This window comes from Oncorhynchus keta, chromosome 13 (genome assembly GCF_023373465.1).
Source record: "Oncorhynchus keta strain PuntledgeMale-10-30-2019 chromosome 13, Oket_V2, whole genome shotgun sequence".
Lineage (NCBI taxonomy): Eukaryota > Metazoa > Chordata > Actinopteri > Salmoniformes > Salmonidae > Oncorhynchus > Oncorhynchus keta.
The window spans coordinates 34,194,732-34,266,820 of record NC_068433.1 but is presented as its reverse complement, the minus strand read 5'-3'; the positions used below and the strand labels follow the sequence as shown (position 1 = coordinate 34,266,820).

Genomic DNA, 72,089 nt, shown 5'->3' with positions numbered 1-72,089 from the left:
GTCAGATTTTGAAAATATGCTTTACAGCGAAAGCAATCCAAGCGTTTGTGTGAGTTTATCGATCACTAGAGAAAACATTATGAACACCTAGCATCAAAGTAGCTTGGTCACGAAAATCAGAAAAGCAATAAAATTAATCGCTCACCTTTGATGATCTTCGGATGTTTTCACTCACGAGACTCCCAGTTACACAATAAATGTTCCTTTTGTTCCATAAAGATGATTTTTATATCCAAAATACCTCAGTTTGTTTGGCGCGTTATGTTCAGAAATCCACAGGCTCGAGCGGTCATGACAACGCAGACAAAAATTCCAAATAGTATCCGTAATGTCCACAGAAACATGTCAAATGTTTTTTATAATCAATCCTCAGGTTGTTTTGAAAATATATAATCGATAATATATCAACCGGCACCGTCTTTTTCAGTAGAAGAGGGAGAGACGATGGCTTCCCAAGCTCTGTTGCGCAAGCAAAACTCATGCGAACACCTGACGCGATGTTATCTTTCTCGCTCATGTTTCAAAATAAAAGCCTGAAACTATGTCTAAAGACTGTTGACACCTTGAGGAAGCCGTAGGAAAAGGAATCTGGTTGATTTGATTTTCCTCAGGTTTTCGCCTGCAATATCAGTTCTGTTATACTCACAGACAATATTTTGACAGTTTTGGAAACTTTAGAGTGTGTTCCAGCCTAATCTGTCAATTATATGCATATTCTAGCATCTGTGCCCGAGAAATAGGCCATTTACTTTGGGGAAATTATTTTTCCAAAAATAAAAATAGTGCCCCCTAGCTGAAAGAGGTTAAAGGAAGAACCACTGTACACAACCTTCATTATGTAGCACTATATTGGATCACTTCAATATGGTATCACAATATCAGATTAAATGGTGAACTATATAAGAACCAGACAGAGAGCAAAGTCCTGTAGGACTGAGCTCAGGGCAGTCATAGTTACAACATCCCTCCATCCCCTCTCAGGGAAGCGGAGGCAACACCCAGCACAGCAGTTCTGACCTCATTTGCGGGGACAACAATGGCTCGATAGTACCTAGTAAAAAGTTCTAGTTGATGCCCACCTGGCCGAGGCACAAATGTCATTGAGGGGAACTCCTCGGGGCAGTGCCCACAATGTAGCTACTCCTCTAGTAGAATGTACCACTACAGCAGATGGCAGATACCGGCTGACCAGCCGATACGATATAGTACTGTAGAGTCCATAATCCAATGTGAGAGTCTTTGTATCGATAGGCTCTGGCCCAGAACTAATGTAACAAAACTATAGTAAACCCAGCTATATACTGAAACCCTCAGTGTAATAGATCTGAGATTTGAGTTTCCAGGCGAAACTAGGATAGTTACTGTCTTAACTTAACTGTGGTTCTGTAGCTCAGTTGGTAGAGCATGGCGCTTGTAACGCCAGGGTAGTGGGTTCGATTCCCGGGACCACCCATACGTAGAATGTATGCACACATGACTGTAAGTCGCTTTGGATAAAAGCGTCTGCGAAATGGCATATATTATTATTATATATTAACTGTAAGTACAACAGAAAACTAGTAACCCCAGCTACACAATGTGCAAGACCACAGCGTAATAGCTGAAAAGTGAGTTTTCAAGGGAAACTAGAATGGTCACTGGATACGAGCATAGTTACTGTATGTAGCCTACTGTAAGTACTGCAACAGAAAAACTATAGTAAACCCAGCGACACACTATGTGAAAAAAACTACATTGTAATCAGTGTCCAATTAAGGGATAGTTACTGTCTGTACTGTAAAGTAGTGCAACAGAACTATAGTAAATGCTGCTATACACTGAAACCATCAGTGAAATAGAGCTGAGATGTGAGTTTCCAAGGGAAACTATGATAGTTACTGTCTGTACTCTAAAATAGTGTAACAAAAACTATCTCAACCCAGCACCTGTGAAAAAACACCAGTGTAATCTCACTATTGTTGGGCTAATATAAACTCAGCCTAATACTGAAAAATGAAGCCAACTGTCACGCAGTAGAGATCTTTTTATTCTCTATGGTTGGTAGATCAGGGTGTGACTCGGGTGGGAAACTCTATGTTCTGTGTTTCTATGTTTTGGCTGGGTATGGTTCTCAATCAGGGACAGCTGTCTATCGTTGTCTCTGATTGGGAATCATACTTAGGCAGCCTTTTTTCCTTTTGTATTTTGTGGGTAGTTGTCTTTGTTTAGTGGCCTGTATAGACCTAGTAAGCTTCACGTTCGTTTTTGTTGTTTCTTGTTTTGTTGGCAACATTGATAATAAAGAGAAATGTACGCTCCCTACGCTGCACCTTGGTCTGGACATTTCCACGACGATGGCGATCGTGACACATACAGTGTTATATTACTGTGGCTATAGTATACACTGCACAATACTGTACGATAGTACGGAATAGGACCTACAGTATCAGCCTTAGTCTCATATACTTTCTGAAGGAGAAGAGAGATGAATGGCTGTATCTTTTCGGTATGAAAGAAATGAAAGAACATCCAAGAGTGTAATATACTGTTTATAGTAAACACTGTGCAATAGTAAAGATTACTACAGGCCCAGTATCAGCCTTTCTTTGTCTCATACACTATCTGAAATGATGAAGAGGCAACATGAATGGCTGTAACTTTTCCTTGTGGTAAAATAATGAAGCCAACATTGTAAACTGCCTGACCGTGAATTGGCAGGGCATTCTACCTCACACACGTTTCTAGGTTATGTCTTGCTTTATACATTTGTTATTTCAACAAAAACATTACCAATCTTTCTTAAACTTAAATACCAAACTTGTTTTTGCATGGAGTCCACGACGCCGTTAGCTTTTAACAGTAGGACTGCTATTTCTTGTCCTGGAATCCCGCTTGACTGACAGGTTAAAGTCTGCTTGAAAGAGCCGCTAACCTAGCTAAACTGCTAATGTTAGCCATCAAGCTAATGCAGTTATCCCCAGATGAGTTTTCCAATGGAGCCCTCTTTGTCTGGAGAAGTAAATGAATGGTTCCAGCGCTGTAGGAGCTCTATCTACAATGCTTTGTTTCGGAACAAACTGTATCACTGAGAATTCCAATGCGGCAATCGTATGCTTTCCGAGGCTTGAGGTGACTTCCTTGATCACTCGGGTTGCCAGCCTACGTAAGAAACTGGAGAAAACACAGAGTGGATTGTTTACCCTTTCTACGGCGGTGTTGGATGCATCTCCGTCTTGTCGTTTGTCGTTATCTGACTGGCCTGCGTTGCCCGGAGTTCGTTCGCTGATAGCAGAGTCGAAGGAGCAGATACAAACAACGAATAGTTTCGCCGCCCTAGAGCCTGATCTTCCTGCACCTTCGTCGCTGGGGGTACCGGTATCTGCGGCCGCTGTGCCTACTCCTACGATTTTGAAGTCGATGTCGGCACCCTTCCATCCCTGCTCAGGATCAAGTGGGGCTTCTCCATCTGTCGGAGGCCTGCACCATCCTGTGAAGCGTGGGAGTGGGCGGATTTCCTTGTCCTTCTCGATAGCCGTGATTTTGGGCAGCTCCATTGTATGAAATGTGACAGTTCAAAAACAATGTCCTATCCCGGAGCTCGAGTAAATTACATTACTAAGCTGCTCCCAAATGTACTATGCCAGGACATGGACATTGATTCTATCATAATCCATGCGGGTTTTAATAACATTATGAAGGGCAGCTCTGAACAGTTGAAACTGGATTTCAAATAGATGATTCACTCTCTGCTAGACACTAATAAAAGACACATCATATCAAATCAAATTTTATTAGTCACATGCGCCAAATACAACAGCTGTAGACCTTACAGTGAGTGAAATGCCTACTTACTTAACTGACAGTGCAGTTTCAAAAAATCCGGATAAGAATAAGAGATAAAAGTAACAAGTAATTAAAGAGGAGCAGTAAAAAATAACAATATATACAGGGGGTGCCGGTACAGAGTCAATGTGCGGGGGAACCGGTTAGTTGAGGTAGTATGTACATGTAGGTGGAGTTAATTAAAGTGACTATGCATAGATGACAACAGAGAGTGGCAGTGGTGTGGAGAGGGGAGGGGGGGGTGGCAATGTGAATAGTCTGGGTAGCTATTTGACTAGATGTTCAGGAGTCTTATGGCTTGGGGGTAGAAGCTGTTTAGAAGCCTTTTGGACCAAGGTGTGGCTCTCCGGTACTGCTTGCCATGTGGTAGCAGAGAGAACAGTCTATGACAAGGGTGGCTGGAGTCTTTGACATGTTTTAGGGCCTTCCTCTGACACCGCCTGGTATAGAGATCCTGGATGGCAGGAAGCTTGGCCCCAGTGATGTACTGGGCCATTCGCACTACCCTCTGTAGTGCCTTGCGGTTGGAGGCCAAGCAGTTGCCTTACCAGGCAGTGATGCTCTCAATGGTGCAGCTGTAAAACCTTTTGAGGATCTAAGGACCCATGTCAAATATGTTTAGACTCCTGAGGGCGAATAGGTTTTTATCGTGCCCGCTTCATGACTGTCATGGTGTGCTTGGACCATGTTAGTTTGTTGGTGATATGGACACCAAGGAACTTGAAGCTCTCAACCTGCTCCACTGCAGCACCATCAATGAGAATGGGGGCGTGCTCGGTCCTCTTTTTCCTGAAGTCCACAATCATCTCCTTTGTCTTGATTACGTTGAGGGAGAGGTTGTTGTCCTGGCACCACACGGCCAGGTCTCTGACCTCCTCCCTATAGACTGTCTCGTTGTTGTCGGTGATCAAGCCTACCAAATGTAATGATGGTGTTGGAGTCGTGCCTGGCCGTGCAGTCATGGGTAAACAGGGAGTACAGGAAGGTGCTGAGCATGCACCCCTGAGGGGCCCCTGTATTGAGGATCAGCGTGGCGGATCTATTGTTACCTACCCTTACCACCTGGGGGCGGGCCGCCATGAAGTCCAGGATCCAGTTGCAGAGGGAGGGGTATTTAATCCCAGTTGAAGTAATATGGCTACAGGTTCATCTGCCTCACCTAAAACCCATTATGGTGCTATAGACCACCAAGTGCTAACAGTCAGTATCTAGATAATGTGTGAAATGCTTGATAATGTATGTGAAATCAACAGAGGTATATTTTCTGGGTGATTTTTAAATAGTGACTGGCTATAATCAGACTGCCCACTCGAGAAAGCTTTAAACTGTAACTAGTGCCTGCAACCTGGTTCAGGTTATCAGTCAACCTACCAGGGTAGTTACCATCACCACAGGAATGAGATCATCAACATGTATTGATCACATTACTAATGCTGCAGAAATGTGCTTTAAAGCAGTATCCAAATCCATTGGATGTAGTGATCACAATATTGTAGCCATATCTAGACAACCAATGTTATAAAGGCTGGCCTAATATAGTGTAGGCCTAATATAGTGTATAAGAGGTCATTTTGTAGTGATTCCTATGTTGATGTAAAGAATATTTGTTAGTGTGTAACAAGGAGCAACCAGACGCTGCACTTGACACATTTATGAAATTGCTTATTCCAGTTACTAATAAGCATGCACCCATTAAGAAAATGACTGTAAAATCTGTTAAATCCCTGTTCAACCAATTGAATGGTTGAGAGGGATGATGCAAAAGGAATGTCAAAGTCTTGCTGCACAACCGATTAGCAAACATACTGCAAATTGAGAAATCATGTGACTAAACTGAATAAAAAGAAGAAACTATACTATAAAACAAAGATGAATGATAGTAAAAAACCTTTTGGAGCACCTTAAATAAAAATGTGGGACAAAAAGGTAATATCGGCTCAATCATTCATTGAATCAGATGGCTCATTCATCACAACACCCACTGATATTGCCAATTACTTTAATTATTTTTTAATTGGCAAGGTTAACAAACCTTAGGCGTGACATGCCAACAACAAATGCTGACACAACACATCCAAGTATAACGGATCAAATTATGAAAGACAAGCGTTGTAATCCTGAATTCTGTTAAGTGAGTGTGGAAGAAGTGAAAAAAAGTATTGTTGTCTACTACAAAGCGTGTGCCCTCACGCCTGGAGGGAAGTCATAACCCAAGAATAGTAAAGCCCCCTTTACTGGCTCATATAGCCGACCAATCAGCCTGTTACCAACCCGTAGTAATCTTTTTTGGGGAAAAATGGTTTAACCAGATACAATGGTATTTTACGATTAACAAACTGACAACAGACTTTCAACACACTTATAGGTAAGGGAAGACCCCCATGAAATGGACAAAAATTAATGGCAACTTGTTGCCATTGGGCAAAACATATACACAATCGCAAATACCACTCAAATGGACGGCAGTTCATCCAAACCTTATGGCAAGTGGCATAAGGCGAAGACTTTCAGCACGCTTCTAGGGAAGGACATTCAACAAGCACAGCACTTACACAAATACATGACTAATGATTGGCTGAGAGAAATTTATAAAAATATTGTGGGAGCTGTTCTGTTAGACTTCAGTGCGGCTTTTGGCATTATGGAAAATGGAAAAACTTGTGTTATGGCTTTACACCCCCTGCTATATTGTGGATAAAGAGTTACCTGTCTTACAGAACACAGAAGGTGTTCTTTAATGGAAGCCTCTCCAACATAATCCAGGTAGAATCAGGAATTCCCCAGGACAGCTGTCTAGGCTCCTTACTTTATTCAACCTTTACTAACAACATGCCACTGGCTTTGAGTAAAGCCAGTGTGTCGATGTATGCAGATGACTCAACACTATACATGTCAGCTACTATAGTGACTGAAATGACTGCAACTCTTAAAGAGCTGCAGTTTGTTTCAGAATGGGTGGCAAGGAATAAGTTAGTCCAAAATGATTTCTAAAACTAAAAGCATTGTATTTGAGACATCATTCACTAAACCGCAAACCTCAACTAAATCTTGTAATGAATAATGTGGAAGTTGAGGACACTAAACTGCTTGGAATAACCCTGGATTGTAAACTGTCAAAACATATTGATAAAACAGTAGCTAACATGGGGAGAAGTCTGTCCATAATAAAGTGCTGCTCTGCCTTCTTAACAACACTATCAACAAGGCAGGTCTTACAGGTTCTAGTTTTGACGCACCTGGACTACTGTTCAGTCGTGTAGTCAGGTGCCACAAAGATGGACCTCGGAAAATTCCAATTGGTTCAGAACAAGGCAGCACAGCTTGCCCTTAAATGTGCATGAGCTAACATTAATCATATGCATGTAAATCTCTCATGGCTGAAAGTGGAGGAGAGATTGACTTCATCACTACTTGTTATTGTAAAAAGTGTTGACATGGTGAATGCACCGAGGTGTCTGTTTTTAAACTACTTGCACACAGCTCAGAAACCTATGCATACCCCACAAGACATGCCACCAGAGGTCTCTTCATAATCCCCAAGTCAAGAACAGACTATGGGAGGTGCACAGTACTACATAGAGCTATGGCTACATGGAACTCTATTCCACATCAGGTAACTGATGCAAGCAGATTAAAACAACAGATAAAAATACACCTTATGGAACATCGGGGACTGTGAAGAGACACACAAGATGCGCAATTTACACACACGTGCACATGGATGTTGTGCTGTAAATATGTGGTAGTGGAATAGTGGCCTGAGGGATCACACTAAATGTATTGGGTAAAGTGTTATGAAATTTAATGTCATGGAATTTTTAAAATGTTTATATAACTGCCTTAATGTGGCTGGAAGAGTGCCAAGGCAGCAGCTAACGGGAAACTTTAATATATACAAATGACAGATGCCACTATCTAACTGCTAGCTGGCTAGTGGATACATTTTTAGTAACAAAAGCGTGACACCCAATGCTGTCACATGTGGACCGTGCATCCTGTGCACTAACTTCAAGTTTCTCTGGATTAGAGCATCTGTTAAAAATATAATGTAAATATCTCTCCAGACAAAATGTATATATGGTTACCTGAATGAATAAAATGGCATAAAAATAACCCTGAAGATCTTTATTTATTTTTTAATGCTGACCCTGCATTAATGAATCTGTCTCTCTACCCTCCCTCACCCTATCTCTTCCTCCAGCCCACACCAGTTATTCTGCTAAAGGAGGGGACTGATAAATCTCAGGGCGTCCCCCAGCTGATCAGCAACATCAATGCCTGTCAGGTCATCGCCGAGGTCGTCCGTACGACCCTGGGGCCTCGTGGCATGGACAAACTCATAGTGGATGGCAGAGGTGAGGACGAGGGAGATGATAGGGGAGAGATGGGTAGGAGAGCAGAGGGTAAAGACACAAAGGCCATCCATACCCCCTGGGGCCTCACAGCGTGGATGGCAGAGGTTAATACTATCCTCCTATGATGATGTTTTTTAGTGAGCGGTTGTATTCATTAGTGCACATTAACTTTTTATGGCTGCAGGGGCACTATTGAGTAGCTTGGATGAAAAGGTGCCCATTGTAAACGGCCAGCTCCTCAGTCTCAGTTGCTAATATATGTATATTATTATTAGTATTGGATAGAAAACACTCTAAAGTTTCCAAAACTGTCAAAATATTGTCTGTGAGTATAACAGAACTGATATTGCAGGCGAAACCCCGAGGAAAATCAAAACAGGAAGTGGCTTCTATTTTGAAAACTCCATGTTCCATAGCCTCGCTTTGCTGGATTTAAAGGGATATGAACCAGGTTCCTTTTTCTATCGCTTCCTCAAGGTGTCAACAGTATTCAGACATAGTTTCAGGCTTTTATTTTGAAAAATGAACAAGAACGATAACATTGCGTCAAGTGGTCACATGAGTTTTGCTCGCGCAACAGAGTTTAGATAGGTATTGCTTTTCCCTCTCCTACTGTGAAAGACATTTGCGGTTGATATATTATTGATTATATATTTTAAAAACAACCTGAGGATTGATTATAAAAAACGTTTGACATGTTTCTGTGGACATTATGGAAACTATTTGGAATTTGTCTGCATTGTCGTGACCTCTCTTTCCTGTGGATTTCTGAACACAACGCGACAAACAAACGGAGGTATTTTGGATCTAAAAATAATCTTTATGGAACAAAAGGAACATTTGTTGTGTAACTGGGAGTCTCGTGAGTGAAAACATACAAAGATCATCAAAGGTAAACGATTAATTTGATTGCTTTTCTGATTTTAGTGACTGAGCTACCTGATGCTAAGTGTACTTAATGTTTTATCGTGCGATCGATACATTTACACAAACACTTGGATTGCTTTTGCTGTAAAGCATAATTTCAAAATCTGACAGGACAGGTGGATTAACAAAAGGCTAAACTGTGTTTTCCTATATTGCACTTGTGATTTCATGAATATAAATATTTATAGTAATATTTATTGTATGTAGCTCTATGCTATTCAGCAGTTGTTGATGACACTTATCCCGATATCGGAATTGCAGTCATAACAAGTTTTTAAGGCAGACAGTGGTCAACAGAATAGATCAAGGGGTGCTTGCTCCCCCTCCACCCAGAAAAGACATGGCAGTAAAACAGATGGCCTTTTCTTTGTAATGTCTTATAGGCAAAGATCAGAGATTTATTAATAATTTAAGTTTCTGTACAACAAAAATTTAAACAATTCTTATGTAATGTGTCTCTTAGGCATAGCCACCATCTCCAATGATGGAGCGACCATCCTGAAGCTGCTGGATGTGGTTCACCCTGCAGCCAAGACCCTGGTGGACATCGCACATTCTCAAGATGCTGAAGTACTGTTTGTGTGTGTCTTGTTTAACCTCTTGAAGCTAGGGGGCACTATTTTTATTTTTGGAAAAATAACGTTCCCAAAGTAAACTGCCTATTTCTCAGGACCAAATGCTAGAATATGCATATAATTGACAGCTTGGGATAGAAAACACTCTAAAGTTTCCAAAACTGTAAAAATATAAACAGAACTGATATTGCAGGTGAAATCCAGATTTGTTCTCTTATTTTGAAACCCCTGTCTTTCTATGCATCCCTATTGCCCATTGAAAGGGATATCAACCAGATTCCCTTTTCTGTGGCTTCCCTAAGGTGTCTATAGCATTTAGACATAGTTTCAGGCCTTTATTTTGAAGAATTAGCGTAAACGTCCACATTGCGTAAGTGGTCAGTTGTTGGCTCACAGTGTGATTCTTGCGCTAAACAGAGAGGTAGCCATTTTTCCTCCCGGTCCTAGTGAAAAGCCAACTGTCCCGGTTGATATATTATCGAATAGATATTTGAAAAACACCTTGAAGATTGATTATAAAAAACGTTTGCCATGTTTCTGTCGATATTATGGATATAATTTGGAATTTTTGTCTGCTTTGTCGTGACCGCTATTTCCGGTGGATTCCTAGGCATAATGCATCAAACTAACGGAGGTATTTGGATATAAAAAATATCTTTATGGAACAAAAGGAACATTTGCTGTCTAACTGGGAGTCTCGTGAGTGAAAACATCCGAAGCTCATCAAAGGTAAACTATTAATTTGATTGCTTTTCTGATTTTCCAAGAGGTTAAGTCTGTCTTCTGTCTGTGAAAGCGTGTGTGATTTCTTCTTTATCCGTCTCTCTCTGTGTGCTCTCTCTCCCTCTTTCCCTGTGCTCTCTATGAGCTCTCTTTCGTTTTTGTATACCTGTTCTAGTGGTAGTCTATTCACACTCCCTCCTTCCATCTCGCTATTTGAAAAAAAAATATATATATATATATTTATTTTTTACTCTAGGTGGGTGATGGTACTACATCAGTGACCTTGCTAGCAGTTGAGTTTATAAAGCAGTTGAAGCCGTACGTGGAGGAGGGTCTCCATCCTCAGACCATTATCAGGGCCTTTCGCAATGCTACGCACCTGGACGTCAAGAAGATCAAAGACATATCTGTCACCGTCAAGAAGGACGACAAGAATTGAGTTTGAGTGTGTTGTTGCTGGTGTGTGTGTGTGTAAGAGGGAGAGATCTTCATTAACATCAATAAGGATGACAAGCATTAAGTTGGAGGGTCGGTCATCACTCTCATTTTCCTCTCTTCTAACTATCCTCTCACTCTCCCTATAAATCCTCCCTCCAACCTCTGTATGTATGTTTTTCTGAGGGGATGGAATAAAGCGGAAGACAAGTTCTGTTGGGCATCAATGCACATTGAAGAATAAAGTCTTCATCTTATTTTTCTTCTGCTAGAGAACAGAGGGAAGTCCTTGTGAAGTGTGCAGCCACAGCCATGAACTCCAAGCTGATTGCAGGGCAGAAATTTATTTTTATTTTTAACAAAAACAAGGTGATGCAATTAGCTTTACAGATTATATGTGTACAACTAAACGGGCACTTACAAAATTACACTAATTGGCCAAAAGGGGGCACTATAGTAATCAACTGAAATTCCAGACCTGGGAGAGGCTATACGTACACCTCTGGTGCACATATTTATGACGTACAGTACCAGCCAAAGGTTTGTACTATTTTATACATTGATCCTGGATTAAATAAATTCAGGAGTCAAAATGTGCTTTACAAGTTGCATGGACTCTGTGTGCAATAATAGTGTTTAACATAATTCTTTTTATGACTACCTCATCTCTGTACCCCACACATACAATGATCTGTAAGGTCCCTCAGTTGAGCAGTGAATTTCAAACACAGATTCAACTACAAAGACCAGGGAGGTTTTCCAAGGCCTCACATAGAGATTTATGGTTCCAACCTCCGTGTTTCGACTGGTCTAATGTCCATTGCTCGTGTTTCTTGGCCCAAGCAAGTCTACTCTTATTAGTAGTGTCCTTTAGTAGTGGTTTCTTCGCAGCAATTCGACCATTCACGCAGTCTCCTCTGAACAGTTGATGTTGATGTCTGTTACTTGAACTCTGAAGCATTTATTTGGGCTGCAAATTCTGAGGCTGGTAACTCTAATGTACTTATCCTCTGCACCAGAGATAACTATGGGTCTTTCTTTCCTGTGGCGGTCCTCATGAGAGCCAGTTTCATTATAGCGCTTGAAGATTTTTGCGACTGCACATGAAGAAATGTCCAAAGTTATTGAAATTGTCCGTATTGACTGACGACGGACTCTAATTTCTCTTCGCTTATTTGAGCGTTTTTTGCCGTAATATGAACTTAGCCCTATTTGGTAAAGGACCATCTTCTGTACACCACCCCTACCTTGTCACAAAACAACTGATTTGGCTCAAATGCATTAATAAGGAACAAAATTGCACACTAACTTTTTACAAGGCACTTCTGCAGAGGGGAAGAAGGACAACCTGTGCAGCAAGCAGGCACACAAGGTAGCCCACAAGTGATGGTACTCCCCTGTGGTACGCATCAGGATCTACCAACAACCAACCGTGGAACGAACAAACATGAGGAGGATCACCTGGGTGATCCTCCTCCTCATGGCTGGTAGACCCTGATGTTCCTCGTCTCCCACAGGTCTGGTGTTTGGTCCCCCCTGGGTGATCCTCCTCCTCATGGTTGTTTGTTCCACGGTTAGTTGTTGATAGACCCTGATGTTCCTTGTCTCCCACATGACCTACTTGACAGTGCCGATGATCCTCCACTGCTGGCGGAGCTGTGTGGTGCTACATCCGCCGGGAGGACTGTTGAGAATATTCTCTGCCGTCAAGCAAGGTAGGGTTAGCAACCTGTTTGGTGGAAACGAGGGAACAAACAAGGCCCAGACCCGCCTGGCCATGGTGCACTCAACAAACAGGTGATAGATATTTTCAGTGTCAGTGCATCCGTGGGGGCAGCTTTCTGTACGTGCTATGTGCCGTCTATACGTTAATTCCATAATGGGGAGGCAACCATGAACAGCCATCCATGAGACGTCTTTCTGTTTGTTTGTGATGCCGTGGTGTTTGACGTTTAACCATAGCTGTTAGTTGTACGGCTGATCTGGCTCTCAGGTGGGCAATGGTGTTCTTGGAGCAGATGTGGGCCATGATGTCCTTGTACTTTCAGGATGCCTGCCCAGCCTGCCCAGCCGTTAGGACACAGTGTGGTCGATGGTGCTGAGTCTGAGGGTTCTGAGGATGGGGGTGGCAAGGTACTGTTCGAAGTAGCTGGCTTTCCTGTCTGTCTTGTGGATGTTGGTGACCAAGTTGGATAGTCCCTTTGCCCTAATGATGTTATGGATGTCTGGGACCCCCTTCCCCCTGTTCTCACCTGCTTTTTACATGGTGCTGCGCTTGAGTCGCTCCATCTGGCTCCCCCAGACAAACGTAAACATCATGCATTCTATCTTCTTGCTGGTCGCTTTGTCTGGGGGAAACACTCTGCTTAGGTACAGGGGAATGGGGAGAATGATGGCCTTCAGGACCAGGAGAGGGGCGGCAGGGTAGCCTAGTGGTTAGAGCGTTGAACTAGTAATCAAAGGTTGCAAGTTCAAATCCCCGAGCTGACAAGGTACAAATCTGTCATTCTGCCCCTGAACAGGTAGTTAACCCACTGTTCCTAGGCCATCATTGAAAATAAGAATTTGCTCTTAACTGACTTGCCTAGTTAAATAAAAGTTTTTTTTTAAAAAGCATGTGTGGATTGTGAGTCTTCCCTTTAAATATTGATGAGATATTAGTTTGTAGCTCACACAGTTCCGGTTTTACAGACGATTACGTGATTTTGTTGTCCGGATCCTCTCATGTGTACAAAAAGGTCTCTTTCACAAGCAAGCCCCGTGTTATGGAAAAGGCACAAACTTTATATTGGCAGATTACGCTGCAGCCACAACGGTAAGTCTCTAGCATAAACACATAGGGAGATATTCAATATACAAAATGACATCACCATGTGACGGATGGGTGCGTCAATCGACTCCAGGAGGTTTTAAGTCATGGATAAAATTCACTGCAAAACACTTGTCTCAAATATATTAGCATAACTACACAGAACTGCCCCAGTGAACAAGCAACAAGCCTCTGCCCACTGGGGCATGGTTTACAAAGCGCTCTTTGCAATGTACGCTTGGTCGCTGTCTCTCCGGTTGGAGTTATCTTACCACACTGCATCAACCACTGTATTATATCGACTTTGCTAAAGTCTGGGTACAGGTTGGTTGTTTTAGATAACATTCCACTCCTTCCCACTCCATTTGCCAAAAATATTAGCCTTTAGGTAATCTCAACATTCAATATGCAGCAGTGATGTGCAGTTCGCCAACGATTCGTTATTTTTAAATCACTCTTTTTACAGACTCAAGAGTCATGATGTTTTTCTGAGTGACTCATTTAATTTTAAGATTACTGAATGCGTAAATATATATACAGTACCAGTCAAAAGTTTGGACACACCTACACGTTCCAGGGGTTTTCTTTATTTTCACTATTTTCTACATTGTAGTGAAGAAATCAAAACTATGAAATAACACATATGGAATCATGTAGTAATCAAAAAATTGTTAACAAATCTAAATATATTTCATATTTAAGATTCTTCAAAGTAGCCACCCTTTGCCTTGATGACAGCTTTGCACACTGTTGGCACTCTCTCAACCAGCTTAACCTGGAATGCTTTTCCTTCACTCTGAGGTCCAATTCATCCCAAACCATCTCAATCGGGTTAAGGTTGGGTGATTGTGGAGGCCAGGTCATCTGATGCAGCACTCCATCACTCTCCTTCTTAGTGAAATATCTCTTACATAGCCTGGAGGTGTGTAGGGGTCATTGTCCTGTTGAAAAAACAAATGACAGTCCCATGCTCTCATTCAACACCATAGAAGTCTCATTCAAATTTCTATTATTGGTTGACATATAGTAGAACCCCTAGGCAGTGCAACATCATTAATATCTCAAGGGGATTTCATTGGGGACTCTGGTGAATACATACAAAGCTCAGATTTCTCACTTCCTGTTTTGATTTCAACTCAGGATTTTGCCTGCCATATGAGTTATGTTATAATCACAGACATCATTCAAACAGTTTTAGAAACTTTAGAGTGTTTTCTATCCAGTACTAATAATAATATGCATATATTAGCAACTGAGACTGAGGTGCAGGCCATTTACTTTGGGCAACTTATTCATCCAAGCTACTCTATACTGCCCCCCCCCCAGCCATAAGAAGTAAATATGGTTTCTACTGATAATTGAGATCTACAAACTATGGAATAAGGGAATGATTAGCGGATAAGAGATAAGAGGCAATGCAGTAATTTTGATTAAGACATTAATGAACGAGCTAAGACGGACATAGTTAATATAACTATTTGTTCAGCACTTTTGAAATGTACATTAACATAGGCTGTTCTTACAGTATTCTCCCTGTACACCAAGTCCGAACACTAGGATAAATAAAGGGGGCATATAAGCAGACAATAAATGCTCATACAATATTCGATGATGACCTTCATCTAAAATCAGTTATAGGCTACATGTGCACCACCAAGTTAGAATGGTAGACTAAGTTATGAGGGGGAAAAGGACCAAATTATTAGGGTGAGGCACATGGGCTACTAAAAGCTTTTTACACACCATACACTTAGTATTACATTCTTAACTACAGTATGTGAAAGATGGCGCCGGAGAAGATGGCTGCCGTTTTATTGGCTCTTAACCAACCATGCTATTTTGTTTGTTTTTTCGCATTGTTTGTAACTTATTTTGTACATAATGTTGCTGCTACCACCTCTTATGACCGAAAAGAGCTTCTGGACATCAGAACAGCGATTACTCACATCGAATTGGATGAATATTTTTTCTTTAATGAGTTGGACAGGTAGGATATACTCCAAACACCCGAACAGGCCCCCATCCCCGTCATTCGTTGGAGAAAGAAACAGAGATTTTGTGAGGTTCAGGCGACAAGTGGCTAATCTGCCTTTGCCGTCTGTACTGTTAGCCAACGTTCATTAGCTGGAAAATAAATGGGACGAACTGAAAGCACGTATATACTACCAACGGGACATTAAAACTGTAATATCTTCTGTTTCACAGAGTCGTGGCTGAACTACAACATTAATAACATACAGCTGGTGGGTTATACACTCTATCGGCAGGATAGAACAGCAGCCTCTGGTAAGACATGGGGCGGGGGCCTATGTATATTTGTAAACAACAGCTGGTGCATGATATCTAAGGAAGTCTCAAGGTTTTGCTTGCCTGAGGTAGAGTATCTCATGATAAGCTGTAGACCACACTATCTATCTTGAGAGTTTTCATCTGTATTTTCCATAGCTGTCTACATACCACCACAGACCGATGCTGGAATTAAAACCGCACTCAATGAGCTGTATACCACCATAAGCAAACAGGAAAATGCTCATCCAGAGGCAGCACTCCAAGTGGGCTGGGACTTTAATCCAGGGAAACTTAATTCTGTTTTACCTAATTTCTATCAGCATGTTAAATGTGCAACCAGAGGGAAAAAACTCTTAATTTACTCCACACACAGAGACGTGTACAAAGCTCTCCCTCGCCCTCCATTTGGCAAATCTGACCATAATTCTATCCTCCTGATTCCTGCTTACAAGCAAAAATTAAAGCAGGAAGCACCAGTGACTCAGTCTATAAAAAAGTGGATTGTTTGTTCCGGGAATCTTCCGATGGCATTGAGGAATACACCACAATAGTCACTGGCTTCATCAAAAAGTGCATCGATGACGTTGGCCCCACAGTGACTGTACGTACATACCCCAACCAGAAGAAAATGGATGACAGGCAACATTCACACTGAGCTAAAGGGTAGAGCTGCCGCTTTCAAGGAGCGGAAGATTATAAGAAATCTCGCTATGCCATCCGACGAACCATAAAACAGGCAAAGACTACAAAGGGAAGCACAGCTGAGAGCTGCCCAGTGACACGAACCTACCAGACGAGCTAAAAAACTTCTATGCTCGCGTCGATTCAAGTAACACTGAAACATGCATTAGAGCATCAACTATTCCGGACGACTGTGTGATCACGCTCTCCGCAGCCGATGCGAGTAAGACCTTTAAACAAGTCAACATTCACAGGGCAGCAGGGCCAGACGGATTACCAGGACCTGTACTCCGAGCATGCGCTGACCAACTGTCAAGTGTCTTCACTGACATTTTCAACCTCTCCCTGTCTGAGTCTGTAATACCAACATGTTTCAAGCAGACCACCATAGTCCCTGTTCCCAATAACATCAAGGTAACCTGCCTAAATGACGACAGACCCGTAGCACTCACATCTGTAGCCATGAAATGCTTTGAAAGACTGGTCGTGGCTCAAATCAACACCATTATCCCAGAAACCCTAGACCTACTCCAATTTGCATACCGCCCCGACAGATCCACAGATGATGCCATCTCTATTGCACTCCACACTGCCCTTTCACACATGGACAAAAGGAACACCTATGTGAGAATGCTATTCATTGACTACAGCTCAGCGTTCAACACCATAGTGCCCTCAAAGCTCACCAATAAGCTAAGGACCCTGGGACTAAACACCTCCCTCTGCAACTGGATCCTGGTCTTCCTGACGGGCCGCCCCCAGGTGGTAAGGGTAGGTAACAATCCACCACGCTGCTCCTCAACACTGTGGCCCATCAGGGGTGTGTGCTCAGTCCCCTCCTATACTCCTTGTTCACTCATGACTGCACGGCCAGGCACGCATCCAACACCATCATTAAGTCTGCCAATGACACAACAGTGGTAGGCCTGATCACCAACAACAATGAGACAGCCTATACAAGACCATGGTGCTTGCCTACGGAGCTGTGAGGGGAACGGCACCTCAGTACCTCCAGGCTCTGATCAGGCCCTACACCCAAACAAGGGCACTGCGTTCATCCACCTCCGGCCTGCTCGCCTCCCTACCACTGAGGAAGTACAGTTCCCGCTCAGCCCAGTCAAAACTGTTCGCTGCTCTGGCTCCCCAATGGTGGAACACACTCCCTCACGACGCCAGGACAGCGGAGTCAATCACCACCTTCCGGAGACACCTGAAACCCCACCTCTTTAAGGAATACCTAGGATAGGATAAATTAATCCTTCTCACCCCCCTTAGAAGATTTAGATGCACTATTGTAAAGTGGCTGTTCCACTGGATGTCATAAGGTGAATGCACCAATTTGTAAGTCGCTCTGGATAAGAGTGTCTGCTAAATGACTTAAATGTAAATGTATGTAAATGCCTATAGGGAGGAGGTCAGAGACCTGACCGTGTGGTGCAAGGACAACAACCCCTCCCTCAACGTGATCAAGACAAAGGAGATGATTGTGAACTACAGTAAAAGGAGAACCGAGCACGCCCCCATTCTCATCGACAGGGCTGTAGTGAAGCTGGTTGAGATCTTCAAGTTCCTTGGCGAACACATCACCAACAAACTAACATGGTCCAAGTACACCAAGACAGACATGAAGAGGGTACAACAAAAGCTACCCCCCCCAGGAGACTGAAAAGATTTGGCATGGGTCCTCAGATCCTCAAAAGGGTTTACAGCTGCACCATTGAGAGCATCCTGACAGGTTGCATCCCTGCCTGGTATGGCAACTGCTCGGCCTCCCATCAGTCTATTCTTGTTCTAAGAAATGAAGGCTAAACCGTGCGAGAAATTGCCATGAAACTTAAGATCTCGTACAACGCTGTGTACCATTCCCTTCACAGAACAGCGCAAACGGGCTCTAACCAGAATATAAAGAGAAGTGGGAGGCCCCGATGCACAACTGAGCAAGAGGACAAGTACATTAGAGTGTCTAGTTTGAGAAACAGACGCCTCACAAGTCCTCAACTGGCAGCTTCATTAAATAGTACCTGCAAAACAGAGGTCTCAACGTCAACAGTGAAGAGGCGACTCCGGGATGCTGACCTTCTAGGCAGAGTTGCAAAGAAAAAGCCATATCTCAGACTGGCCAATAAAAAGAAAAGATTAAGATGGGCAAAAGAACACCGAGATGGGACAGAGGAAGATTAGAAAAAAGTGTTATGGACAGACAAATCTAAGTTTGAGGTGTTCGGATCACAAAGAAGAACATTCGTGAGACACAGAAAAAATGAAAAGATGCTGGAGGAGTGCTTGACACCATCTGTCAAGCATGGTAGTTGCAATGTGATGGTCTGGGGGTGCTTTGGTGGTGGTGAAGTGGGACATTTGTACAGGGTCCAAAAGGCACTCACACATCTGAGCAATCTTATTTGTAGGTGCATGGCAACAACTGAACATGATGAAGGAAAACGGAAGCCGCACACTGCTCTTGGTAGTATCACTGATCTTTAATAAGCTTACGTATCGGCCTCACGGCCTTCGTCAAAAGCTCTGATGAAGGCTGTGAGGCCGATACATAAGCTTATTAAAGATCAGTGATACGACCAAGAGTAGTGTGCGGTTTCCTTTTCCTACATTTGTACATGGTAAAAGGGATCTTGAAGAAGGAAGGCTATCACTCCATTTTGCAACACCATACCATACCCTGTGGACAGCGCTTAATTGGAGCCAATTTCCTCCTACAAACAGGAGAATGATCCAAAGCACAGCACCAAACTATGCAATAACTATTTAAGGAAGAACTAGTCAGCTGGCATTCTGTCTATAATGGAGTGGCCAGTACAGTCACTGGATCTCAAGCCTATTGAGCTGTGGCCCATCTTCGGATGGGGCCACAGTGTCTCCTGACCCCTCCTGTCTCAGCCTCCAGTATTTATGCTGCAGTCGTTTGTGTCGGGGGGCTAGGGTCAGTTTGTTACATCTGGAGTACTTCTCCTGTCTTATCCGGTGTCCTGTATGAATTGTAGTATACTCTCTCTAATTCTCACTCTCGGAGGACCTGAGCCCTTGGACCATGCCTCAGGACTACCTGGCATGATGACTCCTTGCTGTCCCCAGTCCACCTGGCCGTGCTGCTGCTCCAGTTTCAACTGTTCTGCCTGCGGCTATGGAACCCCGACCTGTTCACCGGATGTGCTACCTGTCCCAGACCTGCTGTTTTCAACTCTCTAGAGACAGCAGGAGCAGTAGAGATACTCTTAATGATCGGCTATGAAAAGCCAACTGACATTTACTCCTGAGGTGCTGACTTGCTGCACCCTCGACAACTACTGTGATTATTATTATTTGACCATGCTGGTCATTTATGAACATTTGAACATCTTGGCCATGTTCTGTTATAATCTCCACCCGGCACAGCCAGAAGAGGACTGGCCACGCCTCATAGCCTGATTCCTCTCTAGGTTTCTTCCTAGGTTTTGGCCTTTCTTGGGAGTTTTTTCTTAGCCATCGTGCTTCTACACCTGCTTTGCTTGCTGTTTGGGGTTTTAGGCTGGGTTTCTGTACAGCACTTTGAGATATCAGCTGATGTAAGAAGGGCTATATAAATACATTTGATTTATTTTATTTGTGGGAGCAGCTTGACCGTATGGTACGTAAGAAGTGTCCATCAATCAAATCCAATTTATGGGAGGTGCTTCCGGAAGCATGGGTGAAATCTCTTAAGATTACTTCAACAAATTGACAACTAGAATACCAAAGGTCTGCAAGGCTGTAATTGTTGCAAATGGAGGATTCTTTGACGAAAGCAAAGTTTGAAGGACACAATTATTATTTCAATTAAAAATCCTTATTTATAACCTTGTCAACGTCTTGACTATATTTCCTATTCAATTTGCAACTCAGTTCATGTATGTTTTCATTGAAAACAAGGACATTTCTATCTGACCGCAATCTTTTGAACGGTAGTATATATATATATATATATATATATATATATATATATATATATATATATCGATTGATTCTTGAAGAATATAACTTATAAATGCCTCATGAGCTTAGTTCAACTGTCACACTCCATGAGAACCCAAAATATAAGCTTGTTTTACTCCAATGTTCGCAAATATTGTAAATGTAAACAAACACTGTATAGCGTCATAACATGGTTAACACAACAATTTTTATATCATGGATGTAAAAAATGTTGGGTTAACCATGTTATGACGCAGTCCTTACATCCATAGCTCTGTCTATTAATCTGAGAGTGGTTACATTTCTCCAGGCACATCCCTCAGCTTTTTACCAAAACAGAGTTGGGACAACCGTTTTATTATTGTTTCATGGATTTGCCCTTTAAACAGCTGCATATTAGCAAGACATCAAAGTGTCACCAACTAAAAGGTAAACAATAGGCTTGTAGCAAATGCAGCATATGGCATTCATTTTTCACATGTAAATAGCACTTTTCAGTAGTGCTCAAAGCATGCCATTCCATGAGCGCAGCATTTATTTTTCAACTTCAATCAATGAGTCAATTTGAGTAGAGTAGGGCTGGCTAATAAGTCCTTAGTTTTGGGGTCATGCTCAGGTAAAACAATTTGGTTAATCTATACTTCCATATTTCCAAGTCCTATTCTTGAAGATCAAGGGGTATAACATGAATTGGAATGACTGGAATTCTGATCGACTTTGGTTTCTAATGTAAATATATAATTTAATCGTATTATTATATGTAGTAGAAAGCAATTGGGTCTACAAAAAGAAGCCTACAAAACCAACCCATAAAGTAAAATGTAACATCCATATATGGCCAGCTATGTAAACTTTAACGTTGATTTATCCTGCAATAGATGTTGTTCAATTTGTAACATACATCGATGTCTTCTTCTAATGCCTCTTAAGGGGGAAAGTAATTTAAAAGTAACGTAATGTAATCAGATTACGTTACCGAGTTTGGGGTAATCCAAAAGGTACGTTACTGATTACAATTTACAAACCCAACCCTGTCAGCACCCCTACTTCCCAAGGCTATGGAAATTGAGCTTCCCAGGAAAATGTTGTCTGAGGTTGCAACAGTAACAAAGGAGGCGGGGCTTATCGAAGGTTCTGAGTATACAGTTGGACAATCGGTACCACGTGACCGTTTTCCTGGCTCGCCTTTGTGGCACAAATCGTGATTTTCGAGTTTCTCTATGGACAATAATGGGAGAAAACTGACAAAGACGCATATTTTACGAGGCTTAAAACGGATGTATTATATTGTCTTGTGGTGTGGTTCTTTCGCATTTCCGGGAAGATAGGAGACGCCGCCGTTGTTTAGTTTTTAGGACGGGTTTTGTTTATCACATCTCAATTTGGTTGGTGAGTAGTTTATTGGTAAGTCGCTAAGTTAATTGCTGTGCCTGTTTATTTTTATTCAGAATGCTCGTATTGTTCGTTTTGCTTGACAGTTGAATATCAAAACAAAGCTAAGTAGGTAACTATAAAGGATATAACGTTAGTGATTTTCAGAAAACACACTTTGCATTGTCCGTTAGCTTAGCTAACATAACGTTGTTTACTCTGCTAGCCAACAAAGTGTTCTTTTTTTTAATACTAGCATTGCTTTGAACTAGAGCTATCTACTGTGTCACAAGCAACAACTGTTTAGTAACAGGCTGGTATACTTTTGTTTCTATTCCAATATTCAACAAATAAAGCCCATAGACTTACCTTTTCGTACCACTCCGCTACACGCGCGTGTGTTTTTGGTGAAAGACTGGAGGGGGCGCGTGTTTGATGTTTGTTCAAGCATACAGACCACGGTGTTTCTTAATGTCGTTTAGCTAGCCTCGCCAGGAAAGTGTGTTATTGGAAATAAGTTAATTTGTCTGCTTGAAGTAACGCGAAAGCACGATATGCCAGGTACTACTTTCGAACACCCACGGTCAGTTATTACATGGAGTTCACAGCCACGCACTTGAACGCTGAGTCTTGCGTTTTGAACGGATTCCTTTCTAAAATCCAATTCACTTAACTAGCCATGCTAGTTTTCATAACTAGTTGCGTCTCTGACGCATCAATCCATTGTGCCATGTGAATGGAATCCGACTCATTGTTACATTGCTTTGTGGAGTTATATAATTTAATATTGCTGTTCCATTTTCCAAAACATGTTCACTGTCGATGTTTTGTGAAATTTAGCTAGCTAGGTAACTCCTTTAGCTAGCGTTCCGTTATGTTTTCCTTGTAGGCCCATCCGTGGTGATGGTCGCATGGTCATGGTGTTTGTTGCCCGTTAGTATTACCTAGCTAAATCCTCTATTTTAATTAACAGTTCGCTAATGTCATGTAACTATTGTTATGTTATAACTTAATGCACAGGTCCTGTGTGTTGTAACCAACATTGATGTTAGCTAACTAGCCTTTTTGACAAGCTGTGACACTGGTCTATTATAAACTAGCATTTAATCCACCACCACGAATTTAGAAGATTTAGCGAAAGTCTTAGTCGAGAATTAAGCATTTCACAATGCAGAAGAAAGAACCCGTGGTGTATTAATTCCGCCGATTGGGCAGGGTTCTAAATACATTTGTCCAATAGAAACCTGAAGTGTTGGTTCTTAAATCGTAAACTGTTATCCTAATGAATACACCAGACTAGTAAAAAATTAAGGATAATCAGATCGAAAGCCAGTAGCAACCTACAGGTGTAATCCTGGCATTGTGGATTGTAAAATAAATACAACACGTGGTTTTATTTGTTAGCTAGCTCTAGCTCATTGTCCTACAGTTCATTAGCATGATATTACTAAGTCACGAGAACTGAAAATGTAACCGTCTATTAGGACTGATGTTGATGTATTCAACATCACCAAGCAAACTTTGGGTGGGTGTCATGACTAGCATATAATCTTGCCCGTGTTGTAGCTGAGTAGCCTAGCTACTGTAGCACGCCAGATCTCTGTATAGCTACAACTGCCTCTTTTATATACACTGCTCAAAAAAATAAAGGGAACACTAAAATAACACATCCTAGATCTGAATGAATGAAATATTCTTATTAAATACTTTTTTCTTTACATAGTTGAATATGCTGACAACAAAATCACACAAATTATCAATGGAAATCAAATGTATCAACCCATGGAGGTCTGGATTTGGAGTGACACTCAAAATTAAAGTGGAAAACCACACTACAGGCTGATCCAACATTGATGTAATGTCCTTAACAAGTCAAAATGAGGCTCAGTAGTGTGTGTGGCCTCCACGTGCCTGTATGACCTCCATACAATGCCTGGGCATGCTCCTGATGAGGTGGCAGATGGTCTCCTCCCAGACCTGGACTAAAGCATCCGCCAACTCCTGGACAGCCTGTGGTGGATGGAGCGACATGATGTCCCAGATGTGCTCAATTGGATTCAGGTCTGGGGAATGGGCGGGCCAGTCCATAGCATCAATGCCTTCCTCTTGCAGGAACTGCTGACACACTCCAGCCACATGAGGTCTAGCATTGTCTTGCATTAGGATTAACCCAGGGCCAACCGCACCAGCATATGGTCTCACAAGGGGTCTGAGGATCTCATCTCGGTACCTAATGGCAGTCAGGCTACCTCTGGCGAGCACATGGAGGGCTCACAGCCCCCCAAAGAAATGCTTCCCCACACCATGACTGACCCACCGCCAAACTAGTCATGCTGGAGGAGGATGGGGCAGGCAGCGGAATGTTCTCCACGGTGTCTCCAGACTCTGTCACGTCTGTCACATGTGTTCAGTGTGAACCTGTTTCATCTGTGAATAGCACAGGGCGCCAGTGGCGAATTTGCCAATCTTGGTGTTCTCTGGCAAGTGCCAAACGTCCTGCACGGTGTTGGGCTGTAAGCACAACCCCCACCTGTGGATGTCGGGCCCTCATACAGAAACATGCACATTTGTGGCCTGCTGGAGGTCATTTTGCAGGGCTCTGGCAGTGCTCCTCCTTGCACAAAGGCGGAGGTAGCGGTCCTGCTGCTGGGTTGTTGCCCTCCTACGGCCTCCACGTCTCCTGATGTACTGGCCTGTCTCCTGGTAGTGCCTCCATGCTCTGGACACTACGCTGACAGACACAGGAAACCTTCTTGCCACAGCTTGCATTGATGTGCCATCCTGGATGAGTTGCACTACCTGAGCCACTAGAGTGAAAGCGCCGCCAGCATTCAAAAGTGACCAAAACATCAGCCAGGAAGCTGAGAAGTGGTCTGTGGTCACCACCTGCAGAACCACTCCTTTATTGGGGGTGTATTGCTAATTGCCTATCATTTCCACCTGTTGTCTATTCCATTTGCACAACAGCATCTGAAATTTATTGTCAATCGGTGTTGCTTCCTAAGTGGACAGTTTGATTTCACAGAAGTGTGATTGACTTGGAGTTACATTGTGTTGTTTAAGTGTCCCCTTTATTTTTTTTGAACACACACACACCAGCTTCATTTACTTACATTACATTTACATTTAAGTCATTTAGCAGACGCTCTTATCCAGAGCGACTTACAAATTGGTGCATTCACCTTATGACATCCAGTGGAACAGCCACTTTACAATAGTGCATCTAAATCTTTTAAGTGGGGGGAGTGAGAAGGATTACTTTATCCTATCCTAGGTATTCCTTAAAGAGGTGGGGTTTCAGGTGTCTCCGGAAGGTGGTGATTGACTCCGCTGTCCTGGCGTCGTGGGGAGTTTGTTCCACCATTGGGGGCCAGAGCAGCGAACAGTTTTGACTGGGCTGAGCGGGAACTGTACTTCCTCAGTGGTAGGGAGGCGAGCAGGCCAGAGGTGGATGAACGCAGTGCCCTTGTTTGGGTGTAGGGCCTGATCAGAGCCTGGAGGTACTGAGGTGCCGTTCCCCTCACAGCTCCGTAGGCAAGCACCATGGTCTTGTAGCGGATGCAATCTGTGTTGCAGATGGAATCTAGACATGTTAAAATCATAAAACAGCTCTACATTGACTTTTCATGCACACTGGGAACAAACAACACAAGCTTTGCTGTGAAGTTTCGAGTTCGTCAAGGTTTTGTGTTATCTGCCTTACTCTTCAACCTGGCAATAGACTAGGTCATCCTGTGAACAGAAGATCAGGCGGGACCTTGGCTTCGCCGATGGCCTGGCTCTTTTATCACACACACCAACATCTAGGCCTACAAGAAAAAACTGACAAGACTCTACTCCAGTGGTTATCAACTGCAGCGAAGCAAAGGGCATGCCCAGGGCTGTTACGGTGAACGTGTGACCGCCTGTGTGGCGGTAATGAGTCATGGCCGCAGTCTAATTCTATGTGACCATTTAATCACTATAACTAGGCTTCTCTGAGCTCTGATGCTGCCGATGGTCATTAGTGGACTACCAAACTTGCTAACTGCCTTGTACTCAGCACTATTGTCCCTCTAATCACTCTGACATCAATGTTTTGAAAATCAAATCAAACGCTTAATGAGCTCATGTTCTGCAACATTTCTATGGGCTATGGATTTGTGTGAGAAGTGTTTTGATCGCCTATTAAAAAGCAGGTCCCATCAGCTTTCTATAGGCTTGGCCTACTTATTTGTTAACTTTCCTAATATAAAGTTCTTTGAAACAGCAATATAGCCTACCAGGCTGGCATGAAAATGAACCACGGGAAAAGCGTCATCCGTTCGCCATTTAAGTGCATAGATTACATATTGTTTTCCCCTACACCCCTGTTCCGAGACAGGTGCATGATAACGGTCCATTCTAAATCAACTAAGTTCACACATTATTTAGTATATAAAGACCATATTAAATTTGAGTAGTCTGATGGGTAACAATATTAACTTGTGAATGATGCCCACTGTTGGCAAGCAACAGCGCATGCTTTTTAAAAACTTTTTAAAATCAGTCAAACATCTCATGTAGCCTAGCCCATAGGCGTATATCATTTTTTAATGTATTTTACCTTTTTTCTTTCTCCAAATTATGATCTTGTCTCACCGCTGCAACTCTTCAATGGGGGAGGCGAAGGTTAAGTCATAAACAATCTCTCAAGCACAAGCCCACATGCTAGTGAGTAGCCAGCAAAAAAACACAACATTAATCTATCTATCCCGCCCAATCAGAGCCGTCAGAGATGAGTGGTCCTGAGGTAGCGAAGACGCCGGGGGGCAGGGCGCCGGGGAAGGAAGGCATGGAGGCTGTAGCCAATGGCCATGCAGGAGAGGGTGAACAGGGAGGAGACGATCCCTTCGCTGAGTACATGTGGATGGAGAACGAGGATGCGTACAACAGACAGGTTGGTACACACACACAGTAAAATATAATTTTTGCATAAGTATTCACCCCTTTAGGCAATCCTAAATTAAAATGTGGTGACAAATCAGGTTACATGGACTCGCTCTGTTTGAAATGAATGACTTCCCCTTCCTCTGTCCCCCATAGACATCTGTAAGCTCCCTCAGTCAAGTATTGAGTGTGAAACTTGTTAGGGAGAGGGAAGTATTTGGAATTTTGTATGACTGAGGTCCAAAGTAAACTACCTGTTACTCAGGCCCAGAAGCTAGGATTTGCATATATATGGTAGTATTGGGTAGAAAACACAAGTTTCTAAAACTGTTATAATTATGTCTGTGAGTATAACAGAAATGACCTGCCAGCCAATTCCAAGTTGAAGTTATTGAAACCAAAGACTTCCGCCTCCCAAATTGCAGTTCCTATGGCTTCCACTATATGTCCAGTCTTTATACATGGTTTCAGGCTTGTATTCTGAAAAACCAAAGGGGAATAGTTGTTTATCCTCAGAAAGTCCTATGGCAAAACTAGTCTAATTGAGCATGGGACCGAGGGCGTGCGCTGCATTCTTTTCCATTCCTATTAAAAATGGTTTGCTCCAATTTATCCAATTTACCAAACAAAACAACCATTCATTGTGTTCCTGGGATTCTTGTGATTGCGATCAGAGGAAGATCTTCAAAGGTAAGTGACTTATTTTATCGCTATTTGGGATTTTGTGACCCTTGTTTGGATAATATGCTGTTGTGGGACGCTGACCTCAGATAATCAATATTTTTTATTTCACCTTTATTTAACCAGGTAGGCTAGTTGAGAACAAGTTCTCATTTGCAACTGCGACCTGGCTAAGATAAAGCATAGCAGTGTGAACAGACAACACAGAGTTACACATGGAGTAAACAATTAACAAGTCAATAACACAGTAGGAAAAAAATGGGAGTCTATATACATTGTGTGCAAAAGGCATGAGGTAGGCGAATAATTACAATTTTGCAGATTAACACTGGAGTGATAAATGATCAGATGGTCATGTACAGGTAGAGATATTGGTGTGCAAAAGAGCAGAAAAGTAAATAAATAAAAACAGTATGGGGATGAGGTAGGTAAGAATGGGTGGACTATTTACCGATAGACTATGTACAGCTGCAGCGATCGGTTAGCTGCTCAGATAGCAGATGTTTGAAGTTGGTGAGGGAGATAGTTGGGTATGGAAATCTCAGAATTTTTGGTGGCCTTCCTGAGCCAGGATTCAGACACGGCAAGGACATCAGGGTTAGCAGAGTGTGCTAAAGCAGTGAGTAAAACAAACTTAGGGAGGAGGCTTCTGATGTTGACATGCATGAAACCAAGGCTTTTTTGATCACAGAAGTCAACAAATGAGGGTGCCTGGGGACATGCAGGGCCTGGGTTTACCTCCACATCACCCGCGGAACAGAGGCGGAGTAGTATGAGGGTGTGGCTAAAGGCTATCAAAATTGGTCGCCTAGAGCATTGGGGACAGAGAATAAAAGAAGCAGATTTCTGGGCATGGTAGAATATATTCAGGGCATAATGCGCAGACAGGGGTATGGTGGGGTGCGGGTACAGCGGAGGTAAGCCCAGGCACTGGGTGATGATGAGAGAGGTTGTATCTCTGGACATGCTGGTTGTAATGGGTGAGGTCACCGCATGTGTGGGAGGTGGGACAAAGGAGGTATCAGGGGTATGAAGAGTGGAACTAGGGGCTCCATTGTAAACTAAAACAATGATAACTAACCTGAAAAACAGTATACAAGGCATATTGACATTTGAGAGAGACATACAGCGAGGCATACAGTAATCACAGGTGTTGAATTGGGAGAGCTAGCTAAACCAGTAGGTGGGACAACAACAGCTAATCAGCTAGCAAAACAACAGCAGGTAAAATGGCGTTGACTAGGCAGGGAGGGTCGGATTAACTACACACAGAGCCTGAGTGCGGCTGGGGCCGACAGATAAAACATAAACAAGCAGAATGGAGTACCGTGATTAAATGGACAGTCCAGCATGCATCAGCTATGTAGCCAAGTGATCAGTGTCCAGGGGGCAGAGGTGGATGGGGCAGGGAAGCTGGACTGGCGAGTGTTATCCAGATAAAAAAAAAAATGTCTGGCTGTGCAAAAGGTAAAAGCCGCTAGCAGTGGCTAACAATGACTCAATAGCTTGTACGTAGTTAGCTTCTGGAGGTTCTTGAGCGTGTTCTAAAAATTAAAAATAATAGCGATTCCGTATCACATTGGGTGAGGCAGGTTACCGGAAGGTATAAACAAATTAAAAATCGAAAAGGGATAGAAAGTAAATATGGGTCCAGTGAGTGTTTGGGATGCGGTGATTCAGACGGTTAGCAGGCCTGTGCTAACAAGCTAACAGTTAGTTGGCCAGGGCTAAACAAGGTAGCAGTTGACAGACCAGGGCAAAACAAGCTAGCAGTTAGCAGGCCGAATTAGCAAGCAAGGAGATAGCAAGGGCTAGAAAGTTAGCCTTTGGGGGACGTCGCGATGGGGCGAGTCTGTTTATTCCTCTTCATGCGGTGACATCGATAGACCGGTCGTGGGTCCGGATATTGTAGCCCAGGAGTATGCTTCGGTGGTAGCACAGGAGCTCTGGCTGGGCTAGCTTCAAGCTAAGTGGGTGGAAACGCTAGCCAGGAGTAATCATCCGGGGTTGCGGTTAGCTAGATAGCTAGTTGTGAAGAATCCAGCTGAAAATGTTCCGTTTGCGGTGGGAATCCGGGGATAAAAAATAATAGGTCCGTTATGCTCTGGTTAGAGTCGCGTTGTTCGAACTAGCGAGAGCTTTCCGAGCTAAAGGTTAGCTGATGACCGGTTAGCTGAAGACCGCTAGCAATGGTTTGGTAGATGGGTAACGTAATGTCTTAACTTATGGTATAGGGGACGCTTGCGTCCCACTTGGGCAAAAAACAGGGAAAATGCAGCGCGGCAAATAAAAAAAAATGATATAAAAATCAAACTTTCATTAAATCACATGTAAGATCCTCGATTTAAAGCTACACTCGTTGTGAATCCAGCCAACATGTCAGATTTTAAAAAGGCTTTTTGACGAAAGCATAGGAAGCTATTATCTGATGACAGCACAATAGTAAACGAAGGTAGCATATTTCAACCCTGCAGGCGCTACACAAAACACAGAAATAACATATAAAACATGCATTACCTTTGACGAGCTTCTTTTGTTGGCACTCCAATATGTCCCATAAACATCACAATTGGTCCTTTTTGTTTGATTAATTCCATCCATATATATCCAAATGTCCATTTATTTGACTGGTTTGATTCAGAAAAAAACAGCTGCCAAAAAACAGCTGCAACATCACTACAAAACATTTAAAAGTTGCCTATAAACTTTGCCAAAATATTTCAAACTATTTTTGTACTACAACTTTAGGTATTTTTAAACATTAATAATCGATCAAATTGTATACGGGTCTATCTGTGTTCAGTACAGGAAGAAAACCAACCATATGCTACTTTTCACGTCTTGCGCACTCAACAGTGTTACGTTGCTCCTAGATTACCTACTTCTTCATTGCACAAATGAATAACCTCAACCAAATTACAAAGACTGGTGACATCCAGTGGAAGCGGTAGGAACTGAAAACGGCTTCCGAAGAAATATAATTTGCCAATAAACTCTGAACAGAGAGAGACCAAAAATAAATAAATTCTGAACTGCTAGTCCTCTGGGTTTTGCCTGCTACATAAGTTCTGTTATACTCAGACATGATTCAAACAGTTTTAGAAACTTCAGTGTTTTCTATCCAAATCTACTAATAATATGCATATCTTCTATTCCTGGCATGAGTAGCAGGAAGTTGAAATTGGATTTTTCTCAGGCTTTCGCCTGCAACATTTCTTTTATACTCAGACAATCTTTACAGTTTTGGAAACGTTAAAGTGTTTTCTATCCAAAGCTGTCAATTATATGCATATTCTAGCATATTTTCCTGACAAAATATCCCGTTCAAAACGGGAATGTTTTTTTTCCAAAAATGAAAATACTGCCCCCTAACACCAAGAGTTAAGCATGCTCAAGTTAATAATTATCCTGTGGATTATTGTCGTCCTCCTGAACTGAGCTGCAGGACAGGAAGGAAACTGCTCAGGGATGTCACCATGAAGCCACTGGGGATTTTTTTTAAAGGCTACGAAGTCAAATGGCTGTGGTGGGGGAGAGCTGCGGAAGGATCACTTCAATTACTTCACAATAATGAGTGAAAAGAATAATACTAATACTAACATTCCAAAACGTGCATGTATGCAACAGGGTACTGTTATACTGCAATAATTTACTTTTTGGCCTAAATGCAAAGCCTTGTTTGGGGCAAACGACGCATAACTGACTCCTTATTTTCATGCATGGCTGCATCATGGTATGGATATGCTTGACGTTGTCAAAGATGAGTTTTTCAGGATAAACAGGATGTTAAGCACAGGCAAAATCCTAGAGGAAAACCTGCTTCAGTCTGCTTTACACCAGGCACTGAGAGAGGAGTTCCCCTTTCAGCAGGACAGTAACCTACAACTCGAGGCCAAATTGAGTTGCTTGCCAAGAAGACCGTGAATGTTCCTGAGTGGCCAAGTTTTGTTTGGACATAAATTGCTTGAAAATCTATGGCTAGTCTTTAAATGACCCGCAACATCTTGCCAAGGCTTGAATATTGCACATTCCAGTTCGGCAAAGCTTTTAGAGATTTACCCAGAAAGACACAGCTGTAATCGCTGCCAAAGGTGTTTCTAACATGTCCTGACTAGGGGGTGAATACTTTTCTTATGAAGGTGTATTAGTGTTTTCATTTTTCATAACTTTTAAAGAAATTGTGGATTTCCCCCCAATACTTTGACATTAGTATTTTGTGTAGATTGTTGCCAAATGCATTTTAATCCCACTTTGTAACACTGTAAAATGTGAAGAAATCCACGGGGAGGTGAATACTTGATACATACACACTATTAATGCTAGGCCAATGCTTCTGACAGCGGTATGAGACAAACGGTTTCTCATTGTTTGGGGGAGCTTCAATATTGTGGTTTCAATCAATGTAATTGTCTGCATTTCCAATCCCCCATATATTTGTGTGTGTGTGTATTCCATACGCAGAGTGCATTCGGAAAGTAATCGGACCCCCTGACTTTTTCCACAATTTAAGTTACAGCCTTATTCTAAAATGGATTTAAATAAATATTTTTCCTCACACAATACCCCATAATGACAAATCGAAAATATCTTTATTTTTTTTCGAAATGTTTGCGAATGTATTAAATAAACTGATACCTTATTTATGTACAGTACTAGTCAAAAGTTTGGACACCTACTCATTTATATTTGACTATTTCCTAGATTGTAGTATAATAGTGAAGTCAAACTATGAAATAACACAATCATGTAATAACACAATCATGTAATAACAGTGTAAAACAAATCAAAATATATTTGAGCTTCTTCAAAGTAGCCACCCTTTGCCTTGATGACAGATTTGCACATGCGTGGCATTTTCTCAACCAGCTTCACCTGGAATCATTTTCCAACAGTCTTGGAAAGAGTTCCCACATATGCTGAGCACTTGTTGGCTGCTTTTCCTTCCCTCTGCGGTCCAACTCATCCCAAACCATCTTAGCTGGGTAGAGGTCGGGTGATTGTGGAGGCCAGGTCATCTGATGCAGCACTCCATCAAGCTCCTGCTTGGTCAAATAGCCCTTACACAGCCTGGTAGTAGTTGTTTCTTTGCAGTAATTTGACCACGAAGGCCTGACTCACACAGTCTCCTCTGAACAGTTGATATTGAGATGTCTGTTACTTGAATTCTGTGAAGCATTTATTTGGGCAGCAATTTCTGAGGCTGGTAACTCTAATAAACGTATCCTCTTGCAGCAGAGGTGACTCTGGGTCTTCCTTTTCTGCTCTTTTGCACACCAGTATTTCTAATTGCATATCTATCACTCTATCACTTCAGTCTCTTTTGTCACTCGTTTTGCCCATTCTGACGTTCAATCAAAAAGCAACTGAATGCCTGCTTTTATATAGCAATCCATGGCCACATGACTCACTGTCTGTAGGAGCAAACCATTTTCGTGAACAGGGTGGGTTACCCAATAAACAGGTCACTGACTGCATATTAACTCTCTTGGAGGAATATTCAGAGCAGGGGTTCCTGGATCGTTGCTTCTCAGTCTCCCCCCATATACAGTGGGGAGAACAAGTATTTGATACACTGCTGATTTTGCAGGTTTTCCTACTTACAAAGCATGTAGAGGTCTGTCAGTTTTATCATAGGTACACTTCAACTGCGAGAAACGGAATCTAAAACAAAAATCCAGAAACTCGCATTGTATGATTTAAAAAAAAAAAAAAGTAATTCATTTGCATTTTATTGCATGACGTAAGTATTTGATCACCTACCAACCAGTAAGAATTCCGGCTCTCACAGACCTGTTAGTTTTTCTTCAACCTCTCTGCGCACGGAACCCGCTAGCGGGCTGAAATTCCACAATATACGATGATCGCTACATAAATAGTCATATTAAACATTCATGAACATACAAGTGTCTCACATGTATCGACAGCCTAGACTCTTGCTAATCCAACTGCGTTGTCAGATTTTAAAAAAGGATTTACTGCGAAAGAATACGATGCAATTTATCTGAGCATAGAGCCCCATTAAAAAATATTTTTTTTTAACCAGCACAGGCGTAACAATCACAAACTGCATTAAAATAAATAGTTTACCTTTGACGATCTTTGTCTGTTTGCAATTCCAATGCTCATTGTTACACAATGAATGATCTTTTGTTTGATAAAATCTGTTTTATAGCCTAACACAACATTTTGTGAACCGCTTGTGTCGTGAATTCCGTCTCATTCCATTTTCAACGACACATTCCAGGTAAATAACCCACACAGAACGTGATTTTTCCAGTCATGTTTGGTTTCACTGCAATCAACTGGTTTGTTTGTAACACAATCAAACGTAATGGGCCATTTTGCGGGACGTATTGACCGAAAGAAACCGATTTGAAGACAAGTCATGACATCATTGTGCACCAATGATTTGCCCGCTGTTTGGTTGATAGACTGTCTTTTAACCCAATCACCACTGATCGTCTTGAAATCTAGCTGGGTAGATGGCCAATGAGCTGAGCTAAACGGCAATACGCCATGTTTGTGTTGCAAGACCAACCCATGTAGTAAGCTTCAGCGTAAAGTGAGTCATTCGCTATTGAAGTTTCATAACGGAAGAAGCTACGCATATTACGCAGTGCATTGTTTGGTGAACGAGCAGATTCAGCTGTTTATATATCAATCATTATGGCGACTAAGTCAGGGAAAGCTAAATCTAAGTCTAGATATACAGCTGTACACAATTTTAGAATACATTGATTGGGAAGGTGAGACAGATTGTTGTAGGACGCTTCATTTAGCGATTGTGGAGGAATATTTTTGACTTTTGCACGCCCAATTTTTCAGTTTTTGATTTGTTAAAAAAGTTTGAAATATCGAATAAATGTCGTTACACTTCATAATTGTGTCCCACTTGTTGTTGATTCTTCACAAAAAAATACAGTTTTATATCTTTGTTTGAAGCCTGAAATGTGGCAAAAGGTCGCAAAGTTCAAGGGGGCCGAATACTTTCGCAAGGCACTGTAACTGAACATTTTCTCTCTTTCTCTCTCTGAGGACCTGAGCCCTAGGACCATGCGTCAGGACTACCTGGCATGATGACTCCTTGCTGTCCACCTGGCCTTGCCGCTGTTTCAACTGTTCTGCCTTCGGCTATGGAACCCTAAACTGTTCATTTTTACTCTTGAGGTGCTGTCCTGTTGCACCCTCTACAACCACTGATCTCCACCCGGCACAGCCAGAAGAGGACTGGCCACCCCTCATAGCCTGGTTTCTTCCTAGGTTTTTTCCTTTCTAGGGAATTTTTCCTTGCCACCGTGCTTCCACACCTGCATTGCTTGTTGTTTGGGTTTTAGGCTGGGGCTATATATACTTTGATTTGATAGAGGACTGAGGGTCTTCCAAATATTGAAAGTGTGTAAATAATTACCAATTTTCTTTGGGGGGGGGTGTTAGAATACCATTTTAGTATTTTGTATATAGTTATTTGTTTCAAAATGTGTGGGACACCTGGGTGACTTCATGATAAATGTCATGTAGCACACTCATTTTGGAAGTTATCATTCTGAAATTTTGCACAAGTACTGTTGCCCTCTTATATTTTTTTACTGCAATTGTCCCAATCATCCTCATCTGAATGTTTGTTTTATCTTGTTCATTTTAAAGATGATATAAAAAAACTTTTTTTTCCATTGTATTATCTAAACCAGATCTATTGTGTTATATTCTTCTACATTCACATTTACACAAACTTCAGAGTGTGTTCTTTCAAATGGTACCAAGAATATGCATATCCTTGGTTCTGTGCCTGTGCTACAGGCTGTTAGATTTGGGTATGTCTTCAGGTGGAAATTGCACAAAGTAGGGGGGGAGCTGAAAGAGGTTAAGAAGCCCTCCTGGTCTCCACTCATTGCCTGTATTAACTGCACCTGTTTGAACTCGTTACCTGTATAAAAGACACCTGTCCACACTCAATCAAACAGACTCCAACCTCTCCATTATGGCCAAGACCAGGGAGCCATGTAAGGACATCAGGGATACAATTGTAGACCTGCACAATGTTGGGATGGCCCACAGGACAGTAGGCAAGCAGCTTGGTGAGAAGGCAACAACTGTTGGCGCAATTATTAGAAAATGGAAGAAGTTCAAGATGACGGTCAATCACCCCCTGTCTGGGGCTCCATGCAAGATCTCACCTCGTGGGGCATCAATGATCATGAGGAAGGTGAGGGATCAGCCCAGAACTACGCGGCAGGACCTGGTCAATGAGCTGGGACCACAGTCTCAAAGAAAACCATTAGTAACACACTACGCCGTCATGGGTGAAAATCCTGCGGCGCATGCAAGGTCGCCCTGCTCATAGCCAGTGCATGTCCAGGCCTTTCTGAAGTTTGCCAATGACCATCTGGATGATCCAGAGGGAGAATGGGAGAAGGTCATGTGGTCTGATGAGACACATAGCTTTTTGGTCTAAATTCCACTCGTCGTGTTTGGTGGAAGAAGGATGAGTACAACCCCAAGAACACCATCCCAACCGTGAAGCATGGAGGTGGAAACATCATTCTTTGGGGATGCTTTTCTGCAAAGGGGACAGGACATCTGCACCCTATTGAGAGGAGGATGGATGGGGCCATGTATCACGAGATCTTGGCCAACAACCTCCTTCCCTCCGTAAGAGCATTGATTGAAGATGTGTCGTGGCTGGGTTTTCCAGCATGACAACGACAAGAAACACACATCCAGGGCAACTAAGGAGTGGCCTCCGTAAGAAGCATCTCAAGGTCCTGGAGTGGCCTAGCCAGTCTCCAGACCTGAACCCAATAGAAAATCTTTGAAGAGAGTTGAAAGTCCGTATTGCCCAGCGACAGCCCCGAAACCTGAAGGATCTGGAGAAAGTCTGTATGGAGGAGTGGGCCAAAATCCCTGCTGCAGTGTGTGCAAACCTGGTCAAGAACTACAGGAAACGTATGATCTCTGTAATTGCAAACGGGTTTCTGTACCAAATATTAAGTTCTGCTTTTCTGATGTATCAAATACTTATGTCATGCAATAAAATGCAAATGAATTACTTCAAAATCATGTGATTTTCTGGATTTTTGTTTTAGATTCCGTCTCTCACAGTTGAAGTGTACCTATGATACAAAGCATGTAGAGGTCTGTAATTTCTAAGTATGAAACACTGCCGATTTTGCAGGTTATCAAATACTTGTTCTCCCCACTGTATATTTAAGAGAAATGCAACATATAAAGTGTTGGTTTCGTGAGCTGAAATAAAAGAACCCAGAAGTGCTCTTCACAGACAAATCCCATTTCAACTGTACCGGGCACATGGTAGACGTGCCTGGTGTCGTGTGAGTGAGTTTTGACATCAGCAAATCAGAGTTCCTTGTGGTGGTGGGGTTTGGTATGGGCATGCGTAAGCGATTGACAATGAACACTATTGCATATCGATGGAAATATGAATGCGCAGAGATACTGTGACGAGTTTCTTGCTGCCATCGCTTTATGCTTCAACATAATGATCTGTACACAATTCTTGGAAGCTGAAAATGTCCTAGTCCTTCCATGGCCTGCATATTCACCAGACATGTCACCCATGAATAATGTTTTGATGCTCTGGTTCGGCGTGTACAGCAGCGTGTTCCAGTTCCCACCAATATCCAGCAACTTTGCACAGACATTGAAGAGGCGTGGGACAACATTCCACAGGCCACAATCAACAGCCTGATCAACTCTATGTGACGGAGATGTGTCATTCTGCATGAGGCAAATGGTGGTCACACAAGATACTGACTGGTTTTCTTATCTACGCCCCTACCTTTTTTCATTTTTTTTTTAAAGGTACTGGATCTGTGACCAAGTGAAAAAGAAAAGGCGAGCCGAGCCGCACACTAGGAGCTCAGATGCAATAATTTAACCTAATAACCAACATTTCGACAGACGAGCTGTTTTCATCAGGGTTGTCTCCAACAGATGCATATCTGTATTCTCAGTTATTAGAAATCCAAATATTAGGGCTTAATACGTTAAAAAAATTGACAGATTTCCTTTCTATGAACTGTAACTCTGTAAAATCTTATTGTTGCATGTTTTTATTTTTGTCCAGTGTAGATACAAAACCCTCTCTCATTTGTCACTGTTAGGTTGAAGAGGAATTGTTGGAGCAGGAGTTCTTGGAGCGTTGTTTCCAGGAGATGTTAGATGAGGAGGACCAGGATTGGTTCATCCCGGCCAGAGACCTCCCCTCAGGGATGGGGCAGCTCCAGCAACAGCTCAACGGCTTGTCAGTCAATGACAGAGGAAACGCAGAGGAGATGGCGGTGAGCATGGAACACACACACACAGCGTGGAACAAATATATATCTATATATGTGTATGTCAGTCAGCCAGATCCAACAACAGCTTAAAGGCATGTCAGTTGGTAATGGGGGAAACGCAGACAATATGGCGGTAAAGAGAAGTGCTGAACACATGCACAGCGTCAAACACACACGGCATGTTATGTTTTCTGTGGAAGGTACTACGCAGCGCACAGACCCGCCTCACGCAATCAACTTCGCCAAGATGTGTTGAGTTTCCTTGTAGCGTTATAAAATGTTACCTCAGCTTTATATCCTGTCTCTATTGGAGTCTTTTATTAAAGTATGTTAAACAATGTTTCTGTTTAATGCTTTTCGTTAAATCATGCATAGCTGTTTATATTGCTTAAAATAAATGTGTTCATATGGGCAGAATATTATCTACGCTAAACATCTAAACATTCGGACCACCTAATGCACTACCCTCTGCCCCCAGCACAGCCTCAATTTCTTAGGGGCATGGACCCTACAAGGTGTCGAAAGCATTCCACAGGCATACTAGCCCATTTTGACTCCAATGCTTCCCACAGTTCTCAAGTTGGCTCAATGTACTTTGGGTGGTGTACCATTCTTGATACACACAGGTAACTGTGGAAAAACCCATCAGCGTTCCAGTTTTTGAAACACTCAAACTGGTGCGCATGGCACCTTGTACTATATACCCTGTTCAACTTAAATATTTTGTCTTGCCCATTCACCCTTTGGCACACACAATGTGGTTTTCAAAATCATTTTCCTCCCCTACAGCTACATCAAACTCAGTCCTGAGGACCACAAGGGGTGCAGGTTTTAGTTTTTGCCCTATCACTACACAGCTGACTCAAATAATCAACTAATTATCACACTGGGCTCCTGAGGACTGTTTGGGAATCACTGATCTACACAGCTTGGAAGTGGATTTAACAATAGATCAATAATGGATCAGACTGACCAGGTGAATGCTGTCATTGAAAGAGCAGGTGTTCTTAATGTGTTGTACACTCCGTGTATAGCATACTGCATTTTGATCAGTTTTGAAGAAAAAAGTAATTCTGGAAACATTTCTTGGAGCTGACCTTTGGATGTTTCATGACTAGAAATGGAAACATTGATTTTTAGAGACTAAGTAACAATAGCTTATGATTATAGGGTGTGAGGCTATACTGGGTTCTCACTGACATCGTCATTCCAATTCAATCATTCCAGTTTAATCAGTCACAATTATCAGCTTTGGTATTGACATCAGTGAGCAGTCATTCAGAGTGGGGTGAAACACATTGGAGGCCTACCAACTGAAAACATTGAAAACAAAAATTATGAAATTCAGACCACAGAAATCCAATGTTTATATAAAATGTCTGCCTTTTCCCCTACATTTTAAAGTCTGACTCAATTTAATATAGTGGACATTCTTGGGCTCGGGTAATATTTCAGTCCCTCTGACTTTTATTTTATTTGGGGTTACCAAAATGAAATGTTAAAGAGTTTTTATATATAAATTGAAATATCCAGTAAAATGAGTTGAACTAAATAGCATTAATTGAAACTTATTTAAAATCATATTTTTTAACTGACATGAAGAATTGTCAAGAATTGCGTTCACTTAATTTTTACTCTGGGAAATTAATATTAAAATGTGCACATAATTAACTTTTTTGTCATTAATGCAAACATTTATTTTGTTTCAAGTATTTTTTTAATCAAATAAATGCATGATTATTGATTTAAAATCACACAATTTTAGCACTGTCCCTCAGTCTACACTCAACCCTGTCACGCCAACCAAACTCCATCAATAATGGTCAGTCCACCCTTATGGGCCATCATTAACAGGAAGTGACCTTTTTCAACTGAATGGTACAGAAACAGGCAAGTAATCACATTATGTTATCTGTTTTTTTAATGTCTGATGGGGATCGTTGAGCTGACCAACTCAACCCTGTTAGATGAAATAAAGATGGAAAACGAGTACTTATCAATGTGTATTTTCATGGGTTGAAATATAAATCTATCAATATCAAAAAAACTCAACCGGTCACGTTTCATTGTAACAGGGTTGAGTTATTTATGAATATTGCATCTAAACAAATGAATTATTCAATATTATACATATTGTTTATATTCACTTATGAAACATGCTGGAATGTTCCATGTGAATTTTATTTTAAAGCATGTAGCCTGGTGGTAGGAGAGTTGGGCAAGACTTCGGTTCTTTTTAAGTCGCTCTAGATCCTTACTCAAGGATTATAGTGTATATATTGTAAGAATCTTTGCTTTAACATTATTCATTGAAATGTCTAGGGAATGACGGCGCCCACATCAGCAGCAGAAAGACAAAGGCAGTGTCAAGCACGTCAAAATGCTAACTCAGAAAAAAGCGAACAATACCTTGAGAGAGCGCGTCAGAGATGGAAAAGAAAGGTTGAGGCAGGGAACAAGATAAAGATCAGTGATTTAAGTGAGAGAGACCTGTCTAAACAGTGGAACAGCATACACAAGAAGCAAGGAGAGGAAATGAGCATGTGCGATGGAGATGATGCCAAGCCCCATTGACAGCATTGCCCTCCACCTTGAGAATACATCAGGTCATCATCCTTGCTCCTGGTGAGCTGATGTCTCGTGATGTCAGCTGCCTTTGTTCAACAAAGAAGGACCTAAACTGTACATGCTTTAACACACATCACTTAAATTTCAGGCAGAAGGTCCTGGCTGCTCCAGAACAGCCAGCCAATGAGGAAAATCCACAACCTCTAGATGAAATCCAGTGGGGAAATCCAAGTCTTCTTGGGTAATGGTGTGAAATATGATAACCTGTATTCAGGCAGGCATCATCCTTGGCACGGATGGAATGAGTGTATAAGTGAAATGTATGCATCGCGTAGGACCAAACAGATTTGTCTGGCCTTCTCAAGTCGTCATCCACTGGTGTCAGTTGGATGAAGGACTTGATCAAATTTGTCACATGCGCTGAATACAACAAGTGTAGACCTTACAGTGAAATGCTTACTTTCAAGCCCTTAACCAACAATTCAGTTTAAGAAAATGCCCCCCCCCTAAAAAAGAAAGAGGTGAGAAAAAGAGAGCAGCAGTAAATAACAATAGCGGGGATATATATACACCGGGGTTGCCGGTACAGAGTCAATGAGCGGCGGCACCGGTGTCGACGATTCCACCCCCACAGCGTGTGACATCCCGCCTCGTTGAGGGAGAGATGTGTGGGCCAGACTCAGGAAGAAAACCAAGAATGAATTAATATGGTGCTCCAGAGAAGTATAGTCATGCTGACACTAGTGCTTTAGTTAGCTGTTCTAGCATTCTAAACGCCCTTGGAAAATGTTCCTACAGTTTGTTGACACGTTGAACTTTTCTGATAACCTGTTGAATGTTAATTACCCTAATGCGTGATGTTTTTGTTTGTTTAGATATTTACTGCAGTTTGGTTAATAAAACCCAGATTATTATAAATATATCTAATGTCCTTATTACGTGGTTGCATACAATGAAATGCAATGTTTTGGGGTAAATCTTGGAGGGATTTTGATAGTAAACTAATTTTATATGGAAACCGATGTCTCTCTAACCCTTTCACAGTTTTCAACCCTAGTCTCAACCCTGTCAAATGACAATATTTGGTAAATAAAATGGCAAAGAAGAATATGAATTGAATGTTTTCTGAGCTCAGTCTGAAATGTTAAGCACAATGTCAAGAAGATTAGTTCTTTCTGAATTGAAAGCATTTTATTTATATGATGAGCTCGCTGATGATGTGTATTTCAGGGTTTAATATAGTACATTTGAGGTTTTACATGAATTGTATATTATAATACTTGGTTTGGGGGACACATGAGCATTAGGTAAATGTTGCTTTTACAACAAGTATATTTTTATAATCATATTCAGACAACGTCCATATCAGACACAAATTGACAATAAAAGGGCTTTAATGCCGGAGTTGGGGAATATGTTTTCTTAAAGGTTTAATATGTACTTAACGTTGTGGGGTGTTCAGAAAATGCATTTTCTCTTCAAATAAAAGTATATATCTAAAATATATTACCGCAGCTCAAGAATGACCCATAGGTCAAATGGATTTTGTAATGGCCTATGTCGTTTCATTATGATACGGAAAATCTAGGCTATTTCAAAAGAACAGAATCCCTTATTGAGTTGACCTTAATGGCTATTATACTAAAGATCTATCCAAGGTTCAACTTTGAAGGCAAGTGCATCTTTTAAAAATGTTTTGATACTTACCTCATATCTTGGTAATGAGAATGTAAGTCCATTTGTTTTGAAATCGGTATTTGTCAATCTCTCCAATTGATCCCATTTTCAATCAAAACATATGCATGAGAGATTCACAAGACTAACATTGTAATAAAATTAATTACAAGGAAATAAAGCTTTTATTTGTTGAAACAGGGTTCAAGTTCATTGTCTAATTTCACAGATAAATGCTTTATATTGATAGGCAAACACTGCCATTATACAAATAACACTTATTTTAATGCACACGATTTTGGACAACTACATTTTTGGGGGGAATGTGTTACATTCCCATGACATCCAAAATACTTTTCTCTAGGCCATACTTAAATGTTAAATAATAGGCACACAAACTAAAGTATGCTGCTAATGAACAATAATTAGGCCTAGTTGATTACCTTTGAAACTATCCTCTGAACTGCCGGATCTGAGTAGAAGGGTTGGATAGATGGCTTTGAATAGTCCAGCAATTGAATTGCAAGTTGTTCATATGTTAATAATCCAAATAGTGTGCTTACAAAGAACTTGCACTACTACCCTCAGCATTCATTATTCTTAGAAGAGGTCAGAACAAGCAATGGAATGTGAATTTGTCCTCTGTGCATGGATGGTGCATGAAGGCGAACACCGACAAACATGACCAAAAGAATGTGGACACCTGCTCGTCAAATCCCATTTCAGAATCCTGGGCATTAAATATGGTGTTAGTCCCCCTTTTGCTGCTATAACAGCCTCTACTCTTCTGGGAAGCCAGTAGAACATTGCTGTGGCACTTTCTATTCTGCTACTAGAGCTTTAAGGAGGTTGGGCACTGATTGTGGGCTGTAGGCCTGGCTCGCAGTCGGCGTTCCAAAGGTATTCGATGGGGTTGAGATCAGGGCTTTGTGCAGGCCAGTCAAGTTCTTCCACACCGATCTCGACAAACCATTTCTGTATGGACCTTGCTTTGTGCACGGGGGAATGGTCATGCTGAAAGAGCTTTTCCCAGACTGTTGCCACAAAGTTGGAAGCACAGAATCATCTAGAATGTCATTGTATGCTGTAGCGTAAAGATTTCCCTTCACTGGGAGCTAAGGGGCCTAGTCTGAACCATGAAAAACAGCCCCACACATCATTCCTCCTCCACCAAACTTTATTTTCGGCACTATACATTGGGGAAGGTAGCGTTCTCCTGTCATCCGCCAAACCCAGAATAGTCCATCGGACTGCCAGATGGTGAAGCGTGATTCATCACTCCAGAGAACGAGTTTCCACTGCTCTAGGGTCCAATTGGGGTGAGCTTTACACCACTCCAGCCGACGCTTGACATTGTGCATTTTAGTCTTTGGCTTGTGTGCAGCTAATTGGTCATGGAAACCCATTTTTCATGAATCTACAGACAAACAGTTATTGCTCTGACGTTGCTTCCAGAGGAAGTTTGGAACTCAGCAGTGAGTGTTGCGACTGAGGACAGACTATTTTTACGCACTTCAGCCCTCTGTGAGCTTGTTGTGGTCTACCACTTTGCATCTGAGCTGTTGTTGCTCCTTGACGTTTCCACTACACAATAACAGCACTAACAGTTGACCGGAGCGGCTCCAGCAGGGCAGAAATTTGACATGAACTGACTTTTTGGAAAGGTGGCATCTTATGACTGTGCCACGTTTTGAAGTCCCTGAGCACTTCAGTAAGGTCATTGTACTGCCAATTGTTTATCTATGGAGATTGCATGGCTGTGTGCTCGATTGTATACATTTGTCAGCAACCGGTATTGCTGAAATTGCAGAATCCACTTTGAAGGGGTATCCACATACTTTTGTGTATATACATACATGTCCTTTTGGAAGTGCACCGAGTGTGATGCTTTCCTATGCCAAAGTTGCCTAATCCTCACTGATGGTTATCGAGAGAATGCTCGGCTTCAGATCCGAAAGGTGAATATCCTGAAGGAGAAAAGCCTGGAAACCCAGGAAGAAACCAATCAAGTTGTGGACCGTGGTACACATGGATGGCCTGTGTCTATTTGGGGAGAAATGCTCTCTCTGGAAAAACATGAAGTTGATGCATCTACAAAATAACTAATCGGCATGGCCCCTGTACCTACATCCCTCTCTGAACTCGTCATCCCTGACAGCTATAAGGGCTACAGCGGAGAGCTGTTACTCCAGCAAGACAAAATTCAGATCTTTACAGCCAAATGCAACTTAGCGTCCCTGTGCGACTAAGTACTGGTTTACAGATGGAATATTCAATATAACCCCCTCCTGTAGTATAGATATAGTATAGTCTGTTTTTAGCCTTCAGCCTTTATATAACCATATGAATGAATTTACATACAAAAGTCTGCCCTTATGAGCAAATATTTATATAGGCCTAGGCTACAATATTCTGACTTTGGCGATATTTGAACCAATTTCTGTAAGATGTACATGCATATCGATATTTTGTATGTGTATGTACAGTTGAAGTTAGAAGTTTACATACACCTTAGCCAAATACATTTGTACAATTCCTGACATTTAATCCTACAAAAAATTCCCTGTTTTAGGGCAGTTAGGATCACCACTTTATTTTAAGTATGCGAAATATCAGAATAATAGTAGAGAATGCTTTATTTAAGCTTTTATTTCTTTCATCACATTCCCAGTGGGTCAGAAGTTTACATACACTCAATTAGTATTTGGTAGCATTGCCTTTAAATTGTTTAACTTGGGTCAAACGTTTCAGTTAGCCTTCCACAAGCTCCCCACAATAAGTCGGGTGAATTCTGGCCCATTCCTCCTGACAGAGCTGGTGTAAATGAGGACTCCTTGCTCGCACATGCTTTTTCAGGTCTGCCCACAAACTTTATATAGGATTGAGGTCAGGGCTTTGTTGGCCACTCCAATACCTCGACTTTGTTGTCCTTAAGACATTTTGCCACAACTTTGGAAGTATGCCATTTGGAAGACCCATTTGCGACCAAGTTTGAACTTCCTGACTGATGTCTTGAGATGTTGCTTCAATATATCCACATTTTCCTCCCTCGTGATACAAATGTATTTTGTGAAGTGCACCAGTCCCTCCTGCAGCAAAGCACCCCCACAACATGATGTTGCCACCCCCTTGCTTCACGGTTGGGATGGTGGTCTTCGGCTTGCAAGCCTCCCCTTTTTCCTCCAAACATAACAATGGTTATTATGGCCAAACAGTTCTGTTTTTGTTTCATCAGACTAGAGGACATTTGCAAACCGTAGTCTGGCTTTTTTGGCGGTTTTGGAACAGTGTTTTCTTCCTTGCTGATGAGCCTTTCAGGTTATGTTGACATAGGACACGTTTTACTCTGGCTATAGATACTTTTGTAACCATTTCCTCCAGCATCTTCACACGGTCCTTTGCTGTTCTGGGATTGATTTGTACTTTTCGCACCAAAGTACGTTCATCTCTTAAAGACAGAATGCGTCTCCTTCCTGAGCGGTATGACAGATGCGTGGTCCCATGGTGTTTATACTTGCGTACGTGGTACCTTCAGGCATTTGGAAATTGCCCCAAGGATGAACCAGACTTGTGGAGGTCTACCATTTTTTTCTGAGGTCTTAGCTGATTTATTTTGAATTTCCCGTGATGTCAAGCAAAGAGGCACTGAGTTTGAAGGTGGGCCTTGAAATACATCTACAGGTACACCTCTAATTCTTTCAAATGATGTCAATCAGAAGCTTCTAAAGCCATGACATCATTTATGGAATTTTCCAAGCTGTTTAAAGCCACAGTCAAATTAGTGTATGTAAACTTCTGACTCACTGGAATTGTGATACAGTGAATTATAAGTGACATAATCTGATGGTAAACAATTGTTGGAAAAATTACTTGTGTCATGAACAAAGTAGATTTCCTAAACGACCTGCCAAAACTATAGTTTGTTAACAAGAAATGTGTAAAGTTGTTGAAAAGAGTTTCAATGACTCCAACCTAAGTGTATATATGGATATACACACACACATACAGTTGAAGTCAGAAGTTTACATATACTTAAAACATTAATACATACATTAAAACAAATTTCTTGTTAAATTATAGTTTTGGCAAGTTGGTTAGGACATCTATTTTGTGCATGACATGTACTTTTCTTCAACAATTGTTTACAGACAGATTATTTCACTGTATCACAATTCCAGTGGGCCAGAAGTTTACATACACTAAATTGACTGTGCCTTTAAACAGCTTGGAAAATTCCAGAAAATGATGTCATGGCTTTAGAAGTTTCTGATTGACACAAATTATGTCAATTATCCTATTGGAGGTGTACCTGTGGATATATTTCAAGTCCTACTTCGAACTCAGTGCCTCTTTGTTTGACATCATGGGAAAAACAAAAGAAATCAGCCAAAACCTCAGAAAAAAAATTGTAGACCTCCAAGTATGGTCGCTTTATTGAATGTACTTTGGTGCGAAAAGTGCTAATCAATCTAAAAAAAACAGCAAAGGACCTTGAAGTTGCTGGAGGAAACAGGTACAAATGTATCTATATCCACATTAAAACAAGTCTTATATCGATAGAACCTGAAAGGCCGCTCAGCAAGGAAAAAGCCACTGCTACAAAACCGCCATAAAAATGTGCAACTCCACATGTTGACAAAGATTGTACTTTTTCGAGAAATGTTCTCTGGTCAGATGAAACAAAAATAGAACGGTTTGGCCATAATGACATCCTTATGTTTAAGGCTTGCAAGCCAAAAGCTTGTGGAAGGCTACCTGAAACATTTGACCCAAGTTAAACAATTTAAAGGCAATGCTACCAAATACTAATTGAGTGTATGTAGACTTCTGACCCACTGGGAATGTGATGAAAGAAATAAAAGCGGAAATAAATCATTCTCTGTACTATTATTCTGACATTTCACATTCTTAAAATAAAGTGGTGATCCTAACTGACCTAAGACAGGGAATTTTTATTAGGATTAAATGTCAGGAATTGTGAAAAACTGAGTTTATATGTATTTGGCTAAGGTGTATGTAAACTTCTGACTTCAAGTATGTATGTATACATACATCTTCCCACTCATATGAACAAATGTATACTTTTGCAAAAATATATGCAACATTTTCAAAGAGTAACGGTTTATATATGGAAATCAGTCAATTGAAATATATTCATTAGGCCCTAGTCTATGGATTTCAAATAACCGGGAATACAGATACCTTTTACAAAAAAACTAAAAAAGGGTAGGGGCGTGGATCAGAGAACTTATCTGACGTGACCACATGCAGTGCGACATCTTCACATAGTTGATCAGGCTGTTGATTGTGGAATGTTTTCTCACTCCTCGATCAGGAACACGCTGTAGTACATGTTGATTCTGAGCATCCCAAACATGTTTAATAAGTGACATGTTTGAGTATGCAGGCCATGGAAAAACTGGGACATTTTCAGCTTCCAGGAATTGTGTACAGATCCTTGCGACATGGAGCAATGCATTATCATGCTGAAACATGAGGTGATCGCGGCGGATAAATGGCACGACAATGGGCCTCAAGAACTCGTCATGGTATCTCTGCATTCAAATTGCCCTCAATAATATGCAATTGTGTTTGTTGTCCGTAGCTTATGCCTGCCCGTACCATAACCCCACCGCCACCATGGGGCACTCTGTTCACAACGTTGACATCAGCATTACCACTCTGCGGTTGTGAGGCCTGTTGGACATACTACCAAATTCTTTACTATATTATGCATTGTGGTGATGCTTCTGCATGGAACACACACACATTAGGGAAAACCCATTCACTTATACACACCATATTCTGTACAACAATGGTCTTCTCATTGTAAAATGTAAATTAGTTTGTACAATTTGAGGGTTCTCACACTTTCTCGCTCTCTCCTTAATCACTCCACTCCTCCGTCCCTCAATCTCCTCCCCCCTCCATCTATCTCTGCAGAGGAAAAGCAACTTGAACCCTGATGCGAAGGAGTTCGTTCCGGGAGTGAAATACTAGGAGTCCCCCTCAACCCCATGGAGCACGAACATTCACGCTCACATAACCTTGCAGAGACTCTGGCGGCCTTGACCGCAAAACACACACAGGTCCAGGGTGTGTAGGTAGAAACCTGTAAGGGGGTGGGGGGACTTCTTTTCTTTAAGATTTGTATTTTATTTGTTTCAACTTGTCATCTAAAGGACAGGGGCGGGGTATCAGTATCAACAGAGCCCTACAGAGGGCGCTGCTGCTGCATTTACATTCGAGGATGTATCCCAAATAGTACCCTATTCCTTATGTAGTGCACTACTTTTGACCAGGGCCCAGATTCACAAAACATTTCTAAATGCAAAAACTTACAAACTAGCTTGTTTTTATTCTTAAGTGTATTATCTTAAGATTTAATGATTTTCTTATGAACTTCTCAATCTTCTTAAGATGCTTGTTGCAAGGCAACCGATTTAGCAAACAATGGCAATCATGTTAGCATATTTATTACTGTTCTAAAACTTGGGTTTAAAATTATCAATACTGAAACTTTTAGATGACGTTTGTGTGAAATAAACATGTTCAATTGCTTTTTGACATTTTTTTTTAGCTATCTTGGAATTAAGAACATTTCCAATAAAATGTATTTTCAACTTTTTACTTAAGGAGAAAATGTGCAATAACATTTCCAATAACCTTTTTGAGGAATAGCAACTTTGCTTAACTTTCTTCTTAACTACCATTTTGTTCCTTAAGACTTTTCTTCTTAAATCTATATTTAAGGTTTTGTGAATCTGGTCCCAGGGCCCTACCATTGTTGGCCCAGGGCCCTAACGTTGTGGGCCCTGATCTAAAGTAGTGCACTCCATAAGAAAACGGGTGCTTTTTCGTACATATACAGAGAAATTGCAAACTCTTGAGATTTTCCAACTTTATTTTTTACTTGTCATGGTTGCCATGTTGGCACCTAAAAGTTCCATGTGAATACAACAAGCGAATTGCAAATGATACTCTGTTCCACTATAGATGGCACCCTTGTAAAATGGCACCCTTGTAAAAATAGGGTGCCATTTTGAGATCTGCATTTATACGTTTCATGGCGGCCTTGTTGGTGCCAGAATGTTCCACAACGTTACCATTCTAATTGGAATCCAACTACGAATGTAATTATTGTTAACGAACGACGACTGGAGCCAACGTGGACGACACGGTTGGCCGTTCTAGATTTCTGTAACTACGTACCTCTGGTCACAATATGACATTACTCTTCTGTCTCATTTCCCGTTATGACATCATCATCATACAGACTCACTCTGTGTAGAGCTGTTTTTATTTCTCATGGGCCTGGTTCCAAACCAATTATTCATATTTCCTATCCCCTACACCCTTTAAACTCAAGTCTTGACCTCGAAGCCAGTTCCGCTGCATTTTATTTTTTATCTTTCCCTCTAATCAGGGACTGATTTTAGAACTGGGACACCAGGTGAGTGCAATTAATTATCAGGTAGAACAGAAAACCAGCAGGCTCTGACCCTCGTATGGTAAGAGTTGAATACCCCTGCCCTATACCATTGTTCACTCCCTCCTTGTGGGTGAAAAAGTTTAAGTTTTATTCCCCATAGGCTGCGTTTACACAGTCACCCGAATTCTGGTATTTTTTTCCCAGTAATTGGTCTTTTGACCAATCACATCAGATCTTTTCCAATCAAATATTTTTCAGAGCTGTTCTGATTGGTCAAAAGACCAATTAGTGAAAAAAAATATCATAATTGGGCTGCCTGTACAAACACTGCAATATAGACCTACTTTTAATCAGAACCTGGAGTCCTGATCTAAAGAAGTGCATCATTTGAGGTGTCACGTGATGGGGAACCAGAGTGCATGGGTTAGGGTATTGGTGTTTGGTTTGTAACTAGGCCGTTCCCTGTGATGCGTCTCAAATGGCACCCTATTCCCTTTATAGTGCACTACTTTTGACCTGTGCTCTGGTCAAAAGTAGTGTACTCAATGGGGAATAGGGTGCCATTGCCTCTCGCAGTACTGAAGGAATGGAAGCAATCATGTTGAACTTTGTTGGATCAATAATGTTGATCAATACATTATCAGGTTTATCTGTTAATCAATCTCTTGTTTTTAGAGGAACAAGGTGTTTGTCTCTTGGGTTGCCGTAGCTTGTGGTCAAAACGGTAATGGATGTGTCCCCCAAATAGCACCCTATGCCCTTTAAAAAAAATCATTTTTAACCTTTATTTAACTAGGGCCCATAGCACTCCCTATGAGCTCTCAAAGGGTCCTGGTTAAAAGTGGTGCACTACATAGGCAGTTGGGTACCATTTATGAATCACACTAATCTTAACTGTTATGGTGGGGGGAAATGCTAGATTAGTGTCTAGGGGAGGTTTAAAATGAATGGGTGGGACTTGAGCGAGGGTTGACTAACCACAGGCCACGTGCACCCTGGGTAAACCAATAGGAATTGTCTGCCAGTTGGATTTACATGAAAATAATGGATTTTGAGTTGGAAAAAGTCCCAACGACCCAAAGTACGAATTTCAATACAACAAGATGAATAAAAATGTGAAACTGCAGGTATGTCTGGTGGTCTTAATAAAAAGTGAACTTGTTAAAATCAGTGATTTGATAAAATAAAGAAGTTAATCTCAAGGAAAGGATGTACGTAAACAAGGGAGTGGGAAAATAGGTATTGGGGAAAAAAAGGTATGCAGATCTCAACCAGGACCAAGGTCAAAAATAGTTGCTTCGACCTTCCCATTCATCTGAGACACACGCGCACGCAGTGCGAAGGTTTCCTTGAACGTCTTTCAGTGAGATTGGTTTATATGAGGCTGCTCTGTTCTACATCATCACTGCCATTATCACATCATTGGATACATGGACCTTCTACACCCTACTCAAATATAATTGAGAGAAGGTTTATAAGTTACTATTCCTAAGGTTTATAGAGAAATGTATTGTAGAACAGCCCTCATTAGCATAGTTAAATACACTGCTCAAAAAAATAAAGGGAACACTAAAATAACACATCCTAGATCTGAATGAATGAAATATTCTTATTAAATACTTTTTTCTTTACATAGTTGAAAGTGCTGACAACAAAATCACACAAAAATTATCAATGGAAATCAAATGTATCAACCCATGGTGGTCTGGATTTGGAGTCACACTCAAAATTAAAGTGGAAAACCACACTACAGGCTGATCCAACTTTTTGATGTAATGTCCTTAAAACAAGTCAAAATGAGGCTCAGTAGTGTGTGACCTCCACGTGCCTGTATGACCTCCCTACAACGCCTGGACATGCTCCTGATGAGGTGGCAGATGGTCTCCTGAGGGATCTCCTCCCAGACCTGGACTAAAGCATCCGTCAACTCCTGGACAGTCTGTGGTGCAACGTGGCCTTGGTGGATGGAGCGAGACATGATGTCCCAGAAATGCTCAATTGGATTCAGGTCTGGGGAATGGGCGGGCCACTCCATAGCATCAATGCCTTCCTCTTGCAGGAACTGCTGACACACTCCAGCCACATTTGTGGCCTGCTGGAGGTCATTTTGCAGGGCTCTGGCAGTAGTGCTCCTCCTTGCACAAAGGTGATGGTAGCGGTCCTGCTGCTGGGTTGTTGCCCTCCTACGGCCTCCTCCACGTCTCCTGATGTACTGGCCTGTCTCCTGGTAGTGCCTCCATGCTCTGGACACTACGCTGACAGACACAGCAAACCTTCTTGCCACTGCTCGCATTGATGTGCCATCCTGGATGAGCTGCTCTACCTGAGCCACTTGTGTGGGTTGTATAGACTCAGTCTCATGCTACCACTAGAGTGAAAGCACCGCCAGCATTCAAACGTGACCAAAACATCGGCCAGGAAGCATAGGAACTGAAAAGTGGTCTGTGGTCCCCACCTGCAGAACCACTCCTTTATTGGGGGTGTCTTGCTAATTTCCTATAATTTCCACCTGTTGTCTATTCCATTTGCACAACAGCATGTGACATTTATTGTCAATCAGTGTTGCTTCCTAAGTGGACAGTTTTGATTTCACAGAAGTGTGATTGACTTGGAGTTACATTGTGTTCCCTTTATTTTTTTGAGCAGTGTATTTTTGAATTCAGAAAGTGCAGAGTTTATTGAAATAATGCATGTATAGCTTCAGCAAAATTGTGGAATATGAAACGACAGATGAAGGGTGTATCATCTATATGTTTTTAATTTGCAGAAAATAAAGATAAAAAATAAATAAACAATATAGATTTAACTTGAAAGATAAAGTTAATTATGATGATGGAGGCTAGTCAGCGACTGTTGTACTGGTAGTACACCGGGCTGGAAATGAGTGGCTGTTGAGGAAGAGGATGAATAAGAAACTGATGGGCTGCATCTGAAAAGGCACCTTATTCACTAGATAGTGCACTACTTTGGACCATAGATTTTTGTGCACTATGTAGGGAATAGGGTGCCATTTCAAACGCAGCCAAGGTGTATTACTGGGAACGGTATAATACTACCTATGTAGCTATTTACTACAGCTCTGTTCAACATGGGGCCAATTCAGACTAAGGAAATGTACCCATTTCCTACGCACGCCTTTCCAATGCACTTCTCATTATTTGGTATTCAGACATTACAATGTAACTAGGCAAGTCACTTGCCTAAACAAATTCTTATTTACAATGACGGCTACACCGGCCAACCCAATTGTACAGCGCCCTTATTCAGTTGCGTAACTCGCTCTGCAGGTGTGGCTACCTTGTGCATTCTGAATTAATTTAATTCAACCCCTGAAAACACTCCCACTTGCTGGCCAACAGCGTAGCCTAAACACTCCCACTTGCTGGCGGCAGCGTAGCGTAGCCTAGTGGTTAGAGTGTTGGACTAGTAACCGGAAGGTTGCGAGTTCAAACCCCCGAGCTGACAAGGTACAAATCTGTCGTTCTGCCCCTGAACAGGCAGTTAACCCACTGTTCCCAGGCTGTCATTGAACATAAGAATATGTTCTTAACTGACTTGCCTGGTTAAATAAAGGTAAAAAAATAAAAATAAATAAAAAGCACTAATTGGTAGATTAAAATAAATATTAATCATAAACCAGTTAGGAGAGCCTTTATGCACGAAAGAATAACATAATTATGCACGAAAGAATAACATAATTGTATGCCATCTGTAAATATGAATACAATTGTTAAATTACGAGCCTATAGCCACAGAAAAAGGGAGCAAACCTTCCCTCTAGCCATGATTGGCAGAGATAATGAGTGGGCTGGACATGCAGAGAAAAATAAAAAAAAACGTTCAAAGATGGCGCCGACAGAGGTGGTCGCCTCGCTTTGCGTTCTTAGGAAATTATGCAATATTTTGTTTTTTTAATGTTTTATTTCTTACATTGTTAACCCAGGAAATCTTAAGTCTTATTACATACAGCCGGGAAGAACTATTGGATATAAGAGCAGCTTAAACTTACCAACATTATGACCAGAAATGTGACTTTCCTGAAGTGGATCCTCTCTTCGGACCACCACCCAAGACAATGGATCTAATCCCAGCAGCTGACCGAAAACAACGCTGATGCAGAAGGGGCAGACCGAGTGGTCTTCTGGTCAGGCTTCATAAATGGGCACATGCCCACCGCTCCTGAGTACACTACTTGCCAATGTCCAGTCTCTTGACAACAAGGTAGAGGAAATTCGAGCAAGGGTTGTCTTCCAGAAAGACATCGGAGATTGTTTACATTCTCTGTTTTACGGAAACATGGCTCTCTCGGGATATGTTGTTGGAATCGGTTCAGCCCCCGGGGTTCTCCATGCATCCACCGACAGAGATAAACACTGAGGCAGGGGTGTATGATTTATGATTAACAACTCATGGTGTAACCATAACAACATACAGGAACTCAAGTCCTTCTGCTCACCCGACTTAGAATTCCTTACAATCATTCTACCTTCCAAGATAATTCTCCTCAGTTATAGTCATATCTGTGTACCCCCCTCCCCCATAGCTGGGGATATTAACAAAGTAAATTTGAGAACAATGCTACCTAAATTCTATCAGCATATTGATTGCCCGACACGTAGGGCTAATACTAAACGGGACCACTGCTACTCTAACTTCCACGATGCATACAAAGCCCTCCCTGCCCTCCCTTCTGCAGATCTGATCATGACGCCATCTTGCTCGTCCCGGCTTATATGCAGAAACTCAAACAGGATGTACCAGTAACGAGCACCACTCAGCGCTGGTCTGACCAATCGGAAGCCACGCTTCAAGATTGTTTTGATCACACGGATTGGAATATGTTCCGGTAAGCCTCAGAGAACAACATTGATCTATATGCTAAATCGGTGAGTGCGTTTTCTAAATAAGTGCATTGGAGATGTTGTACCCACAGCGACTATTAAAACCTACCTTAACCAGAAACCGTGGATGGATGGCGGCATTCGCACAAAACCATTTAACCATGGAAAGAGGTCTGGAAATATGGGTGAATATTAACAGTGTAGTTATTCCCTCCACAAACGAGAAATGCCAGTACAGGGACAAGGTGGTGTCGCAATTCAATGCCTCAGAAACGAGACGTATGTGGCAGGGTCTACAGGAAATCACAGACTACAAAAACAAAAACGGCCACGTCACGGACACCGACGTCACACTTCCTGACAAACTAAACGCAGTGCCACCGTGACGGCTCGCTAACAAAGACTGCGGCCCCCCCTCTCCTTCTCAGTGGCTGACATGAGTAAAACATTTAAACCCTCACAAGGTTGCTGGCCCAGACGGAATCCCTAGCCGCGTGCTCAGAACATGTTCAGACCAGCTGGCTGGTGTGTTTACGGACATATTTAATCGCTCCCTATCCCATTCTGTTGTCCCACATGCTTCAAGATGGCTACTATTGTTCCTGTACACAAGAAGACCAAGATAGCTGAACGAAATGACTACCACCCCGTAGCACTCACTTCTGTCATCATGAAGTGCTTTGAGAGGCTAGTCAAGGATCATATCACCGCCACCTTACCGGCCACCCTAGACCCACTTCAGTTTGCATACCGCCCCAACAGGTTCACAGATGACGCAATCGCCATCACACTGCACACTGCCCTATCCCATCTGGACAAAAATAATACCTGTAAGAATGTTGTTCATTGACTACAGCTCAGCATTCAACACCATAGTACCCGCCAAGCTCATCATCAAGCTGGAATCCCTGGGTCTCAACCCCGCCCTGTACAACTGGGTCCTGGACTTTGACGGGCCGCCCCCAGGTGGTGGTAGGAAACAACATCTTCGCTGACCCTCAACACTGGGGCCCCACAAGGGTGTGTGTTCAGCCCTCTGCTGTACTCCCTGTTCACCCACGACTACATGGCCATGCACGGCACCAACTCAATCATCAAGTTTGCAGACAACACAAGAGTAGTGGGCTTGATCACCAACAATGACGAGACGGCCTACAGGGAGGAGGTGAGGGCACTCAGAGTGTGGTGTCAGGAAAACAACCTCTCACTCAATGTCAACATAACAAAGGAGAAGATCGTGGACTTCAGGAAAGAGCAGAGGGAACACCCTCCTATCCACATCGAAGGGACAGCAGTGGAGAAGGTGGAAAGTTTTAAGTTCCTGGGCGTACACATCACAGACACTGAAATGTTCCACCCACACAGACCGTGTGGTGAAGAAAGTGCAACAGCGCCTCTTCAACCTCTGGAGGCTGAAGAAATTTGGCATGTCACCCAAAACCCTGACAAACTTTTACAGATGCACAATCGAGAGCATCCTGTCGGGCTGTATCACAGCCTGGTGCGACAACTGCACCGGCCTCAACCATAAGGCTCTCCAGAGGGTGGTGCGGTCTGCACAATGTATCACCGGGGGCAAACTAACTGCCCTCCAGGACATCTATGGCACCCAATGTCAAAGGAAGGCCAAAAAGATCAAGGACTACAACCACCCGAGCCACTGCCTTTTCACACCGCTACCATCCAGAAGGCGAGGTCAGTACAGGTGCATCACAGCTAGGACTGAGAGATTGAGAAACAGCTTCTATCTCAAGGCCATCAGAATGCTAAACAGCAATCACTAACTCTCAGAGAGGCTGCTGCCTACATTGAGACCCAAATCACTGAACACTTTAATAAATTGATCACTAGTCACTCTAAACACTTTAATAATGTTTAAATATTAATAATCATGTTTACATACAGTATGTGCTAGGTAATGTCCCGCCTTATCTCGGCTCACTGGTCACCATCATGCATGCTACCCACCCGTAGCATGCACTCCAGCAGGTATATTTCACTGGCCATCCCCAAAGCCAACACTTACTTTGGCCGCCTTTCCTTCCAGTTCTCTGCTGCCAACACTGGAACGAATTGCAAAATTCACTGAAGCTGGAGTTTTATATCTCCTCTCTAACTTTAAGCATCAGCTGTCAGAGCAGCTTACCTGTACACAGGCAATCTGTAAATAGCACACACAACTACCTCACCCCCATATTATTTCTTACCCTCTTGCTATTTTGCACCCCAGTATCTCTACTTGCACATCTTCATCTGCACATCCATCACTCCAGTGTTGATGCTAAATTGGAATTATTTCCCCTCTAAGGCCTATTTATTGACTACCTCTTCTACATTTGCACACACATTACATATATTTCTTTCTATTGTGTTATTGATTATATATAACTCTGTTTGTTTTTGTCACACTGTTTTGCTTTGTCTTGGCCAGGTCGCAGTTGTAAATGAGAACTTGTTTTCAACTGGCCTATTTGGTTAAATAAAGGTGAAATGAAACACATCTTACATTGCTCATATCACATGTATATACTGTATTTTATACCATCTACTGCACCTTGCCTATGCCGCTCGGACATTGCTCATCCATATACTTTTATGTACATATTCTCATTCACCCCTTTAGATTTATGTGTATTAGGTTGTTGGGGAATTGTTAGATGACTTATTATATTACTGCACTGTCGGAACTTGAAGCACAAGCATATCGCTACACTCGCATTAACATCTGCTAACCATGTGTATATGACCAATAAAATTTGATTTGATGAGTTCGGATTGGTCTGCCAAATAGCATGCTTCTGCCTCTTGGAGCTGGTCAGTATTGGTAGGTAATCCTGTCTAACGTGTCTTTTTAAAAAATGTATCGCATAGTAGAACTGCATAAGTTGCTCTCAACTTTCTGGAGGACCGCGTTTTAAAATCAGTGGAATTAGAGTATGATAGCTAAGGAGATGGAGAACACACCTGCACCGGACAGGCTAATGGCATCCATCCATGATGTATACGGGTAAGATAGTCTAGTTAGCTACATTTTCAGATATTACAAGTTTCTCATTTTGAAAAAGTTGTTTTCATTCCAAATTAGAGTACTGTTGGCTAGCTAGCTAATGCTAGTTGGCTGGCTCGCTAGCTAACGTTACATGTATGATATTATTTGTATCTCTTTGCTTTGCTAGTCATTTCCTAATGTTAAGTAGCTAAGACGCTCAGATCAACCCTTAAAGAGATGGGTGGGTCTAAAGCTTAAGAGGGTGTGAACAATACTGAATGGGTGTAGACAAAGAAAAGCTCCCCAGTAAGTACCAAAACATTCAAATGCCATTTTCTCAAAAGTGAGGTTTCAAGTTTATCAACTTTCAAAGCAGAATTACTTTCCCATTGTTCCCCAAATGCAGTTTTGACCATTTTGTAGCTCAGAGTCTCTGCTTTTATACAATGTAATAAACACCATTTCAAATTTTGCTACATAAGACCGAATCAAGGCAGTCACAAATTATTAGGGTGAGGCACATTGGCTACTAACAGCTTACTACACAACATACACTTTATTACTTTCTTAGCTACAGTATACAGTATAATCTCCCTTGCAATATTATATAATTTCTGCAGCATTATACAATACATTTTTGGACTCACCTTGTTGTGCTGTGCTCAGTTGAACAGGAAGGTGGCGCGGCGGTCCTTCATGGTCAAATGTGGTCAAAGTTTGGCATTCTCTGGATTTATGATGCCTTCAAGACAACTGGGGAAAAAGCAAGGTCAAATCGTGATGACGTCAGTGACCTTCAGGTCAAAGCTCAAGAAAGAGGCCTGAGTTCCCGACTTCAATAACGAATCGGATGACCGTTCAAAACGTATTTTCCCAGACGGAGTTAGTTTTTTTCAGAGTTCCCAGTTGTCTTGAACGCACTGATGTCGGAGATTTCCCAGTTCTCAGTTTCCAGCTGTTTTGAGCGTGGCAGAAGTCATGCTGGATTGACAGCATGGCCAATATTGAATGTTTATCCTCTTAAGCTTGTAAAAGAGACCCTTAAACCCAGACTTGGATCACACACCCGCTCCACTGAATAGGAGGCTAATGATTGCTTTGCAATGCTTGCAGTTAGCCACTGATTCTGTCCAAAACGCTCATTGTTGACTTTGCGAACTTCTGTAATGTTTATGGCCGATGAGCACCGATACGTTTTATCTATAATTTCTCTTCATTTTTCTCTTCGTTTGAAAAGGATTTGCCAGTATTTTATCGACTTGATTCATGATGATGCTTGCTAGCTAAGATTTAGCTAAGATGTTGACATGATCAGTCCAATATAACGTGATTTGACACCACCCATCTTTTTGGATGGGCACTTCTAATGTAACTCTATGGCAGCACCCAAGGGGCTTGAATTTGAGCTCTACCCGTAGATTTTGCGGTGACGTAGTGTCCCCATGAGTGAAAGAACACTGAGCCAATCATGGCGCAACTACTAGAGAACACACTCTGTATTTTCTGCTGGCTGCCCCTCCACCACAGAAAGCACTGTGCAAGGCTGAAACACCTGCATTTTGGAGCTGCCTTACTCAAGAAAGCAAAAAAGAGACCAAGTTTGTATGCAGCTTTATTATATAGATGATTTTTTGTGTGACACATATTAATGCCAAAATAACATGAAAAACAGGCTCTGTCCCACCTGCCCTGAATGTTAAAGACGACAGAGTTTTTCAGGATAAAAAAAATAAACGGAATGGAGCTAAGCAGAGGCAAAGTCCTAGAAGATTTAGTCTGCTTTCCACCAGGAACTGGGAGAGGAATTCACCTTTAACCAGGACAATATAATCTAAAACACAAAGCCATATATGGGTTGTAATTGCGCTGAAGGGGATGGCTGCCGTTTTATGGGTTCCTAACGAATTGTGCTATTATGTTTGTTTTTTCACCATTGTTTGTAACTTGTAATTTGCACATAATGTTGATGCTACCGTCTCTTTTGACCGAAAATAACTTTTGGATATCAGAACAGCGATTACTCACCTTGAACTGGACAAAGATATTTTCTTTAATGAGTCTGATGCAAAATGCTATAATTTTGCTCCCAGACAAGGCAACAAGTCCCACTCATTTGCATGAAAAAAAGAAGGAAATACAGGGGACGGAGACCAGAGTGCCTTGTGAGAATTTGTTGGCGAGTGGGTAACCCGCCTCTACCATCCATTCTATTGGCCAATGTGCAATCATTGGAGAATAAACTGGATGAGCTCCGTTCGAGACTATGTGGGTTAACGAATACATGGATAATATACGGGGCGGCAGCGTAGCCTAGTGGTTAGAGCGTTGGACTAGTAACCGGAAGGTTGCGAGCTCAAACCCCCGAGCTGACAAGGTACAAATCTGTCGTTCTGCCCCTGAACAGGCAGTTAACCCACTGTTCCCAGGCCGTCATTGAAAATAAGAATATGTTCTTAACTGACTTGCCTGGTTAAATAAAGGTAAAATTTAAAAATACAGTTGGCTGGGTTTTCCGTGCATCAGCAGGACAGAACAGCTACGTCCGGTAAGACGAAGGGTGAAGGTGTGTGTGTCTATTTGTCCATGACAGCTGGTGTGCAATGTCTATTATTAAAGTAGTCTTGAGGTATTGCTCGTCTGAGGTAGGGTACCTCATGATAAGCTGTAGACCACACTATCTACCAAGAGAGCTTATCTATCCACAAACTTTCGCTGGCACTAAGACCGCACTCAACAAGCTGTATAAGGCCATAAGCAAACAAGAAAATGCTCATCCAGAAGTGACGCTCCTAGTGGCAGGAGACTTTAATGCAGGAAAACTTCAATCTGTTTTACCTCATTTCTACCAGCATGTCAACCAGATTGAAAAATACTCTAGACCACCTTTACTCCACACACAGTGACACAAACAAAGCTCTCCCTCTCCCTCCAATTGGCAAATCTGACCATAATTCTATCCACCTGATTCCTGCTTTCAAGAAAACTAAAGCAGGAAGTACCAGTGACTCACTCAATACGGAAGTGGTCAGATGATGCGGATACTACGCTACAGGAATGTATTGCAAGCACAGACTGGAATATGTTCTGGGATTCATCCAATGGCATTGAGTAGAATACCACCTCAGTCACTGGCTATATCAATAAGTGCATCGATGACGACATACCCACAGTGACCGTACATTCAGTGGGGAGAACAAGTATTTGATACACTGCCGATTTTGCAGGTTTTCCTACTTAAGAAGCATGTAGAGGTCTGTAGTTTTTATCATAGGTACACTTCAACTGTGAGAGACAGAATCTGAAACAAAAATCCAGAAAATCACATTATGATTTTTAAGTAATTCATTTGCATTTTATTGCATGACATAAGTATTTGACCACCTACCAACCAGTAAGAATTCCGGCTCTCACAGACCTGTTAGTTTTTCTTTAAGAATCCCTCCTGTTCTCCACTCATTACCTGTATTAACTGCACCTGTTTGAACTCGGTACCTGTATAAAAGACACCTGTCCACACACTCAATCAAACAGACTCCAACCTCTCCACAATGGCCAAGACCAGACAGCTGTGTAAGGACATACTTGTTCTCCCCACTGTACATACCCCAACCATAAGCCATGGATTACAGGCAACATCTGCACCGAGCTAAAGGCTAGAGCTGCCGCTTTCAAGGAGCAGGAAACTAATCCGGACGAACCATCAAACATGCAAACCGTCAATACAGGACTAAGATTGAATTCTACTACACCTGCTCTGACGCTCGTCGGATGTGGCAGGGCTTGCAAACTATTATGGACTACAAAGGGAAACCCAGCCGCGAGCTGCTCAGTGGTGCGAGCCTACCAGAGGTGCTAAATTACTTTTATGCTCTGTTAGGTTCTAAATAAACACTGTAAAAACTCAGATGACTAGTAAAGCTGAAACCAAGTTTATTCCCCACTGGGTCACAGCTGCATAAGACAAAGACATATTTACACAAGCACAGGTATTTCATCCTCTCTCCAATACTGAGTCTCCTCCTTACACATCTTGACAGCCAACACATGGCTGTTGCCAGACAGGACTAGTGATGCCTGTTCTTTCTCAATTCATCTGACCTGACCTCGGCCCACATTCCTCACTCCTCCCTAACTCATTGCTGTCCTGTTGACTTGTACCAGACTATGGCCCTTCTCCTTTCCATAGGATACCTGATGTCTAACGATAACATGTTCTAACAAAATGTAAATGTTCTGCATTCCCCTCTCTCCCTCAGTAACATGAATAATTATATTTCAAGTTTAGAACCCATCAGTACCCCCTTTTGAACATGAACTCCGTACTGTTCAACATGAAATAAACTTGGAAATTACTTATAAATGAACAAATAAAAGACAAAATGAATAAGAAATGAAATATGATTTAACATTCACAGTTGATTATTAGGTTTGCACTGCTGAGACAAATGGCCTCTGATCCATAATTACACTATGCACACGTCCATCTCTCGTCTGATAACTGAGAATGACATTTCAGCTGGAGCTTTTGACTTCCACCATTTTCTCCTTCTGGTTCCTAAGAGAGTGATAGCACAAAATTTGAAAACCAAAGATAAACACAAGTATTAATAATGTAACTAAGTTTGATAACATGACGATTTCCACACTCTCTTCACCTGACTCTATGCCTTCTGGATTTTTTTCTGCTGGTTTGCACAAAAATGAAGGCCCTAAAAAACCTCCTCATTCTTTCATCCAGTCTTCCCCCGTCCGGCAACAGGTTCCAAGAGGTGTTCCCAAGCCATGTAATTTTCACTTCACTCCCCATCTCCTTTTTCCTCCATGGCCACCCGATATAAACGTTCTGTGGCCTTAATCAACTTTACCTCATCTTGAGGTAACTCAGCGCTGTATATACGTTTCACATCAATGCCCTCAAAAGATGATATCCCAACAATGCTACTAAGGTAACCCCTGCTACTACTAACACTGCCCATGATGCATACCTCAAAATACCCTCATTTGCGCTCTAGTCCAGTTCCATGCTGTTACTATAGCATCCTTCAATCGTACTTTCTTTGATGAACCCCTCACTGAAAGTTGACAATAGTGTCTGAAATGATCACACTATCTCTGCTACTCCCACCATGATCTGAGTGTGTGACGTTCAATTTAACTTCATAGTAGTCTCTATATTGTACACAGTTAGCTGTCCTTCCTCTCCAACTAGCTATTTCCTGATATAACTATACACAGCGGAGTGGTATGGTCCCCAGATTCTACTACCCCATTCCTTAATTTATGAACCACACAGATCTCCGCCCCAGTCACATTCCATTCCGCTCTCCCATTCCATATAACGTTAATGCCTTGGTTTTTGGGACTCCACATACAGTACCAGTCAAAAGTTTGGACACACCTACTCATTCAAGTGCTTTTCCTTATTTGTACTATTTTCTACATTGTAGAATAATATAGTGAAGACATCAAAACTATAAAATAACACACATGGAATCATGTAGTAACCAAAAAAGTGTTAAATAAATCAAAATATATTTTAGATTCTTCAAAGAAGCCACCCTTTGCCTCGATGCTTTGCACACTCTTGGCATTCTCTCAACAAGCTTCACCTGGAATGCTTCTCCAACAGTGTTGAAGGAGTTCCCACACATGCTGAGCACTTGCTGGCTGCTTTTCCTTCACTCTGCGATCCAACTCATCCCAAACCATCTCAGTTGGGTAGAGGTCGGGTGATTGTGGAGGCCAGGTCATCTGATGCAGCACTCCATCACTCTCCTTCTTACACAGTCTGGAGATGTGTTGAGTCATTGTCCTTTTGAAAAACAAACCATATGGGATGGCATAACGCTGCAGAATGCTGTGGTAGCCATGCTGGTTAAGTGTGCCTTGAATTCTAAATAAATCACTAACAGTGTCACCAGCAAAGCACCATCACACCACCACCTCCGTGCTTCACGGTGGGAACCACACACGCGGAGATCATCCGTTCACCTACTCTGCGTCTCACAAAGACACAGTGGTCGAACAAAAAATGTAAAAAAAATTATTGGCCCAAACAAGTCTCTTCTTATTATTGGTGTGCTTTAGTGGTGGTTTCTTTGCAGCAATTCGACATGAAGGTCTGATTCACACAATCTCCACTGAAAAGTTGATGTTGAGATGTGTCTTTTACTTGAATTCTGTGAAGCATTTATTTGGGCTGGTAAATCTAATGAATTATCCTCTGCATCAGAGCTAACTCTGGGTCTTCCTTTCCTGTGGCGGTCCTCATGAGAGCCAGTTTCATCGTAGCGCTTGATGGTTTTTGCGACTGTACTTGAAGAAACTTTCAAAGTTCTTGACATTTTCCACATTGACTGACCTTCATGTCCTAAAGTAATGATGGACTGTCGTTTCTCTTTGCTTATTTGAGCTGTTCTTGACAGAATATGGAGTTGGTCTTTTACCAAATAGGGCTATTTTCTGTATACCACCCCTACCTTGTCAGAACACAACTAATTGGCTCAAACACATTAAGATGGAAAGAAATTCCACAAAGGAACTTTTAACAAGGCACATCTGTCAATTGAAAAGCATTGCCAGTGACTACCTCATGAAGCTGGTTGAGAGAATGCCAAGACAGTGCAAAGCATTTATCAAGGCAAAGGATGGCAAAACGGACTTTGAAGAATGTCAAATATAAAATATGTTTTGATTTGTTTGACCCTTTTTAGATTACTACAGATTCCTTTATGTGTTATTTCATAGTTTTGATGTGTTCACTATTATTCTACAATGTAGAAAATAAAGAAAAACCATTGAATGTCTAGGTGTGTCCAAACTTTTGACTGGTACTGTATATGCTCACCTTGGTTTTCCTCATTTATTGAAGAGGGTTATGTGTTTTCTTGATCTGGGTTTGAAAGGCAAATAGTGGGTGCGTTCGGGCACATTATTTATTCAGTGTATGGTAATGTGATAGTAGCTTATTCCCGGTGGGATGTAGGCTACATGTTTATATCCTAGGTTTTATGTACAGTGCCTTGAGAAAGCATTCTTAACCCTTGGCTTATTCCACATTTTCTGTTAGTCTGAATAAAAAAAGGATTACATTTATTTAATTAGTTTATTTAACATGTTTTTAGAAATGTTTGCTAATTTATTGAAAATGAAATATCAAATGTACATACTGTAAGTATTCACACTACAGTACTTTGTAGATGCACATTTTGGCAGCTATTACAGCCACAAGTCTTTCTGGGGAAGTTTCTAGTATGAATGGTGAAAATATATTGTTACAGCCTGAATTTAACATTTTTAAAACGTCAATTTTTTTTGTCACTGACCTACACACAATACCCCAGAATGTCAAAGTGGAATTTTGTATGTAGAAAATGTTTGAAATTCATTTAAAATAAAAGCTTAACAAAAGGCTAAGCTGTGTTTCGCTATATTTCACTTGTGATTTCATGAATATGAATATTTTATAGTAAGATTATTTGACCGTTGCGCTATGCTAATTAGTGTAGTTGCTGACAATTCTCCCAGATCCGGGATGGGTAGTTCCAAGTTAAATGTCTTGAGTCAATAAGTATTCAACCCATTTGTTATGGCAAGCTTAAATAAGTTCATGAGTACAAATGTGCTAAACAAATTACATAAGTTGCATGAACTCATTCCGTGTTCAATAATAGTGGTTAACATGATTTTTGACTACCCCATCTCTGTACCTCACACATACAATTATTTGTAAGTTCCCTTAATCGAGTGGTGAGGACAATGGTGAATTTAAAACTGAGTTTTATTTATTTTTATTTCACTTTTATTTTACCAGATAAACTAGGCAAAGATAATGCAAATGCAGTGAGACAGAAACAACACAGAGTTACATGGAATAAACAAGCAGACAGTCAATAAAACAATAGAAAAAAAATTAAGTCTATATACAGTGTGTGCAAATGGCATGAGGAGGTATGGCAATAAATAGGCCATAGTAGCAAAGTAATTACAATTTAGCAGATTAACACTGGAGTGATAGATGAGCAGATGATGATGTGTAAGTAGTGATATTGGTGTGCAAAAGAGCAGCAAAGTAAATAAAAACCATATATGGGGATGAGGTAGGTAGGGTGGCTATTTACAGCTGCAACGATCGGTTAGCTGCTCAGATAGCTGATGTTTAAAGTTAGTGAGGGCAATGTAAGTCTCCAGCTTCAGCGATTTTTGCAATTCGTTCCAGTCACTGGCAGCAGAGAACTGGAAGGAAAGGCGGCCGAAAGGAGGTGTTGGCTTTGGGGATGACCAGTGAGATATACCTGCTGGAGCGCGCGCTACAGGTGGGTGTTATCGTGACCAGTGAGCTGAGATGAGGCGGAGCTTTACCTAGCATAGACTTGTAGATGACCTGGAGTCAGTGGGTCTGGCGACGAATATGTAGCGAGGGCCAGCCGACTAGAGCATACAGGTCGCAGTGGTGGGTGGTGTAAGGCGCTTTGGTAACAAAACGGATGGCACTGGGATGGTCTGCATCCAATTTGCTGAGTATTGGAAGCTATTTTGTAGATGACATCGCCGAAGTCAAGGATCGGTAGGATAGTCAGTTTTACTAGGGTAAGTTTGGCGGCGTGAGTGAAGGAGGCTTTGTTGCGAAATAGAAAGCCGATTCTAGATTTGATATTGGATTGGAGATGTTTGATATGAGTCTGAAAGGAGAGTTTACAGTCTTGCCAGACACTTAGGTATTTGTAGTTGTCCATGTATTCTAGGTCAGAACCGTCCAGAGTAGTGATGCTAGTCGGGCGGGCGGGTGCAGGCAGCGAACGGTTGAAGACCACACATTTGGTTTTGCTAGCGTTTACGAGCAGTTGGAGGCCATGGAAGGAGTGTTGTATGGTATTGAAGCTCGTTTGGATGTTAGTGCTTGAACTGTTTGGGCATAGACCAACTTTGCAGGCTATCTCTGCAGTAGATTGCAACTCCTCCCCCTTTGGCAGGTCTATCTTGACGGAAAATGTTGTAGTTAGGTATGGAAATCTCAGAATTTTTGGTGGCCTTCCTAAGCCAGGATTCAGACACGGCAAGGACATCGGGGTTGGCGGAGTGTGCTAAAACAAACTTAGGGAGGAGGCTTCTGATGTTAAAATGCATGAAATCAAGGCTTTTTCGATTATAGAAGTCAACAAATGAGAGTGCGTGGGGACACGCAGGACCTGGGTTAGCCTCCACATCACCCGAGGAACAGAGGAGGGGTAGGATGAGGGTACAGCTAAAGGCTAGCAAAACTGGTCGTCTAGTGCGTTGGGGACAGAGAATAAAAGGAGCAGATTTCTGGGCGTGGTAGAATAGATTCAGGGCATAATTTGCAGATGGGTATGGTGTGGTGCGGGTACAGTGGAGATGAGCCCAGGCACTGAGTGATGATAAGAGAGGTTGCATGCTCTGGACATGCTGGTTATACTGGGTGAGGTCACCGCATGTGTGGGAGGTGGGACAAAGGAGGTATCTAAGGCATGTACAGTGGGACTAGGGGCTCCACAGTAAATAATACATATAATTATAATTAATTACTAATTATTAAACAATTATCCTAAACAATACAAGGCATATTGACATTTGAGAGACACATAAAGCAATCACAGGTGTTGAGTGGGAGAGCTAGCTAAGTCAACAATGGGTAAGACAACAACAGCTAATCAGCTAAGGTAAAATGGCGATGAATGGGCGGTTAACTACACACAGGGCCTGAGTTCGGGGCTAGGGCGACATATAAACAAAGGTAAACAAAGTGGAGTACCGTGATAAATGAACAGTCCAGCAGGCATCAGCTATGTAGCCAAGTGATCATAGTGTACAGCAATAGATGAAACAGGAAAACCGCTAGGTGGTCGTTACTACGCTAGCATGCGGGAGATACGGCGTTTAGCTTCCCGGGTGGTGCAGTGGTTAAGGGCGCTGTACTGCAGCAGTATGGCTGGTTGGGTTGTGTATCGGAGGACGCATGACTTTCAACCTTCGTCTCTCCCGAGCCCGTACAGGAGTTGTAGCGATGAGACAAGATAGTAGCTACTACAACAATTGGATGCCACGAAATTGGGGAGAAAAAGAGGGTAAACATGTAAATAAAATAAAAAAGAGATACGGCGTTTAAAGTTAGCAGTCTGGGGTAAGTAGAAGCGTCTGCTCCGTCGTCCGGCAAAGGCCGGTTGAAGGCACAGCTGATGGAATTACGTCTGTGGACCAGTCGTGGTGGTACGGGGGGGCCTCGTGTCGACGAAGGGAATGTGCCAGATGGCGAAAGAGGTATTGTAGTTGTGGGAATTTCGTTTGCTAGCCGGGAGATGCGCCTGGCTCAGGGCTAGCTTCTGGGCTGGGTCACGAAGTTGAAGATAGCTAGCTGTGATGATCAATGGTCCAGGTGTTTATGGCAGGAATCTGGCATTGTAGTGGAGAAAAACAATCCGAGGCTGGCAGGTATTATCCATCCTAAATAAAACAGCTGGTGCCTGAGCAGAGGATAAAGGCCGCTAGCTGTGGCTAACAATGACTAAATGGCTAACGTAAACTCACCCCATTCCGTACAAATGTGCGCAACTGCAACATTCAAGCGAGGCTACAAAGAAAACTAATGGGACTGTAGCGACTGTGTTGCCTTCAAAATCGGGGGTGTGAACTACATTTCTATTCAAGCATTGATCGACATTGATCGGCTCTATAGTATTGGAGAAAAGTTGAAAAAAACGGACCTTCCGTTACATCATGACGTGTCATGTCTTAACATACAGCACTCATAAAGCAACTATTTCTGTCTTACAATCTCTCTCCACCAGGTGTAGCACTTCTCTCATCCTTTAAAAACAAGAAATGGACAGTGACGGGGGTAAGGGGGGATACCTAGTCATTTTTGCGTCATCATTGCATGCGATCATCATTCTCGAAGTCGCTGTTTACTTCTAAGATCACTTTAGCACCGCGCTAAAAACCCGATTCAAATTCGACACAAACCTTCAAAAAGGTATGTAATGACACATTATATAAACTCTTTATAGTGTTTATTTAAATTTTAGAGGCGATAAGGTGATAAGGTGATAATTTGGACAGATCGAGTGAACACAACATCTCTCCTCACTATCACGCATTAGTTTCGCTTCCCCACCGCCATTGCCTTCTTGATTCATGCAGAAACGGGCAGCGTGGGGGTCATGTAATTGATTCTGTTGGGAAGGGGAGAAATTGGGCTTTACAGTGGTATTTATATTACAGTTGATCTGGAAGTATTACTTTTTTGGGGCGCTAAAATAAAGTAAATTGTACGGACCAAGGCGATGTTGTCACGGTCTTCCTCTGAAGAGGAGAGGCGAGAAGGATCAGAGGACCAATATGCGGCGTGGTATGTGTTCATAGTGAAGTTTAATAAAGAGAACACTGAACACTGCAACACTATACAAAAGAGTAACAAAAACAATAAACCAATGATGACCGTGAAGCTACAAAATGAGACCTGTGCTGACACAAGCCACTAACATAGACAATCACCCACAAACAAACAGTGCAACCCAGGCTACCTAAGTATGATTCTCAATCAGAGACAACTAATGACACCTGCCTCTGATTGAGAACCATACTAGGCCGAAACATAGAAATACCTAAATCATAGAAAAACAAACATAGACTGCCCACCCAACTCACGCCTTGACCATACTAAATAAATACAAAACAAAGGAAATAAAGGTCAGAACGTGACAGATGTACAAAAGTGAGTGAGTTTACGTTAGAAACTTAGCTAATTAGCTGGCTACCTTCTGATGAAAGTTTTGGCTATAGGATCTAAAAAAATTGCAGATCCGTGTCACATTGAGTGAGGCGGGTTACCGGAAGGTATATTAGAAAAAGAGATTGAAAAATGGAAAAAGAGATTGAAAAATAAATTGGAATATATACAAAAAATATACAAAAAAGACTAAAAATACAAAAAGTAAACGAGAGGACAACAAACTATGTCTGCACTGCTACGCCATCTTGGATACTCACACACAATAACTGTCAGTCTTAGAATGATCAAGTGTAAAAGATTTTAAATACTTGTGTTGTATAACATGACTGATCCCTGTGTGTCCATCTCCTCTCCCTGAAGCTCTGACGGCAGTTTAATGGTTGTTATAGGAGAATTGATTAACAACATTGTGTTTACTCCACAATACTTACATGCTGAACCACACCGCTCGCGTGGTTCTATTTGTGATGCTTGACACGCTGCAAGTCCCACCTCTCCCATCTCCTAATTGTTTTTTAGCAGCATATACCCACGTGGGTGATTGAAAGATGAACTGAGATCCATACTTCAGTTCAGTTGTTAGTGGTAATGCACCTTAAAGTTGGTTGCCATCTGCCATATAAAGTCCAAAGAAGAAGAGGAAGAAGCCTGAAGGAGGAGAGATTACTAGAAACAAACGCGGTTTACCCTTTTATCTGTGGATTAATTGTTGGAGTAGAGGACCTTGTGCATTTCATTTAAAATAACACAAGTAATACTGCAAAAGATGTGGCCAAGAAATTAACTTTTTTTCCTGAATACAAAGCATTATGTTGGGGCAAATACAACACATCACTGAGTACCACTCTTCATATTTTCAAGCATGGAGGTGGCTGCATCATGTTATGGGTATGCTTGTCATTGGCAAGGACTGGGGAGTTTTTTTAGGGTAAAAAGAAACGTAATACAGCTAGCTATAAGCACAGGCAAAATCCTAGAGGAAAACCTGATTCAGTCGGCTTTCCAACAGACACTGGGAGACAAATGTACCTTTCAGTAGGACAATAACCTAAAACACAAGGCTAAATATACACAGGAGTACTTACCAAGACGATATTGAATGTTCCTGAGTTGCGTAGTTACGGTTTTGACTGAAAATCTATGACAAGACTTGATCATGGCTGTCTAGCCATGATCAACAATCAACTTGACAGAGCTTGAAGAATTTAAAAAATAATAATTGTACAATCCAGTTCTGCAAAGCTCTTAGAGACTTCCCCAAAAAGACTCAAAGCTGTAATCGCCACCAAAGGTGCTTCTACAAAGTATTGACTTATACCTGTATTTCATTTTCAATAAATTTGCAAACATTTCCAAAAACATGTTTTCACTTTGTCATTATGGGGTGTTGATGAGTGAGAAAAAAATCTATGTAGTTAATTAATCCATTTTGAATTCAGACTAACACAATAAAATGTGTAATAAGTCAAGGGGTATGAATACTTTGAAGGCACTGTACATAATAGGCTACAAAACATTTATTCTCTTGATGGAAAAACTGTATTGTGTAAAAAAAAGGGATTTAAAAAAAAAAATTTTTTTAATTTAATTTAAGACCTACAGCGAGCTCTTTAGCCTATATTCTGGAATAATTTTCAGCACTAGACAGCTCCTGCAACGACACAGTTAAGTTTAACTTTATAATGAGTGCACTGCGTGGTGTTTTGAGACATGGGTGTGACATCTTCAGCTGTTATGTTTACGATGCATCTTTAAAGCCAGACTCAGTAACTCCCAAATAAAATGTCATTTTTTTATCTGGTTTAATATATCTCAAAATGTATAGATAAAAGAGTAATTTATCATTTGGGTCCCTTCAAAGTGTCAAAAATGATGGTTTTACTAATTATAAGTACAGCAGCTTTGTTTAAATATTGAAGGTCAGATTTCTCCAGGTAATTATGATGCATAGGCATATTGATCATTTATCTTGTGCACTTTCTGTCACGCCCTCATCTGTTTCACCTGTCCTTGTGATTGTCTCCACCCCCTCCAGGCATCGCTTATCTTCCTCTGTGTATTTATCCCTGTGTTTCCTGTCTCTCTGTGCCAGTTCGTCTTGTTAAGTCAACCAGCGTGTTTTTCCCGTGCTCCTGGTTTTTCTTATCACTCTTTTGCTAGTCCTCCCGGTTTTGACCCTTCCCTGCCCTGACTCTGAACCCGCCCGCCTGACCATACTGCCTGTCCTGACCTCGAGCCTCCCTGCCACTTTGTACCTCCTGGAGTCTGACCTTGTTATGATCTTTTTGAGCCATGACCATTCTCTTGCCTGCCCCTTGGATACTAATAAATATCAGAGACTCAAACTTCTGCCTCCTGTGTCTGGGTCTCGCCCTGTGCCCTTATACTTTCTTTCTGCTCCTCTGATCCATCCACAACTACAGCAACAATACATATCTATATCAAATTGTATTGTTCCATACACATATTTAGCATATGTTATTGTGGGTGTATATCACTCTCATTACAAACGAGAGTTGAGTGATACAGAATAAAAGTGTAATTTAGCTGACAAAAACATGTAACGGTTAATAATATTGTCTCCTGGCTGTCAGTCCGTCTGAGCGTCTGCCTTTCTGTGTGACCATTGACGATGTGCAAGAGCGCAGATTAGAAAACACTGGTGGGCCTGTCAAAGTTGCTTTGATGTTGCTAGCTTAAGCTTCTGAATAACAATTAGACACAATTCCACTTTTCATTCAGCAAGGGATTGAGAATATTTTCCTAGTGCAACACTCGCTAGTTGGACCACATTTCAGACTCCTCAGCATGGCCTGCTGGATACTATGGACTTTTTTGGGGGGACGTCAGCTAACTTCCTGCATTTCAACACATTTTACCATGATACAAAGAGAAACGTGCAGTTTTATAATGCTACTTGTCATGACGTGGCCCTTTCTGGGTATAGATCATGTCTTCCCCCTCTCTCACTCTCTCCTACACCCAGGTTATGTTATCTTAGGTCGTAAATTCCTGGCGGA

The 72,089-nt window shown here is 41.8% G+C and overlaps 1 protein-coding gene across 7 annotated transcripts; it reads left to right on the top strand.

Moving 5' to 3' along the window:
• Positions 1–21,717: 21,717 nt before the first annotated feature.
• On the top strand, positions 21,718–50,616 carry LOC118392238 (polyadenylate-binding protein-interacting protein 2B-like). 7 transcript variants are annotated; one of them, XM_052460038.1, is made up of 4 exons: positions 21,718–21,950; positions 26,678–26,850; positions 37,643–37,819; positions 40,139–40,526. In XM_052460038.1, exons 2-4 carry the CDS (start codon positions 26,689–26,691, stop codon positions 40,388–40,390), a joined length of 591 nt encoding a protein of 196 aa, XP_052315998.1. In that variant the 5' UTR covers positions 21,718–21,950; positions 26,678–26,688; the 3' UTR covers positions 40,391–40,526. The 7 variants fall into 7 exon arrangements, with proteins under 7 accessions (XP_052315998.1, XP_052315997.1, XP_035639906.1 ...); XM_052460037.1 differs by having other exon boundaries at positions 21,718–21,965; XM_035784013.2 differs by lacking the exons at positions 21,718–21,950; positions 40,139–40,526 and adding exons at positions 22,369–22,493; positions 48,002–50,616.
• The last annotated feature ends 21,473 nt before the right edge of the window (positions 50,617–72,089 follow it).

Bases quoted from the DNA above. Each gene is read 5' to 3' on its own strand.
- LOC118392238 (XM_035784012.2), top strand. The intron at 26,851-37,642 runs GTTGGTACACAC...TGTCACTGTTAG, and splicing joins AGGATGCGTACAACAGACAG to GTTGAAGAGGAATTGTTGGA. The intron at 37,820-40,138 runs GTGAGCATGGAA...TGAAATGTCTAG, and splicing joins GAAACGCAGAGGAGATGGCG to GGAATGACGGCGCCCACATC.